This window comes from Durio zibethinus, chromosome 10, assembly GCF_047325235.1.
Source record: "Durio zibethinus cultivar Kanyao isolate XHJ-2024 chromosome 10, ASM4732523v1, whole genome shotgun sequence".
NCBI classification, from domain to species: domain Eukaryota; kingdom Viridiplantae; phylum Streptophyta; class Magnoliopsida; order Malvales; family Malvaceae; genus Durio; species Durio zibethinus.
Genome location: NC_143171.1, coordinates 26,950,598 through 27,019,399, shown reverse-complemented (window position 1 = coordinate 27,019,399; position 68,802 = coordinate 26,950,598). Strand labels below are relative to the sequence as shown.

Below are 68,802 nucleotides of genomic sequence, written 5' to 3'. Positions count from 1 at the left end.
GCGTCCTCCATGGCTGCTTCACTTCCTGAAAAAAAATGTATAATTGAATTAAACCCAAAATAAATAAATAAAGAAGTTGTTTTTGAATAAAATAGCCCTAGAAAAAAAAAATGAGAGAGGAAATTCACCAAAACTGCTAAGGAGAACAGTCAGAACGACAAAGGTAATGAAACCTTTCATGATGAAATTTTTGCTTGGGCTTGCTTGGGCGTGAAGGTATATATTTAACGAATATGGAATGCTTATGGTTAGAATTTTAGGGTTTGAATGATAAGAGTAAAGGTAAATGAATCATATTTGAATAAGATTTGATTTGATTTTTTTTTTTTTAATATTAAATTTGATTTGATATTATATAAAATTATATATTATTTAATTTAATTTAAATTTAATAAAATATTATTTTTTAATATAAATATAAAATTAATTAATTAAAAAAATAATTTTTTATGTACATATATATGATCGGGTTTATTTAAAATGCGATCTAAGTATTTTAATTTAAACAAACTATTTTTTTAAAAAAAAAATCTTAAAGAAAATAATGATTAATTAATAAGCAAATAAAGCTCAAGTAAGGAAGCAAATAGCATTATACTATAACACTATATGTTTCTTCTGTAGTCAGAATTTCTGTTACTGGAAAGCTTAGCAGTTTAGAATTGAATAGTTTCCTTGTTTATAGAATTGCGTTTTTTCTTTTTTTGGGTTCTGTGTATTTAATTCTTTCTTCTTTTCCTATGATCTGTCCGTTTCAGACTGTTCCAGGATATGATGTTGCTGGTGTAGTGCTGAAAATGGAAAGCCAAGTTAAGAATTTGAAGGTAGGAGATGAAGTATAAATGGGAACATTCATGAGAAAGACCTGGATCATCCCTAAACAGTATGGCACTTTAGCTGAGTACACAGCTGTTGAAGAGAAGCTGTTGGCTCTCAAACCAAAAAAAAAAACCAGTGTTTTGCTGAAGCTGCAGGACTGCCACAGGGCATTGAGACTGCATATGAAGGCCTTGGCCGCTCTGGGTTTTCTTCTGGTAAATCCTTTCTAGTTCTTCAACTGAGAACACCTAACACTATTTTCAAGGTAATATTAAAACAGGGCAATGTGAAAGGGCTGTCAAAGAAAGTGGGCGTGTTGTGGCTGTTACTGTACCAACAATAGAGACAACCACAATTGATCAGGTTCTAGAGATCAACTTGATCTCCGCACAAGGGCTTATATAGTCATCAGTTATACCCCATCGTCGCATGAAAACCTATGCTGTTGCTTGGGTTGATTCATTCACCAAGCTTCATACTCGAGTTGATCCTGTTGGTGGCAAAAACCCAACCTGGAACGACAAGTTCCTCTTCAAAGTTTCACCCCAGTTCCTTCTCAGCAAAACTTCTGCTGTTTCTATTGAGATTTACGCCATTGGTCTCTTTCGAGATAGGCTTGTTGGTAGGGTTCGTTTTCTTATCAGCAACTTCCTTCCAACCGCCTCGGCTGCTGCGATGAAGACTCCTGCTTTTGCTGCATACTTAATCCGCAGCCCTTCTGGTTCTGGGGGATTCTTTGGAACCCTAAACATTGGAGGAATGGTTCTTGATCCCTCTGTTGGTTTCCAGGCCTTGAATGAAGTCTCCGCTATCGATTACCATGATCTTACAGGAGAGAATCTTGATGTTAAGCATCATCCGAGAACAAACAAGTCCAAGGCTGCACTTAAGGATATCATGGAGTCCATCCCTAGTGATTCTGATGATCAATTGAAAGCTGGTGATTCCTTAACTTCCTCATCATCACCTCCACATATGGTGTTGATGTAGTTGAGCTTGAAAGGAAAGAACGAAGATCATGGAGTTTTAACTCCAGAAAAAGAAACTTTACTTGAAGAAGGGAAAGAAGAAAAAACTAGTGTTAGCATGGAGCAACCTCTGGCACCCAAACTGGTGCCTCATGAAGTTGCTGAGGAGGTGATTTCTGATAAAGAAGGAAGCATTGTTAAACTGGAAAAAGATGTTAAGATGATCATGGAAGAGAACAAGAAGCTAAGGGAGATGGTTGACATGCTCATGGTAGAAACAAAGGAACAATCAGCTGTTATATCAGACTTAAATGGGAGAGTGAAAAACCTGGAGTGGAAGTTGTCAAGGAGGAACAAACAGAGGAAGCCACAATATGGGAGAACAGCATCTGCACCTAATTCTACAATGCAGAACAAGGAAAACCTTTTGTCTAAGATCATAGTCGGACATATCTATCTTTTCTATGCTTTTGCTTGTAGTTTCTATCTATGTTTCAAGGTTTAATTACTTTTCATTTTGCAATTCCATTCATTGTAGATGCCGCATGGCTTTCAATATAAACGAATAACATGTTTTTTTCCCATTGCTTCATTGAAACTGGAAGAGTTTCTGCTTTACCTGTTGTCATTTTCTGATATTATACTAAAGAGCCTATTAAGAGTTCTGGCACTGGATTATACTGGGTTCAGTGAGGCAGATAAACCAGCAGAAGCTGCAATAAACAAAATTTGAGCTCCTCATCATGTTTACTTTAGCTTCTAGTGGTTATCTGCCTGATCAGCCTCACCAAGGATTTAACAAATTCATTGAAATTTGCTTTGGCTACTATCAGCCATTGATTTTTCTATCAAGTCGTCATCCTCAAAACTATTCCACAAAACTGAGTCAAACTTGCCATTAAAGTCATTTGATCAAACTTGTTTCTTTTTTTCCCACTCTTGATATATATATAAGCCCATTAGGTGTAATATCATTATCTGATTTAGAAACAATACATAACATATTTGTTTGATTTTGATGAATTTGAACAATTTTGGTAGAAACATTTGCTTTTTAAAAAGATCAAAAGAAAAACAATGTAGGAATGTCAAGATAAAATCACTTTGTCTCCAAACAATCCGAGCTCCGGAAACCTGTCAAAAGTTTGCAAAGCAATCAGATTTTTTTGGTCCCCCTAAAAGTAATAATTGAAGTGGCTAAACCCAAACAGACACAATCAGCCTGGCCCACTTTTATGGTCAATTGAACCCAACCCACCTTATAGGCAACGAAGTGGACCTAATGCGGGTACTTGGACCTGGACATGGCATGGCAGCGCCATCTTCTTGAGCCCACCCCTTAATCTAACCTCATATCATTGTCTCTTCATTAGACTTGTATATCTCAAATTTGTTTTGAATTCATTTGACATCTTTGTTTTATAAATATTCCAAGTAAAACAAGCGTAAATTTCTAAATAGAATTCAATGCTTCATTGTTCTAAACCCTGCCTCCTGCCACCTGGTTCCAGTACATATAGTTTCCTTTCAACAATTTAATCTTTACATAACTCATATGCAGATCCCAGAAGTATTGTCGGCTACATAGATTTGAAAGTACAAAGGGTATAACCAGATATAAGTGAGCTTGAGGCCAAGGCAATAAATGCTACCAGGGACAATGCCATAGATGCCCTTGCCATCTCCGGGAACTTGTCTTTTCCCCAGTTGGATTGCCAGTCATCAACTCGGACAGCAGCTGATGATGATGCCGATATGAGAAAATATGCCAGCATCTGCCAAATAAAAGAAATAGTACAGCATCACTTTTAAGTGCTTCAGCACACAGATAGATTAATCATGTCAATATATCATGTCAATATGAAGAATAAACTGAAACCATGTATTATCTACTTCACCTCTCTATCTTGAAAGTTCCAGGCCAATTCCCAAAGCCACAAGAGCACAAATGACTTGGTGGCTAAAGAATTTTGGTATCTTAGCCACTACAGATAAAGGGTGTTAAATTTGAGAATGATACCCGAAAAAGAAACAGAAAGGAGAGAAAAACATAGAAAGAAACTTGTCTGTTTTGTGCCTTATACTTTATCATGATAGAACAAAATGCATAAACTCAGCTTATCAAATTAACTTAGCTTAGTAGCACCCGATTCACCTGTTACTAAAAGGTAAAGCGACTCACAATCTTAATTTCTAAGTATGTCTAATGCTACCTCAACAGTTTCTTTATCTACTCATCTCAAAATGTATAACAAGCTTTGTGGGAGCTGATGTTAATTGTCACTTTTACACGGCTGCTCTAGATTTGACAAGCATTGCTTGCACATTAAGCGTTTTGATATTGCAAAAGTTACCCCAAATTCTCCGCTTTGAAAAAGTACCAACTTTTCACCAGGCCAGTAGCCACAATACAATACAGGAAACAAGTTGAGAAAGTGAATGCAACATTATCACAGAGAAAAGGCATTAAAAAGGTCATCAAAAAGTTTTCCAACAATTGAACTGGTACCAAAAATATGTTCTAACCTAAGCAATTCTTGGTGAAACAACGCCTATGCAGAGCCCATATACAGATGAATACACACCAATAGTGTGCCTAGTTCTTGCAAAAAACTAGTGATTACCACACACCGGCCATTGGAGTCATGCAACACCACCTTTATAGGCTGTGGTCCCGTAAATTACCTCATGACAGTCATCCCAGAATTAGGTGTGGAATTAAACTTTGGCCTAGGTTAAGTATAATAATTAGCATTTAAAAACAAAAAAGGTTACCTGATCCAAGATGAAATCTAAGTAGCACCGGAGGTGACTCCGGGGTTTCTGTTTTCCGGATGTCAATTGGTAGGCTAGATCATATGCCTGAAACCCAGAGTATACGAATCCTATCACATTCACCGCCATACAGAACCTGCAAATCCAGTAAACACCATTGTAGATCAAACAATTCAGAAAAGCCAATAAAATGAAACATTGAACAAAAGATTTGATATGAACAGTTAGAACTTAAAACAATAAACATCATTCAAGCCAATGGCTGAACATCTTATCAGGCATTTACTAATTAGTTTGATATGCAAAAGAAAACGAGATCTTTACATATACCATGTAGACCCACAAATGGATAGCAACAACCAATAACTTTGGATGCACACTCATTTTAAATAAGAACAATATGAAACAGCAAATAAAAACCACCATAGAAGTCTTGCAAATGAATAAAACAAAACACCTAGAAGGCGGAAAAAGCCACCAACCTGAACTCCTTGTAGCGGTAGAAAGAATCAAGAGCCCAACCTTGATCTTTATCAGCAGCTAAAACAGAGAAAGAAACCAAACAAAAAACAAACCCAGAAATTCGAAACCCCAACAATGCCCTTTTCGCCCTCTTATCTCTCTTGATTCTTCTTAATATGGGCAAATGAGTACCATAACCAGGTTTTTGACTCTGCTCCTCAACTTCAATAGTAGTAGCAGTTGACTGATCTCGAGATGTGAACTCCGCCCTGGAAACTGCCACAGCTGGTGGCATGGAGTTGGGGTCAGAAGGTTGAGATATTGGTGGTGGGTCAGAGAAGCCGTAGCTGAGAGAAGAGTGATCAGGTGAAAGTTGAGAATCAACAGGAGAATGATCAAATGGTGGTGATTGAGCTTTTGGAATAGTCCTTGGTGAAGTTGACCTCTTGCTTAATGGAAATGGTGATAATGCATGGTTTTGCTCATTTTCTGCTTCCTCTTGTTGTTTATGTTTTTCTTCTTGCTTTTTCTGTTGCTGTTTCTGTTGCTGTTTCTCTTCATCTTGATGGTGTTGTTGTTGTTGTTTCTGTTCTTCTCCTTCTTCTTGATGTTTTTGATGTTGTTGTATATCTTCTTCTTGATGATGATGTCGTTTATCTTCATTTTGCTGTTGCTTCTCGTTCTCCATTCTTGAATAAGGAGGATTGATTGAGTTTTGTGGTTACAACACTTTGAAAGCGAACTCGGCTTGGGTTGATCAGGGTCTGGGCTATTAATATTAATAAGTGAAGGGGGGGACCGGAACTGAAGAAGACAAGAAGATGACATACGTTATTTCCTAGGCTGGTTAACACCTATACTCGCGTGTTAACAGTTACGCTGTATTTGTTTAGTGGAAAATAATTTTGAAAAATATTTTTATATTTTTACTTATTTATTTAATAAAAAACTGATTGATTAATGAAAATAATTTATTCTTTAATTAAAAAATAAGTAAATTTTTTTAAAATTATCTTATCATCTTCAAAAAAAACAAGATAATTTGAGTAAAAAATTATTTATGAATAGAACTACTTATTAATATATTTGAATTTAATTTTAGTTAAGTTGAATTTTATATATGATTTTTTTAGCTCAATTTTAATTTGACTTTATTTAAAAAATTATTATATTAATAAATAATATTTTATTTTATTTTATTTTAAAAAATAAAATATTAATATTAAAAATATTTTAATATTTTAACTTTAAATATTTTTATATGTATACTAAAAAACAACTTCGAACATAATATTTTAAATTCAAATGTGATTTTATTTGATTTTAAATATTATTATATTAATAAAAATATTTTATTTAATTTTTATTAAAATATTATCATTAAAATTTTTTTATATTTCAATTTTAATTTTTTTTGTATATTATTAAACATAAATATTTTTAATATTTCAATAATAAATAATATTTTATTATTTTACTAATAAATAATAATATTATATAATAATGTTTTATTTTTTAATAATTAATGTTAAATAATATAATAATATTATTTTCTTAATATGAAAAATTTTAATAATTTCTTATTAGTTTTTAGTTTAAAATATGTAATTTTATATTTTATTTTTATGATATTTATATTACTCTTTTAATAATAAATATAAATAAAAAAGAATTTTGTTATGATTTAATAATAGATACTTTTAATATAAAATATAAATATTTTAATAGAATAAATATATTATTAATAAATATTACTATTTTAATATTAATAAAAATAATATTTAAAGAATAATAATACTACTTAAATATTTTAAAATATTAATATAAAAATAATAAATAGTTTTATTTTAAGTATTTTTTATTAATATAACATTTTAATATTAAATATTATTATAAAATATAATTATTCTTGAATATTAATAATTTTAATAATACATAATTTCAATATACTTTAATAAAAAATAGTTTTTAATATTTTAATAGTGATATTAATATTATTCGAAAAAAAAAAACAAATTTTTTAAAAAAATCAACTAAATAACAGAAAATATTTTTCATTAACTTATCCAATCAATAAAAATTTTTATTTTTTCAAAAAATGTAAATATTTTCTAGAAAACATTTTTTCAAAGTCAATTTTTACAAAATAAATGAAACCTTAATAACATCATCACTTTTGTCTCTTTTTTTAAAAGTTTTTATTAGAAGTACTATTTTTTGTTATTTTTTATTTATTTATTTTTAAATATTTTAAAATTATATATTTTTTAACATCTAAAACTCTTAGTTTTTGTATTTCAAAATTATTTTTATGATTTTTTGTTTACTTTTTTACATTAAAAATCATAAAACTTTAATTGTATAAAAAATTTTAATTTTAATATTAAATATATTAAAATCAAAACTTTTTTTAATACCCAAAAAATTTCAAAAAAGTACTTATTTTCAAGTTTCAACTTACAATTAGATTTGGTAATTTATTTTCAAGAATTAAATTATGTAATTTTTATACTTATATTATATTCATTTCATATCAAATACATATAAAATATAAGAATATAATATTACAAATCTAACATAAAACACAATTTTTTATCAAATTCATATAAAATTTTTATTAAAATTTTAAATCATATCATTTTTATATAATTTTCATATCTTATCGTTATTTTTTTAAAAATTATCAAATTTACTTAAAATATGAAAAAAAAAAAAAAAAGTCATTGTAAATGTCAAGCAAAGTTGAAATTTTACAAAGAAATTTTAATACTAGTAAATTCTATAAAATTAATACATAATTCAAGAATCAACAAGCCCTGTATAAAAATCCAAAAAGAAACAGATTTTTATCAACAATCTCAGACATAATACCATGTTTTAGATTAAATAATTTTGCTTGATAAAAAATGTATGAATTCTTAAATTCCGTACGGATTTTTTCCTGTAAACTACTTTTTCAGTTTCACATGGACCAATAGGATGTAAGATGCGAAACGACATGACCATGGTTGACAAGAGAATAAGATTTGTGTTGAGTTCGAATGAAACTTTGAGCTTTGAATGTTACAAAGTGAATTGCATGAGCCATGAACCAAGCTTTATGTTCATACAAACTTTGAAGACTTGATTATTAGCAATATAAATGATCAAAACCAGTTATTGTCAATTAGGATCTATCATGCATTTGAAAGACACAGATTTCAGAAGACAGGGAAGATGTGCTTATGACCTTGTAAAGAACTCATGTGCTTCATGGTAGCGATCTAATACAACATTGTAAAGGGGATGGATGGGTTCCAGGAGATTGGAATATGGACCTAAAACAGCGCTGGGTGATGGAGGCGAATCCTCATCTTCCGACCAGCTATGTTGACACACTGAGAGGCCGCTTAGACAGTAACATGTATGATAATGGTCTCTAGACTTGCCAGGTTTGTCTCTGAGTCCACCATTAGGCTCCTGCAGTAACAAAAACAGGTTACAATTTAAGCAGTTTTGAGCAACAAATGTGAGGCCGAAGTTGTTTCATTTTGGAGAAAGTGGTGATGATTTTTCAACCAATTAGCAACCCTAATCCACTCATTATGTTCGAATGTTGAACCTGTGAGCATAAAAGAATGTACTGCTGCAAGGCCAAGCTGTTGAAAGGAGGTTCCACTTTTGCATGCATCTTGCTAGAATTATGATCAATATTATCAACATTAACTCGACAGGAAGCATCATGTTGATCTGCAAGACAAGATAAAAAATCATATTAAAATACAGCTCTCGTGAATTATAGGGAAAAAAGGAAAGCTGGACTGAATCATGGACTACTTAAGCAGCCTACCTCCATGCTCAGAATGGCTGCCACCCTGAGATAAATCCTCGTTCAAACCTTCTTCTCCTGTTGCATCCGATGATGCAGTACTTTGCGGACTTTCTGCACCACTATCTTCTCCATCATCCAATGGTATTGATTTTTCTCCTTTAGTTGAATGTAATCTTTTTAATAATGCAAGTACACCTCCCTGGTCACTTTCCTTGGTTATATTTCATTTCAACTCATTAGAAAGATGAAGGAAATGAGCAAAAATAGAAAATCACCTGCCAGAAGGAGTAACAACCATCAACCAGTTTATTAGTTCTGCCCTGAAATCCACCCTCCACTCCTTGCCGGAAAACCACCCAATCCTATAGAAGAACTTAGAGTACATGTTTATTAATATAATCACAAGAGACTGCTATCATAGTTTGCATGAAGAAGGATAATAAATTTAATGAAGCACAATGACAGTCTTACAATTAAGCTAGACAAATCCAGACGATCAACCTCATTGATTAGAATCATTGTAGCCAAACCACAGAAGGTGTACCTGATGAACAAATTAACAGAACTTTAAGAGGCTTTCTCATATTGGATACGGGCAAATTCCACAAGCAACATATGATATGGGTATACGGTATATGCGAGGAAGTAAACAATGAATCAAATTTCAAGGATAATGATTAAATTTATTATTTGAGAAAACAGGTAATGCAACAAGCAAAATGAGAGCAGAGCAGAACATACCCCCCGTGGGCTTCAGAACCAGGTTCCCCAGCAATGCCACCTTCATAAGTTTGACAACTTCAAAGAGATGGAACAAACTATTTCAGTCACATGGAAGACACAATAGGCATCAAGACACAGCTCAGGTAACAATTAATAGTATGCATTCAGCCCATGCATTCCGTGATACTATTTTAATATATGCACAAAAGATCAATTCCATTGATGTCATTGAAGCAAAGCAACAATAGTGCACTAACAGGAACACTAAGAGCTTTTCTTGGTTATAACAGTATAATCATACTAAAACAAAGCATATCACTCAGTCCTGAGAAGCGTCCAAACTACAGCAACTTTAAAACAATATAAAGTGAAGACTACAACAAAAAGGCCCCCATGTTCCGGACTCTCTTTGTATTATTCAAATTTTGAGCCCCCAACTCACTGATCCCTTCTAACATGTTTACATAAAGCAGTGCTATTGGAGAGTGAGGAATATGAGTAGAGGTTCTAACCTTTAAGCACCTAGATGAGGCTTTTACAATTTTTATGCATGCCACAGCATACAAATGAGCTTTCTAGCAGCCATAAAACAAAGAAAAAGGACATGGAAACCAATTAAACCAAAAACAAGTTGAAGATGAAAGCAAAGTTAAAACTAGACACTGACCTTAAGATGTAATTTCCAACATTTTGAACAAGATCATCATCCAAAATATTGAGGAGACTTGCAACCTGGTCAAGAAAAGATGGCTGGCTTATTGCAAAGATAGAACAAACTTGAAAACAGTGGTCTATAATTTAAAATTGAAAACTGATAACAAATACATGCAACCCAAAGGAAACAATAGATCTATGATAATGGTGGAGCTTGCCGATCAAAACAGTAATAATATTAAATTTTCAGCATGACTGCATGCTTACTGAGATGGCTGTATAACATGCTCGAACATCAATTTCTCCTCCATCATGCATTCTGCCAAAAAAAAAAAAAAAAAAACCAGCAAGAATGCTTAAAATTACAACCTAAACACTTGTTTTCAAGGAAAAAGATATGAACAAGTTGGAATTTTCCTCATAGCAAACACTGCAATCCCACATACTTGAATGTAGATTGATTCAACTACAACAGAACATTAACCAAATACAAAGTCATTCTTTAGCAAAGCAACTTGAAAGACAAGAAGTAAATTTCATAGAATCTGTTAGAAGGTGGCTTCAAACTTAAAAAAAAAAAAAAAAAAAAAAAGACAAAGATGAAGAAATGTGTCACACCTGAAGCCCCCACTAGGGTCCTTCATTTGCCACAAAAATGTGTACAGTTTTTCTCTGAAGGAAATTGAAAATTTCCATTAGATCATTTTTAAGAAAAACTTCAAAATCTATTGTAGCATAATCTGACCACCTATTAATTGATGACAAAGCTTTGTCACCGCCCAAAGTAACAAGTGAATTGACTGCAGCATATGTTGTTGCAAGATGAGGCATCTGGAAAAAGAAATTATAACATATGCATAAAATGTGGTATAACTTCAAAGACAGTAAGAGAAAGAAACCCAGGTAATAGAAAATAGGATATATCATATAATTAAGAATCAATTAAAAATAGGCCACTTCACTTATTACAGTTAGCATACAAGAAGATAGTAGGTTAGATTTTAACAATGATCATATCCACAATTTACTTGCCTGTCCAGGTCCACCACCATACCCACCATTAGGATCCTGTCAGTGATAAGAATACATATACAAATAAAAAGATATATCAGATAACCATTCCAAAAAAAAAAAGATAGACACCAAAGAAAACAAACTTGTAATCATATAGTTCAATCAACTAGTAAGCACCAAGCTCTAGGCTGGTAAAAGCTGGATTAGAGCACAAGCACAAGTTCCAATCCATGTGCATAAGCACACACATTCTGCAAACAATGCATTCTTATCACCATATAAACCAAGCATACACCTAACCGATAAAAGTACGATGAAGTATAACAATAATGGAACCAAAATGAATCGAAATAACCATAAGCATAATAAATGCAACCATCAACACTCTTGCAATACTAGTTTCAATCTTTGAAGTAATAATACCAACATAGTAAGCATTCTCCAACTAAATGGGATCAATTATGTGAATCATAGCATTGTGCCCTGTTTGAGATCATATCCTCAGTAAACTCAGCAACAACAATCATTCTTCAAACCAATTTTTTAAAAAATTGCTAAATAGATTATTTCACATAAAATGATGTACAGTTACCATGAAAATCCGATACTAATCATATTCAAATAATAAGGATCCACAAAACCACGGATAGAAATATATAATTTAAAAAAATTCATAAATTTTTACTACCTGACAACGACTGAGAAAATCAATAGTATTATCCTCCAATTCAGGATCTATAAATTCGTCCATTAAAGCAATCGAATGAAGAATCCAATAACAAATCCAAGGCCGACTGCATATTAAACAAACGATTTTTTATTTTTCCTCTAATTTTAATTAATTAAAGTACTAACTGACAAATTAGCTAAAAAAAGGAGATATACTTAGCATCTAATACGCAGAAAGCAGGACCAAGCTGTTTTAATCCTTCCGTCAAGTACCCCAAGTGATTTTCCCTTTGAAGCTCCAACCTATCAAAAAATCGAATAGAAGTTCAAAATAAGAGAAAATTTAATGAAAATTTTAAGGGTTTTAGGGATATACTTCAAGGATTTGGATCTGGGAGGCATGTCGTAGAAAGTTTCGTATATGTTGAAGACTTGTTGCTCAACCAATATTTGATCGCGCTGAGTCACGGTTAGGCTCGAGAACGATTCCATCGTTTCGAATTCGCCGTCGGTGACACAGTGGCCTGAGACACTTAGTTGGTAACTCGCTTTCGGTTCACCTGCAGACAAAAGGGTGAAAGGAAAAAAAAAGCGGGAGACACTTTTTACTGTTTGGACACGGATTTACTTATCTGGACTTATCCAGGGGAGGAACACCTTTATCCACCTGTCCTAAATAATTCAACAACAACCTCAATTATTTGTCTTGTATTTTTTATTCTTAAATTTTTGGTAAAAAACATGGTCAATTTTGATGATTGTGCCATGTAGGATGGTTACATCACTTATCAAGGGGAGGATAAACATTGATGGTTTTTTTTTTTTTTGGATTTGTCACAATGGTTTTTACTTTTTACCATTTTCCATCATTTTGACGGTACAATTCATAAATTGAAATTGGGTAAAAAAAAAAGTTTAATGTAACAAAATTTTAAATTTTTTTTTCCATCAACAAATTTCAAGTTCATAAACTTGAAACCAATGCAAAATTTTAACATTCATTTAAAGAGGAAATATCACTTATTTTTCATTTGTTGATTTAGTAATTAAAAAACTTTAAAATATATATAAGCGTAAATTCTAAGTGAACAAAAAACAATTATTTCACTTACAATAAAATTTACTTTGAGTGATTTATAACATTTTTCAAACAAAAATTATGGATCAATTTTACTTTGGGTAAAAATATAAATGTTATATTAATACTTCTATAATTACTTAGATTCGATTTAAATAAATTTTAAATTTAATTCGATTATTATCGAATTAAATTTGAATTTACGTAGCTTAACTTATCAACTTATCGATCGAGTGAAATTCAAGTATTTTTATATTTAATTTAAATTATTTATGAGCTTAATAAAATTTTTATATTTTAATATATTTTAATTATTTTAATTTATAAAATATCTCACACTCAAATTTAAGTTTAAATATAAATAATCATATTTTTACATAATATAAAATTTAAATTTATTTTTATATTTTAATAAATTTAAACGAGTGAATTCAAATAATTTAATTTTTATTTCGAATTGAACTCAAATTAAAAGAAAAAATTCAATCGAATTCAAATCAAATTTCAAGTATCGAATTTAAAGTCGAATTCAAGTTATGTCATTAATTTTTTAAATTATTATAAAATATTTAATATTATATTTAAATTTTAAAAATCATTAATATTTTATTTAAATTATAAATTTATTAATTAATATAATATTTAAAAAATTATTTATTAGCCGTCTTTATTTGAAATAATTATTTTAAAAATAATAATACATGAAAAATTAATAATGTAAATATTAAATATTTTAACATAATTTAAGAGGATAAAGTTGCCTTACATGATTTCTATCTTATCGTGCATCTACTTTCAAATTTTTAAATGCCTACACTCACATCAGTCAACATCAACGTGGCGTTCGCCAATCTTGAAAAGAGCACGTGAAATTCACGACCCAATCACATAGTTTCTTCAATTAAAAAAGGAAAATATCTTCAGCAAGTGAGTAGAAGAGAAGCAAAAGCGAAGCTGAAATGTGCTTGGTTGTTGGCTGTTACTTTGGCTGAAATGTTACTTTGGCTGTTGGCAATTGGCAACGGGCACTTATTTTTTGCCCTTAAAACGGGGGGGTCAGTTTATCAGCTCAATAAGCTACAAGGCAGATCACTTCCATTATTACTTCCACTCCTCAAAGAAAATCCTGCGTCGGTTTGAAGTGTTTTTGAGATATGGCTATGAAGCAAGTTGCTAGCTCTGCTATAAAAGCCTTGGCCAATTCTGGGTCATCTTCTGTTCTTACCAGACAACTCCATGTAAGCTCTTTCATGGTTTTTTTGTTTTTTTTTTTTTATAAGTAGAAAGTTGGTTTTGATTATTTGATGTTAATATTGTTGTGGGCTTAGATTAACTACTTTTTATTGTATAAGTCATCAAGTAATTTAATTTCATGGTTGAGATTAGCTTTTGCCATGGCCGCCCTTTGATCATCAAAACCCATGAAAGGGCCCGGCTAAGCCTTTGCATGCGTTGGTGAAAGTGTAGCAGCTCCGATGGGGATCTGCACCTACTGCTTAAAAAAATATAACTTTTTTTGGGAAGGAAAAATCAGAGTTTATCACAACTTTGTTTTTTAGCAATTATTCCTGAAAAGTCAGATTTCATCTTCTTTCATAGTATGGATTTTCTGGTTGCCCTGCATCTCTGTTTTGAGTTCGACTGTAGTGGTTTAAGTGCTCATGTCTCATAATATATTTGGCAACAGGCTTCTCCGGGGAGCAAAAAGATTGTTGGGGTCTTTTATAAGGCCAATGAGTATTATGCAAAGAATCCCAACTTTGTTGGTTGTGTGGAGGGAGCCTTGGGCCTGCGTCAGTGGCTGGAATCAAAGGGGCACCAGTATATTGTCACTGATGACAAGGAAGGACCAGACTGTGGTAAGTATTAAGATAGATGCCAACTGCATTGTCACAATTTGCACTTAATGTATAATCATTCATAATCATGAATGATATTTATACGCGAATGTCATGGTGGTCTTGCATGGGAAAGTAAATTTGGCTGGTATTGGTGGTGTCATTGGCCTAATTTTTGCAGTAAGTGTTCAGGTTAATGCAATAAGTTTATGGAAAATCAATAGACAATTGCTAGAATTCTGTATTGGAATTCATTTGTTTCTGTCATAACTTTGACAAATAGAGTGGCTCTTGTTGAATATATGACCGAAAAGAATTTATGTGCTATCAGAGTTCCTGATGGTATGGTAAGAGCATTTAACAATGTCACTGGCGAAGTCTATAGTTTAGAATGCCAGCAATGTTGGTTACATCATCGGCTGTAATCAGTTCATCACTATCTGTTGGTGCTATGATACAAATAGCTAATCCATGGCATCCTTAGATTTATCTTACAAGCTGAAGAGGGTAATCTGAGAGATGCTTTTCTTGGCCTAACTCATTATGTATTTGGGCAATAAAAATAGCTAATTTGTGAAAGATTTTAAAATATGAGTTTGATTTTAAACCTTTGTGCCCTTATTGCAGAACTCGAAAAGCATATCCCTGATCTCCATGTCCTCATAACTACCCCCTTCCACCCAGCCTATGTTACAGCAGAAAGGATCAAGAAAGCCAAAAACTTGCAACTGCTTCTCACGGCAGGCATTGGCTCTGATCATATCGACCTGAAGGCAGCTGCAGAAGCTGGCTTGACTGTTGCTGAGGTTACAGGAAGCAATGTTGTCTCAGTTGCCGAAGATGAGCTAATGAGAATTCTTATTCTTGTCCGGAATTTCTTACCTGGCCACCACCAAGTTATTACTGGTGATTGGAATGTCGCAGGTATTGCTTACAGAGCCTATGATCTTGAAGGGAAAACAGTGGGAACTATTGGTGCAGGGCGTATTGGCAAGCTCTTACTCCAACGACTGAAACCATTCAACTGTAATCTCCGATATCATGATCGAATCAAGATGGATCCAGAATTGGAGAAGCAGACTGGAGCAAAATTTGAGGAGGATCTTGATGCAATGCTTCCAAAATGTGACATAATTGTCATAAACATGCCTCTTACTGAGAAGACAAGGTCAGACTTCATTCTTTGCTTTTGAATGTCCGAGTCCTTCTATTAAATGTTGATTACTGTTTTTTGATATTGCTCAAAAATTTGCATTAAACTTATCATATTTATGATATTGTCATAGAGGGATGTTCAACAAAGATAGGATTGCAAAACTGAAGAAGGGAGTCCTGATTGTTAACAATGCTCGAGGAGCAATTATGGACACACAAGCAGTTGCAGATGCTTGCTCAAGTGGACACATTGCAGGTATGTTGTTCATTTGAAAATTGACGTGTGAAATCTAAATTTTGGCTGTAAAATGTCTTCTAGCAACTAGCATCTTTTGGATTTCTTTTTCCTTTTAAAATTAGAATGCAATCCTAGGATGGGAATGCTAAACAGACATGTCTTCCACAAACAACTTAAGGAGTAGCTTTAGGAAACATGTATTCTTTGGACAGAAACAAGTATCATTTGCTATCAACTGTATCAAATTGCAAATGTGTATCAAACTGGGTTTTTCAGGGCTGGTTTTTCACATTCCTCAACTATCAGGACAGTGCAAGACATAGTATTACATTAACTAGAAAAACATCTATCATTTTTCCTTCTTTACAGATAATATTTCTTTTCCCACTTGATTTTCAGGTTACAGTGGAGACGTTTGGAATCCACAACCAGCTCCAAAGGACCATCCATGGCGTTACATGCCTAATCAAGCAATGACTCCTCATATTTCTGGTACCACCATTGATGGACAGGTATGTTTAACTTTATGTTTCGTTCTCCTTTATGTTCTAATTTGTTCCTAACAACTAAGATGAAATGGAACTTGCACAGTTGCGATATGCTGCTGGAGTTAAGGATATGCTTGAGAGGTACTTCAAGGGTGAAGAATTTCCTGCACAAAATTACATTGTCAAGGAAGGTGAACTAGCTCCTCAGTACCGATGATTTCGTGCTTCATATAATTTGTCAGTTACTGAAGTCCTTTTGAAATAATGCACTGTTTAGTGAGCCTATTTCCTGTTTGAGGCTAAGTCCTGTGGAAATAATGTACCACCTATGGTGCTCTAAGCTATTTGTTTCCGAAGCAGAAACAAAGTTGTAATGAGATAACTTTTGATGATTATAATGTGAAATTTCATCTTTTTATCATTATGTGTGGTTGTGCATCAGTTATTTGGAATTTGGAAAGAGATATGAACAAAATAATAGTATTTCACTCACAAGCTGTTGTCATTTATGGTGCCTTTGTCAAAAGCTTGCACCAGAAAATGAGTTTCAGAACTACAAGAAACAACAAGAACAAAAGCAGAGAACAGGGAAAAGTGAAAGGCAGGGTTTTAAAATGGGAGAAACAAAAAAGAGAAAATCAACTGTGGTTTGTCTTCCATGGATAGCAATTTGAACGTGGAACCTGGGTTTTCAGTGAAGTGTTGATTTCCACATCATCACATAGTTGAGGATGGAAATTGTGGAGCCATTTTCTTAGCTTCAGTTTCTGATACCATGTGCGGTGTGAAGAAACAAAAGGATTCCATTTTTGTTTAACAGTAATTCTTTATGTTTCCCTGTTTTGTTTTAGGAATTCAAGGTCTTTCATTTGCATTTGTACAGCTTCCTTTGATAATGGCTTTGGTTCTCGAACATCGTCTGCATCACTACCCTCTGCTACTTTCGCTGCCTTGTCCTCAATAATTCTTTGTATCTTTGATTGCTCAACAGTTGGGAAAACGGCGGTAAGCATAACATTAAGCAACCTCTCGTCTTCCTCTTCTATTGGTTTTCTCCCAAAGCAACAGACATAAATTGCATCAAGAGCCTTCTCAGCTCGAATCTCCATGGGGACAGTTGGGGTGTCGACATTCAACTTTGCTCGCCTCTGTAGCAAGTATCAGTAAGTATGTATGCAACAGAAGCTGAAATGAGCATTAAAACCTCAAGGAACAACCTAACAATGGGAACACAAACAAAATGCACCCGTATAGAGTGGAGATTGTAAAGCAGTAATTATTCACCATTCTTTGTTCCAGTGATAAGTTATTGAGAGCCAATGCTCTAAACAATCAAGATCATTAGTTTAGCAAAATGGAGACCAGATGAAGCCTATATATCATGTGAATCAAAATCCATAGAACTATAAAAGCACTGTAACAAAAACCACAAAATCTAGCTAATACCAGACGTTTTTACTAGACCCTTTTGCTCTTTTGAACTTCGTTGAAACTCCCTTTCCTGCCATAATGGAACCTAACTTCACTAGAAGTAATAAACTATGTTACATGGACTCGAGATGCAGTGTCCGACACCGGAACGTGGTATTTTTGACAATATTTTAGATTAATTTTGAGAATACCCTTATGAATATTTAAGTGTCAGACACAAGAACCCTAGGGTAAAGTGAAGGTTCATGTAACATAGGTAATAACTAAAGTGCTTGGCTTGGCTTTTGTCTATTCATTTAACATACCATTTCCATTAGGTGTGATACTAAAATGGGATAATGAGTGATGAACTGACCTCTCTTGCCTCGCTCATCATTGCAATAAAATTTTGCTCTTCAAATTCAATATCATTTGAAATCCGAAGCCTAGCTACCCCCTCCAATATCTCCTCAGATTTAAGAAGACCAGCACCAACAGCTGCTAGCCAACAGCATAGCAGAACATACAATGGATCCCCTGCCTGTCCAAAAAAACAAAACCGCCCCAACTCAAAATCTTGGTTGCGAAACAGCATCTCAAAAACTATACTAGCATAACCAAGGATGAACAGCAAATGACAACAATATTAATAACAAAACACAATAAACAAATTAATCAAAAGTTAGGGGCATAAACGAACAGATTCTATTTGTTTACGTTCATTTATTAGGTTTAACAAACGACCACAAACATCATTTTAAGATTAGTTATCTAAATGAACACATCAAGAGCCTAGTAAAGTTCATTCAGAACACATCAAGAACATGGTAAAGTTCATTCATATTTTGGTTCGTTTACAACCCTATCAAAATTGAAGTACTAAACATGCATTTCATACATTTACCCCACCAGAAAGAAGAATAAATTAGAGAAAAGGTTAAAAAAGAAATGAAAATTACCCGGCCTCTCCTATCTTGGAACTCATAGAAGGCTCTAGAATCCGTAATGTTACATTTCTTGCCAACCCTTCTTCTAAACTCAGCAAAATCAATAATATCCCCACCAACACCACCTTCATCACTAAGAATCCTAGCTACAAGCCCAATTATTGGGAGAGAACCAATGACTTTGTTGGCAAAACCAGAGATGGAGTTTGGGTTTTCCATGTAAGCTTTGATATTGGCCAAGCTGTAGCCATTGGAGGAGCTTGAATGTTTTGGCCTAGGCTGCTTTCTTGGGTTGCTGTAAAGTTGATGGAAACGGTGAAGTGAAGGTGAAATTTGGCTGCTTAAAGATAGACGTTGGTGAGTTTGAAGAGATGATGGCAATGGCATAGCTGCCATTGATGTTGTTGGAATTTGGAAGCTAATCTTGTTTGAAGATTGTGATTTTAGCCGCATGCTTATATATGTTATCCACTTGGAAGGTTGGATTCTCTGCTTTCTTGTGCATGGTTGTAATGGTGTGCTTTACATCGTTTGGGCCTTTTGGGCTTAATTCATATCAAACTTGTACAAGACCATTGAAAGCCTTGGTGGGCTCATATCAATTTTCCCATTTTTATTATTATTATTTTTTATAAAAAATTTATAGTCTAAAAATTTTAAAAAAAAAATCGATATTTGAATTTTAAATTTATTGGATGTAAAAAGTGATTATCTGAATCAATCGAATTAAATTTTATTTTTTTAATTAAATATAAATTTATTAAAATTTTTATAAAAAAAAGTTCCAATCCTATTTTTTAAATAAAGGAATTATGTATTAACCAAATTATTGAACTTTACAAAAATGTAATTTTTCTTTATCATCACTTTTCTGAATGTGTATTGCATTTCCAAGTTTAAGATATTGTACCCATGTCATGAAGTAAATAATAAAGCAACAAGAAAATTATAACAATTTCCTAAAAAGCAAAGAGAATGTGAAGATTATTTTTTATCCATTTTTGAGTAAAATTTTTAAGTTTTTAATCTACTCATAAATTCTTTATTTTACTATTTATTTTGTTAAAAATAATATTACATGCATAAACTTTTTTAAACTTATAATCTTCGAACATTAACTTCAATAACATGTTAACTGATTCAATAATCAGCCAATATTTTTAAATAATTTTAATGTGCTTAAATAATAAAAAATTTATACACTTATTCACCTATAAATCAAGTAATTTTAATGAATATAATCACAAATATTATAAAGAATAAAAGATATAACTTTATTAAAATTATTATAAATGAATAACGAACGAAAAATAAACAAACGAGTTGTAAATGAATTTATTTACGAACATAAATGAACTAAACAGATATTTGTTCATATTCGATTCGTTTAATAAATGAATATAAAAATATTATTCAAGATTGCTTATTAAGTTTAATAAACGAATATAAATAAATAAAAACCGAACACATTCATAAACAATTTGTCTAAATTCTATTTTACATCTCTAATAAAGTGAATCCAATTCATATTTTTCATGTATTAAATTGTTAATTATTTTTATTTTATTTTCTATTTATTTTTATTTAAAATTATTAAAATTTAAATTCCAATTACTAGAACTAAAATTTAGCATATAACTTGGCTTTTGACCTTCTCTTTGTTTTTTTTAAGTATGAATGATAGACTTTAAATGTTATATCGTTGAAGATTTTTCTTTTAAAAATCTATAAATAACTACCCAAATTTATCTACAACTCAATTCAAAATTTTCAAAAAACATTTTTTCTAAAAAAAATCAAATTCTCTAAAACAAATGGTAATCAAAATTATTTCCTCATTTTAAAATATAAATCTAGAATATTTGAAATTTTATTTTTAAATTTAGCTTCAAATTCATAAATCTATAACAATATAAAAAAAATCCCCAAAAAGTAGTGTTCATTTTAGACCTTTATATGAATAACATATTTCCAAAATAAATAAAAAAAAAGGAATTCTATGAATTGATGAGAGTATTTGTGGTAAACAAGAAAGTCAAAAAGATAGAGAAAAGCACAAAATTACTAAAAATACTTTATCAAAAGTATTTTATTGGAAAGATTTTAAGTATTACAAGGAAAAACTAAAAAGCTAAAAAGAAGTGGTTCTTAACTTATGATCTAAGTTATGGTGTCTAGAAAAAAAAAAATTTTCAATTTCCAAAGCCATAAGCTGTACGATCGATTGTTAATTTATCATTTAAGACTTGCACTTAATTAAACAAATAAAAAAGGATCGTAATGTTAATTAATAATATAAAGTATATCATTAAAGCTTTCTTTTAAAAAAAAAATTGAAAATGTGATTGAGATAAAATTATTTGAACGAAAAATATATGCATTAGTATACAATTTTGAGAGCAAATTCACTTTTAATTAATATCAAAAGCAAAAATCAAATCAAAATTAAAATATAAAAAAAAAAGTAAAGAAAAAAATGGATTGTCATGCATCCAAAACAAAGAAAAAATACTTAATTTTTTTTCTCAAAATCACCCCACCAATTTATTTCATGTCTTAATTAACTTTTTAATAAATTTTTATATTTCATTTAAGGTGTTTTTAAAATTGATAAATCTCATATATGGGGAGAACTTTAATTTATTGTATATAATATAAATTAAAAATTAAAAAATATCAATGAATTTTTTATAATTGAAATTGTAAAAAATTGAAACTCTAATTGTTGTATTAATTTTAAACAACCATTAAGATATAAAATAAAACTAAATAAGTTAAAAAATATTTCTATCATTTGTAACTTATATATTTAAAAAAAAACTTATAATTATTGTATTTTTCTCTTTGATTGTTTAAATGTTTTCATGAAAAAATTTATAATTTAAAATATATTTTAAAATTTATACATTTAATAAAATAATTTATAGTTTAAAAATAAAAAATAATGACATTGCACTGCAATAAAAATAACTAACACGTTAAAAATGTCAATAAGTAAAATATGGAGAAATTAGAGTTTTTTTGTATTATTGTATTTATATCAAACGAATATTTTAAAATTTATATTCATTCAATCATTGAGAGTATTTAATAAATATAAATAATTTATATACCCATAACTTTAAAAAAATAAAAATAAAAAATATTTTTTAGTTTTTTTTATTTTATCTTATATATTTAAGTAATTTTTTATAAATATATATTTTTCAATAAAAATGTAGTAGTTATAATTAATTTAAAATAATAATTTATATTTATTTAATAAAAATTTTATTTACTAAATATATAAAAATATATATGTAAGATATAAATAAAAAAATAAATATTCTATTATCCATCTTCATTTTTATATTTAATAAAAATTTAAAATTATATATATTCTTATTTTATATACATAATATAATACCCATATTTATTCTTACTAGGATAAAAAATAAAAAATTTTATTTAATACGAGTAAAATTAACCTCCTTAAACATCGACAATGTAACTTTTATATATTTTAATAATAAATAATTTTTAATATTTTAATAATTATATTAATATTATTTAAAAAATAAAAAATTTTAAAAAATAATTAAACAATAAAAAGTATTTTTTATTAAATCATTTAAATAATAATTTTTTTTATTTTTTTAAAATATTTTTAAAAATCAATTTCAACTAAATAATCGAAGCCTAATACATACATTTTAATACTTTAATATGAATTGTTTAATTAATAGATAAAACTAATTAGCTCCACATGTACGTTAGTGGGAAAGTGAAATTCTAGTAATAAAAAATAAATAAGGTGAAAGGAGCCCTAGAAGAAGAATAATAAAAAAATAAAAGGAAGGATATTCTGTTCTAGCGGTGTTGGATGTTCCCGCTTCAGTTGCGCGAAATCCCATACATTAGGACACTCTTGGCGGCTCTCTGCCAGTATTCAACTTCCCTGAAATTCCTCCAAACACGTTTCTTTTTCAAATTTTCATTTTCTCTCTCTCTCTCTTTTTTTTTTCCTCAAGAAAATGGGAGCTTACTGCAAGGAAAATCCCTCTGTCTCTCCGGCTTGTAACTTGTCTCCTTCTCACGATCTCAGGCTTTCGAAACACGTCCATGACAACGTCCACGGCAACATTTATCTCGATCCTGTATTTTATTTTCTGTATTTTTTTTGAAATTTTTAGCCTTTTTTTTAAATTTTTTATGTTTGATTTGGTAAAGTGACCTATATATGAGTAGAAAAAATTTACGATAAATGTTTAGTTTAATACTATTTAATTAGTTGGAGTTGTGATTTTCTTCACTGTTTTGATATGCTTAATCAAAATCTTAATGATTATTATTATTATTTTTTAATTTTTGATGTCTTCGTTGACTGGAGAGTCAAGACGATTATTCGACTTTTTTTTTTTTTTTCTGTTTGGTTGCAGCTCTCTTTGAAGTTTATTGACACAGAGCAATTTCAAAGGCAAGTTTACTTTTATTTCATTATAATTTTAGCTCATTTCATTTCAAATCTTATTTATTGATTTTTTTTCGAATTTTTTTTGTATTACAGGCTTCGCGACCTGAAACAACTTGGTAAACTTCACTTTTTATGTGAGAATGAATGTTTTTGAATTGCAATCGCATAAATTGTGTGGCTGAGATGGTTGATTTATTTAGTAAGCATATAATATATGTCAGTTTCACAACAAGTTAAAATAGGATATATTTGAATGGCTAGAATTTGTCTTTATTGCATGGTAAATTAGGGATTTATGATGTTGGAATGAAATATGCATGTAGTGTACAACTTCCATATGTGTATCTTTTTTTTTTTGGAATGATGAATTCATCACACGATTCAAAACTACATCCTAACATGATTCCCTTTTTTGGCCTTTCATACAGTTGACCCTAGAGTTATGGTGTACGGCTTAGTTTGTTGTTGTTATATGAATTCATCGCATGCTTCATAAAAGGATAAATCGGCAAATGCTGTTTTCTTTTTTCGTGGTAAAGAAATATTGATTTGCTATAAAATTGATTTGAGAGTCACACTTTCCTCATTTGTATGTTGTTGCTTGGATGGAATGGATGAGTAGTTGGAAGTCTGCCCTATAGCAAAAGTATATGTTTGTACACTATTTGTTTTTTCTTAGTATGCAATATAGCATGTTAGTTCTTTATTAAAATGATGATATCAATAGTTTGTAAGGTAAAAGATTATTATTCTTTAGTTGTGTTGTTTTCTTGGCAGTTGCATTGTTTGCCATTAGTAAAATAAACTTCTGTTCACAGGATCTTGGTTTTTTCACTTGTGTTAAAATCAACATTAGCTCCATTTCATTGTTTTGGCTTTCATTTTACCAAATTTATCCAAGGTTTCAAATTTTTAGTTTGCTATAGTTCACTGAGTTCACATGGCAGGCTCTAAGTTGCTAATGGGACTAATTTTTAACTTGTTTCAGGAATGGCACACATGGTTTATCCAGGGGCTGTGCATTCCAGGTTTGAGCATTCTCTTGGGGTGTATTGGCTTGCTGGTGAAGCTATCCAAAAGCTCAAAACCTATCAGGTATAGAACTGTTTTTCACTTCTTCTGATCCTAATGTATTCTATGTAAATATCCTAACATACCGTTTGTGTAGGGTTTGGAGCTTGGTATTGATCAATTTGATGTTCAAACAGTGAAAATTGCAGGTAACTACCTGTGTTCCCAAAAAGTATCTTCATTTCAGTTCAATTGGTTACTTATGCATTTTGTTGCGCCAACTGCAGGACTTCTACATGATGTAGGCCATGGACCTTTTAGCCACTTGTTTGAACGTGAATTTCTCCCCAAAGTTCTTAATGGCTTCAAATGGTATGTGTTAAATAATTTTATATGATGCATTTATTCCTTGCTTCTGTTTTTTTCTGTCCTAGTCTTAAGAAATTAGTCAACCACTGATGTCACATGTATCACTCCTATGTCTTTTGCATAAAATGACATTTTCAAAGTTAATCAGTATATCAGTTTTCTTATTTTCTTTGGTGATGTTAGGGGTTGAAGGTAATGTGTTTCTTTTAGTAATCTGTAAATATATGATTTTCATCCATTTTATGTCTTGTCTTAATTTCTAGGGCACATGAGCAAATGTCAGTGAAGCTGATTGATCATATTATTGATGTACATCATATTGATGTTGAATCTGAGATGATTAAAAGAGTCAAGGTGAGCTGATCTTATCAGGAGTTTTTTCCTTACACAATCATCTTTTTTTCTTTTTTGGTTCTGTATGATTCTTTTTCTTTCCTATGGCATGTCTAGCATCCTCGCAACTATTATTATATGCAGAGCCCATTTGCATTGATGTTGCAAATATTCCCAAATAAACTTAGAATGTATGAGGAAATTAGATACTAATAAATTCTATGGTTTTTGGATTGTGAGCTATACTTTGACCATATGGTTTCTTTCTTTAATTCTCCTTTTACTAGCATATCTCAAATTTGCAGTTGAAAATGTGTAAACTGTGTTATGAGCAGAAGGTTAATATAAAGCTATATTTTCATGTCAGTGAGCGGAATTAGAAACTTTCCTGATTTCTATCTGTTTATTTTCTTCCTCTACATATCCTTAGAATTTCAGATTGCAACTTTAACAACTTAGATTTCATGTTGCCAGAATTGATGTTCATCCATATTCATTTATTTATTTATTTTCCAGGAAATGATTCTAGCTAGCTCAGAGTGTGCACTACCAAAAGTAAGTGCTTATTTGTAAGATCCATTTTATCGGCATATGTTGATCACTAGGGCCTTTTTTGCTCTAGTATTAGGAATATTAATGTGTACTATTTTTGTGCTTATTTTGAAGAGTGCAAAGGAGAAGCAATTCTTATATGATATTGTCGCAAATGGTCGGAATGGAATTGATGTGGATAAGTAAGTGAAGTTCAATTATTTGTCCCTCAAATCTTCCTCCCAATTCAAGCTTAAAATAAAATACAATCATATAAAACTTGGAAATTCTATTTCTGCAGGTTTGATTACATTGTACGCGACAGCCGAGCTTGTGGCCTGGGATGCAGTTTTGATTTCCACAGGTTCTTGCTAAATCCTCAAGGCATTTAGCTAATAGTTTCTGCTATCAATAGATAGATTAAAAAGCAAAAGAAAAAAAGGATTAAGGGATATCTTTTTGCTACACCACCTGCAGGTTGATGGAGACAATGCGAGTTTTGGGTGATGAAATCTGCTATCGTGCTAAAGACTGTTAGTATCATCTGTTTTACTCACTTGCAAAGTGCATATTTGATTTTCTTATTTTTATTTTACATCTATATTGGGTAATGGGTACTTTTGCTAGATCTTAGCATCCACAAGTTATTTGCTACTCGTGCTGATCTATATCGAACAGTCTACACCCACTCTAAAGTGAAGGTATTCACAGAATTAACTCTATAGGTTCTACATCATCTTGTTCAAACAAATCTCTTTTACAATGTTGATTTTTCATTTATATTTTCTGTTCATTAGTTATGTAGGCTTGCTTTGTATCTGAAGTAGCAAAGGTTTCATTTCATTTTTATTGCAGGCAATTGAGCTTATGCTAGTAGATGCACTGTTGAAAGCAAATAGTTATCTAGAAATTTCATCTGCCATTCAAGACCCTTCTGAGTACTGGAAGGTTGGAGAACATGCTTAGTATTCTTTTGAGTTAGTAATAATTTAGAGTTGAAATGTATAACATACTGTGTTTTTGGTTTTTTTATTCTTTGAATTCAGCTAGATGACACAATAATCAAAACTATTGAGACAGCACCAGATGAAGAACTCAAGGAATCTAGAGATTTGATTCTGCGCATTCACAGGAGAAATTTATATCAGGTTGAAAAGCTTCACTTACATTTACTTGTTCTTTGTGTTTTAACAATGATCAAATGCAAATAAGCATGCTATTTTGTTTATTATTTTTCTTTGGCTTTTCATTATATGAAAGATGAAGCTTATGATATAATGATTTATTTTTTGTGGCAGTTCTGTAATGAGTATTCAGTACCAAAAGACAAACTAGAACATTTCAAAAATGTCACTGCACAAGACATTGCTTGTTCTCAGGTCCTTCCGTGATATTCTATTGACATGTGCATGATCTTATGCATCTGTTCTTAGATAAAGGATTGAGTAGAGTCTCCAATATTGATACAAGGCATTTTTATTTTAACAGAAAAATGGTGGAGTAGTACTAAAAGAAGAAGATATTGCTGTTTGCAATGTCAAAATTGATTTGACTCGTGGAAGGCAAAATCCTCTTGAAAGGTACCATGAGGCCTTTATGCTCAATTTGAAGAGGCAAATATTTTGCTTGTTTTTATGGGTTTCATCTTTGACTTTAGTCTCATTTCTTTTCCTGTTCATTTTGTTTCACTTCTACCCTTGCAGCATCAACTTTTTCAAGGTAATGAAACTCATCCTGATTTTTAGTTTTCCTGTTTTTATTCATTGCTGGCTTAAAGTGTAAGGTACTCCTCACCTCATCCTTTTACTCAGTCTACGCACATGCCTAGAGTCAAATTTTTGACTTCACCTTCCTAACTGAAGAAGAAAACACTACACTGGATGGTTATTGACATTTGAAATTTTGATTTGTTTTATATTAATGTTGGATTTTTCTTATTTTGTCCATTAAAAAATGGGATAATCTTTATTTTATCTTAAAAAAATACCTGTATGGTATTGGTATCATATTAACTGTCAGGTGCAAGTTATAGTTTTCATAATATCTTGAGGGTTGGGGTAGCAGTAAACACCCAGGAGATATTATGGGTACGTACAATAAAAAAAAGTTCTGCCTATTCAATGGCTATGCAAACATGAAAAGTGGACGTACATTGGCTGCTTAAATGATAGGAAAGTCTGGATCCTGATACTGTTTAGGCATTTTAAGTCTTTTCCTTTGGATTTGCAAGTTTCTGATAGGATTAATTTCTTTCCAGGATTATGAGAGTGAGGAGAAGTTCCCCATACCAGATGATCGCATAAGTCACTTGCTGCCTACATCTTATCAGGATATGATAGTGAGGGTGTATTCCAAAAAACCTGAATTGGTCTGTGAATCCAAATGAAATTATTGTTTGCTTGTTATTTCTCTTTTCCACTATTCTGTTCACAATAAAGTCTCTCTTTTTATGTACTCATGAACAGGTGGAAGCTGTCTCAGAGGCATTTGAAAATTTTCAACTAAAAACCTATGGAATTAAAGCTCAAGTGCATGCTACGCCAGAGAAGAAGAAACGGCGGTTGTGAGGTTACATTGTGATGATTGTTTCTCCTTGTTAGTCCCATTCTATCCAAAAAATACATAGAGCATATTTTCATTTGCCACACAAAGTAAATGCAGTTCAAAAGTTATACACTAGATGGTTGTTAAGTAAATGATTTGGGCCATCTAGCTTTCCCTCAGCTGAAAGAATCATACTGATGTCAAATGGACCATTTTATATAGTTGATCATTTGTTAATTGAGATTTTGTATTAATTCTGATTTTGAGCGAACATTTGAACTGAACTTGTAATTGCTTTTGCTACCACGAAACATTTATGTTTCCAAGCTATCAACCTTGCTGCTCTCCTAATATGATGGGTTTATTTGATGTCCACAAGGTTTAAGGAGTATTCTCTCTCCACACTTTATTAATGAAGTTCTTACATTGTACCTTTAGCATTTGGCTTTATTTTTCGGTTGAGCATTTGGCTCGACAAATAAAAGCACAAAAACCAGTTTGCTGGTAATGTTCAAGACAGGTTGAAATGCCACTATCTGATAAATTTTAGTGAATGGCATATGAAAATGAAGTGATCTAGTTGACTCAAGCCATACAGGAAGTATCATCAGCTCATTAAGGAGAATCAATGAAAATAGTGAATTTAGCGGAGGGAGAGCTTGCTATGATGGTGCATTCAAGACCAGTTGGTTTCTTTCTTTTGCCGGGTAAGAGTATACTCAGCATACCATGTTGATTAGAAGCATCATTAACTGTTTACAGAATGGTGAATCTCATTTAAATCTACATTAATTTCTGCATGATTAGATGAATGCTTGGAGAATAGCTCTCGTGATTATTTGTAGCAGTGCTAATCAAGTTTTGACATGTTCATGTGTATTGCTTCTGTCGGTGGGAGCACTCTATTTTGCATATACTTATCCACAATTTAATATGAGAGCTGCCATCAAAGGAGCTTAACAAGAGAATATGGTAAGGTTTTTTAGTTGGTGCTACTACACTATTATTATCTTGTTTTCCTTGACTAAATGTTCAAGTTTTCTTGTCTTGGGCAAATTATTAGTATATATCCAGTAAAACAATCGTGGATTGTTTGACTATTGGGAAAATGATGGATCAAACAATTCGTATATTTATATCATATTTTTGACGTTTGTCAAACTTATATATGATATTTGCTAAAATTTTAAATTGTTATTTGTGTATTTTTTCATATTGTTTTTATATTATGTAATTTTGTCCTATTTAAAATTACTAGATCTAGGAAAGGATAAGGCTTTTGAGTAGGGATGATAACAAGTTAGGTTGGGATGGATTTTTGTTTGTTTCGAATCCAATTTGATTTTACATTTGTTAAATTCGAATCTGACTTGATTTAAATTTTTTTATTTTTTTAATATTTGAACTTAAATTTAATTTGATATTGTATAAATCATATTTGATTCGATTCGATTCGAAATTAATAAAATATTATTTTTTAAATATAAATATTTAAATATATAATTATATAAATAAAAAATTAATTTAAAAATTATTTTTATATAATATCGGATCGGGTTGAGTTTGATTAAAATTTGATTAAAATTTGAATATGATCTGAATCAGATATTTTTTAGCGTTTCTCGACCTGATTTAAAATTTGATTAAAAAATAATAATAATCTTATAGGATCGGATCGGATAAAAATTCACTGGGAACGGGTTGCTCAACCTACCTTTGAGCCTCTTTGACAGCCAAAATCACGGAGGTCTCTATTATTTCCCAGTTACCTAGTGGAAATTGGTGAAACAATTGGGGCCCTCTCGTCTGGTCCCGTGACTCCCTTCTCTATTCTGATGCTAGTTTGCTTTGCATTAAGTCAACAAAGGCAGAACTTCACGTGCTTGATGATGTTTGAGCAGCGCAATGAATACTGTTATATTCATGGGAAAGATAATGGTTTAGGGGTCACTTTCCTTTCTTTCTCGGCTTATCTCCATTTGCCGTCCTCGTTGCTCCATAGTCAAGGGTCGAGGCCGACAGTTGGATATTAAGGGGTGTAAGCTATATTTATGATGAATTATTTGGCAAACGTAAGAAGTTGAATTTTGTTAGTCTCTAATGCACGAACTTCTGGAGTTCGAATATGATACATAATATGATTACATATTGTCCTAACCTAACAATCTATTATAACCTTTTTTATAACTAATAATTTCTAGTTTGATAATGTTACCTTTTTAATACGAAGAAAGCATAATAGAGGAAATGATTGCGGACATGAGGGATTTGAATCTTAAAATTATTAGATATTATTTTTAAATGTAATTGTATGAATTAATGGGGAACATTTAGATTTAGTGTATAGGATGATGAATAAGATAGTATAATAATTATTTTATATTATGTTTGATTTGTATTTAATCAAAAGAAATATGATTATAAAAAGAATTATCATTCTTTTGGTATATGATGATTCAATTTTTTTAAAATATAAAAAATTATTTTTAATTTATGAGATTAAATTTATATGTTTTATTATATTTTTAAAAAATATATTAATAATTTAAATTGAATGAATTTCAAAAAAAAATAATTTTGATTAATAAATAAATTATTTTATCTTAATTTTTGCATACAAATATAAAATAGATTGATATTATTTAATTGAATTTTATTAATAATATTATTTTATTTTATCATAATCTAGTGTATTACACATGATTTTAGAGTTTCATTTGATAATGATATTTAAATCTCTATTTAAGTATATCCAATAATTTATCCATCTATTTAGCGTATAACACAAATTATTGTCACATTCACGTTGACATGTTAATCATAGTATTTTTTTGGTTTTTTTGAACTTATATTTTTTTGTTAAAATTTTAAATTATATTATATTTATATTATTTTATCAATTTTATATTAAATTATTGTATTTAATTTAAAATTGCTAAATTTTTAGGTTTGAATTCAAGTTCATTTAATAGTTAAATACTAGTACTTTATTTTTTTGGCTAGTTAAGTACTTTATTTAAAGATTGGAGGACGTGCACAAGTACCCCAATAATACCTCTTTAATTTAGTAAAATAAAGAGGCCAATCAAAGTCTTTTTTCAACCCTAAATAATACCTTCCTCATAATCGCCATCCTTTCTACCCTTCATTTGTAGGTTACGTGTCCTTCTTTGATTTCTCTTTCTTTTGTTGTTTAAATTTAATTGTTTTATATAGATTCAATCATGGAACTGAACTTCCCATTATTGGAAAAAATTGGGTAAAACACTTGAACCACTGAAAGGGGTATTTTCACTGTTTTCTTGTATCCATTTTGTAGCCGACAGCTGTTTGATTGTTAATATAAAAAATTAGTCCCGTGAAGTTTTTAATTATTGACTTGTTTAAAATCCAATGATGGTTGGACAGGTAAGCAGTAGTGCTGATGTGGAAGATTATGATTGGTTCTTTTTTATGCACACAAATTGATGAAGTCATGCATGAAGCGGTAAGTATTATCTTCTATGAAGTTATGAATATCATGGATTGGGCAAGCGTCCTCACATGCAAAGCTAGCCGACTAGTCTGGCATCTAACACTCTTTATTTTTCAGGGAAAACAAATAAATTTGAGGAAAAAAATCAAATTTTCTTTTAAAATGGTTATTTTTCCCATTTACAAATATAAATATCATGTTTTTGATTTTTTGTACTTTAGAGTTGAAATTTTTTTTATAATTAAGGCAGATTTAAGTTTTGGTAATTGAAATTGAAAATTAATGGACCATTTCTTTGAAAAGAAATAGGAATAACAAAAAGATAAAAATAAAAATGACACTAAAGTGAATATTTATTATTTTTAAAATATTTTATATTCGAATTTATTTAATATTTATAATATCCGAATTTATTTAAATATTCATTTAAGTTTAATGTCATTATTCAAATACGAATTCACTTAACTAAGAATTATTTGTTTAAATATATGAATTTATTAAAATATTCGTTTATTTAAATTTTTTGTTAGAATATAAAATAAACAAAAATTTAATAAGTTCACTCTTAAATAATAATAAATATAAGTAATTTTTGAAGGTCCGAAATATTTTATAAATATAAAATTTTACATATTTTACATATGTAAATGGTAATAAATTTTCATATAGATTCAAATATTTATTATTATTCATTAAAATTTAAATATATTTGGATATTAAATATTTAAGAGATATTATTCGTATTTATTTTAAATCTATCACAAATAATAAAATTTTTATTTGAATTCATTAATTATTTATTTATATATAATTATCAAAATTAGATATAAGCGAATTGAATAATGACGAATATCTATTTATTTTACTATCTGTCATTTCTAACAAAAATAAAAATTGTTTTTATAACAATTAGAGATAAGATTTAATTATTTAACTGTCAATATTGTAGCTTATCCTTACATTTATTTATTTACATATCCAAAATATAAGAATAATTTGATGCCAAAACTAGCATAGCGTGTGGTACACTCTTTTTTCCGCCTTTTTAAATGTTTTAAGATAGTAAGTAATTGAACTTTAATAATTGATCATTGAAATTTTTTGCACTTTGATAAGTTATGAATTACTATTATAAAAAAAATTCTCTTATTATTATGTCATCATTAGACTAATAATTCGTAAGATATTTGTTCAAAAAATAACGACAAAATTATCAACTTAAAGTCTAGTAACTGTCGAGCTTATCCCTTCACCAAACAAGTTCTAGCTAAAAATGATTTACTCAGTTTTAAATCATTTATTTCTTCTGTTTGTTTATTATTTTTCAAAACCAAATTCAAACCGCAATTTTTAAATAGTGAAAACAAATATATTCTATCTACTATTAAGTCAAAAACACAAAATATTTTATTCAATAATAAATATTCTTTTTATCTTAAAATATTTGTCATGTATTAATTTTTATGAAATTAAAATTTTTTTAATTTTAATGTATTTAATATTAAATTTTTTTTATAAAATTAAAGTTTCATGATTTTTAATGTTAAAAAATAAAAAAATATATAAAAGAACTAGAGTTTTAGATATTAAAAAAAAATAAGACATAATTTTGTGACATCTCAAAAAGTAAAGATGGATAAAGAAAATGAGATAAAAGAGTGTACAATATTTATGTTTTTTTTATTATCAAACTTTATTTAATAATAAGTTATAAATTTGATAATTTTAAATATGATATGATGATATAATATAAAAAAAATATAAAAATGATATATTTAAAATTTTTAATAAAAATCTATATAAATGTAATAAAAACTAAAAGCTATATTATCATATTTGACTTTTTTACGCATTTTAATAACATAAATTTCATATTTAACGTGGTATGGATATCACATTTAATAACTTGTGATGTAAGACTTGAGAAATTTAATAATTTGTGATGTAAGATTTGAGAAAATTAAAACCGCTTTAAAGGAAGTATATGAACCAAAATCTAAAGTGTTAATGTCATTTTACACAAAGAAAAAAAAAAAAACTACTATAAACATATAAAATAAATAAATAAAAAGCTAAACAATTTGCAACTTCCATTGTAATTGTTTAGGAGTATCCTGAGAAGTGAAGAAGTGGAGAGGCAGAGTACCCTCTTTGAAAAGGACAGGTTAGTTTCACTTACAAAACACAAAAAAAAAAAAAAAAAAAAAAAAAAGAAGGTACGTTTCACCGTGAATCCCATAAAAATATACTTGAAAACAAGAGGAAAAGAAAAGGCAACGAGAGAACGGAGGAGGAGAAGAAAGAAGCAGAGAAACAACAAAATAGCAACAACAGCCAGCAGTAACACAAGAAAACCAAAAGTGGGTCATAACTACACACGTCGTCTTCAGGCAAAAATCCATGTGCCCACATGGCTGTTTGTGAGCTTTGAAAGAAACAAATAGCCAAAACCAAAAGAAAAAGACCCAAACTTTTTTTTTCATATATATATATATGTATTATACTTTAGATCATCATTAAGTTCTAGTTTCTAGTTTAGATTTTGGATAGAAACCCATTATCAGAAATAGCTCACAGAAAAAAAATGTGAAGAAAAACTAAGAAAAAAAGCTTTCTAAGATTGGTCTTTTTCTTTTACTGTTTGTTCGTATTTGAGGAGTGACGTTGTGAATTTTAGTTGGGGTTGAGAAGATGAAGGAGAAAAGTGAGGGTGGTGGAGGAGGGTATGTAAGAGCAGATCAGATAGATCTGAAGAGCTTGGATGAGCAACTCCAAAGGCATCTTAGTAGAGCGTGGACGATGGAGAAGAACAAGAACAGAAAAGAGGAAGGAGAGGAAGTTGGCGGCGGAGGAGGAGGTGGAGAACAGCTAAGGCCAAGCAACAGTGCGAGAAGACAAGAGTGGGAGATTGATCCTTCTAAGCTTATCATTAAAAGTGTCATAGCTCGTGGCACTTTTGGTACTGTTCACCGTGGTATTTATGATGGCCAAGATGTTGCCGGTATTGATCCTTTTCCCCTCATTTTTCTGTTTAAGATATGTTTATGAGTACCCATTTGTTGTTGTAACACTGAACTTTTCTCACAATGACATTTTTCTTAAATTGCTGTTCACTTTCTTGGTGGTTATAATACTATAGATTTCACTCATTTTTTCTGTTTCTCTTTTGGTTTCTGTGAAAACCCACTTTGAGATGAACTTTCTATGCATGATAAAGTGTTACAGGGATATGCATTAGACGCTCAAAGTAAGTTATCACTTTTGGCCTTTTCGTTGAGTGGCTAATCAAAATTAAACAGTTAATTTCACAATAGGCTTGATTTGATTAGTGTTCTTCCATCATCGGCTGACCAAATTTAGAGTTTCTCAATGTGAATTGTACTATGATTTTAATCCTAGGGGCTGCCTGATGTTTACAGTTGTATAGTTACACCTTAAGGGTGCTTTATGGCTAATGTTTTAATATTTCTAAGTTCTTCAGCTACTGTTTTAATAATCTTATTACCCCTGTTCCATTTGTTGGCTGTTGAAAAAACGCAGGTGAAGGAAAATAAACTAGAACTTTGAATCCTCGATTTTAATAAGTTGATTCTAAGAATAACAACAATTCCAATGCATACACCTGATACTGGGATGAGTTTTTTCCTTCTTAATAGTAAGCAACAAGAAACATCAATCTTTACCATAATTTCTGTCTGCTTCCCCAGACTTTTGGGCTACCAAAGGGAAAATGATTTGCTTATGTAGCTAATAATTTCCTGTTATGTTAATCTGTTGTTTTCCACGGAGCAGTTTGTGATAAAAACTTGTGGATCTAACTTCTGGAAATCCGTGATTCACGAGATTTTTTGAGGTGGCGGTTAGTTGCACTGCTGCAGTGACTTAAATAATGTTATTCTTTTTCTAACCGTTCATGTGTCCTAATTTATTGCTGATATGCACTCATATCTCAACTTTTTTGGAGAGAAAAGCTAGAAAACTAAAAGAGCCTCATCGACATTGTGACTCACAAGTTCTGGCTAGCTATAAAGCTGCCAAATGGACCTTATCTCATCTACTAGAAAAATAGCACCCAAGTATTTCAGTAAGCTACATGGACTTAATTGCCTCATTAATCTAAGACTAGATTTGGGATGGATAGATAGCTCTTTGATTGATCATAGAGACAGTTTATTTGGTATTTCTTTCTTGATTTTCTGTTGCTTTTCTGTTAAATTATGTGTGAAAACTAGATAGAGATGTTGGACCTTTACTTTTTCGTTTTGTATCTATTTACTTTTTTTTTTTACTTATTTCTTCCATCATGCTTAGTTAAACTTCTTGAGTGGGGAGAAGAGGGCCACAGATCCCAGGCTGAACTAGCTTCACTTAGAGCAGCCTTTACACAGGAAGTTGCTGTGTGGCATAAGCTCGATCATCCTAATGTAACAAAGGTAATGTTTCTTATCTTGTATCACTACATTTTCCAGCTTTCTTCACTCTTTTCCACATACCTGCAATCAAATTAAAGTAGCCTAGTATAATATGCTGGAAGTTCGAGGACGGGATCATCATCCTTTCATCACTCATCTTGACCCCAAGCCCAAGACCTGAATGTTTAGACTTAGTGCATAAGGTTTTAGTTAGTTTATTTTATCTTGAGGGTTTAAGCAACACTGAGTTCTAACAAGTCCAGGAACCGTATTGCCATCAAATATGCTTCATGTATACTTATCACAATGTAAGATCTTATTATTTCTCTTATTTTACTCATTTAAGTATGTCAACTCTGTAATTAGGATGTTGACAACAGTGTGACTGTGAGGGTATATTGGATATGTGAGATCTGATGCTGACCAGAATAAATGGGCATTATTGGTCATTATGGGGTCTGAAACCAGGAATGCTTAAACAGGGTCCTCTCTGTTGTATCGGTTGGCTACTTATATTTGTTTTTAATCTGTGTGCTAAATTTCTCATGCAGTTTATAGGGGCGACAATGGGCTCATCAGAGCTGAACATACAGACAGAAAATGGTCATATTGGCATGCCAAGTAATGTTTGTTGTGTTGTTGTTGAATATTGTCCTGGGGGTGCTTTGAAATCGTACCTGATAAAGAATCGAAGAAGGAAGCTGGCCTTTAAAGTAGTTGTTCAACTGGCACTAGATCTTGCACGAGGGTCAAATTCCTGTGCCTCATCCATATTCTATTTGTTCCTTTAAATCTATAATATATGAATAATGCTCAAATTGTAAATTGTAATTTAAATTAGAGTTCCCCGATCATTTGTGTTGACATTGTTGCTTTCTATGCATTTTAGGTTGAGCTATCTTCACTCCAAGAAGATTGTCCATAGAGATGTCAAAACAGAAAACATGCTTCTGGACAAGACACGTACTGTGAAAATAGCTGATTTTGGGGTTGCTCGCCTTGAGGCTTCAAATCCTAATGACATGACTGGAGAGACTGGAACACTTGGTTACATGGCACCAGAGGTATACAGCTTATCTGTTTTCTTTTGGTTTTGCAGTTTTTCTCTCCCATCCTCTTTCTTGTGAATGGCCTGTTTGGGATTATGGGATGCGCAAGAATTTAAAAACATTTAGAACTTTGCTTATTTGAATTTATGCATTGAGGGGGTCCCATGATCAAACTTTTGAAGAATATGCATGCCGCTTTATGGGTTAATTCTTAGAGGTGATATGGTTGGACTGCACTCTTTCTGACGATCATATTTTATGTATCTGCTCTGCGTTGGCGGTGTATAGCATCCCTCGAAAAGAGATCAGATCTGTGACTTCTCTCTCTTTCCTGTATGTTCTTGGTGTTTTCCTACAAAATTATATTACAAAATGCCAGTTAGAAAGTCTGATCCTTTGAAGCCTGAGTTTGTAAGCTAGAGCCACAATTTCTTTATATAGTAATGTTTTGATACCACTGTCTTATCTTTGTCCTGAAGGAACGTATATATCATACATGGCAGCATGTCAGTTAGTTGAGGCTCATACTTTTTGTTCCTAGAATTATCAGATGTAGGGTCTTAAGTCTGAATTACGGCAACTACTATCAAGATTCTTGGCTTGTTCCAGTAAGCATTTTAGCAGTTTTACTGGGAAGAAAGAAATGATTTAACTTTCTTTAAGGCGTTTGGGGTAGATTGTTGCTACTTCTATGTGCTCAAAACTTCCTGTTCACGTGGACAGTCTTTAATGATTCAGCTTTGGTTAAATGAGATTATATGTTGACTTCTTCCAGCATCAAATCATTTGTATCTAATGTATTATCTAACATTGATGAATTGAAATGCGACAGGTCCTCAACGGCAATCCCTACAATAGAAAGTGTGACGTGTATAGTTTTGGTATCTGCTTGTGGGAGATATACTGCTGTGACATGCCATATCCTGATCTCAGCTTCTCAGAAGTGACATCTGCCGTCGTGCGCCAGGTAAATGAATCAATCTCATATGACATTATCAGTCACTAAAAAGATAAACTAAGATGATTCTATACCAATTGTACATTAAGTAGAGCCTTGTTAATACTCCATTGTACTTTTTCTCTACTCCTGGCATGCCAAATGATAGATAATAACATAAACTTTAAACTACAGAATCTCAGGCCAGAGATACCTCGTTGCTGTCCAAGTTCTCTTGCAAATGTAATGAAGCGATGTTGGGATGCCAACCCTGACAAACGGCCGGAGATGGATGAAGTGGTGTCCATGTTGGAGGCTATCGACACATCTAGGGGAGGAGGCATGATCCCACATGATCAGCCTCAGGGTTGTTTGTGTTTTCGAAGATATCGCGGACCTTGAGATTGTTACCCTTTGAATTAAAGATGCTTTCTGGGTTAGAGTCCAGTTTATTCATATTTAATTGAATCGGAAAGATGGCAATGTAAGAGCTTATAGTACGAAATTGTGGAGTTTATTGACTAGGAAATGCTCCACAATATCAGCTATTTGGAATATGCATTTTGTAAAGCTTTTCTTTCTCTCCCTTTAGTTTCCTTCATTTACCGTATATCTGATCCACTGGCCAGTTATATAACAGATCGGCCACAACCTTTCATAGAAGCTTCAATATCCCATTAAGATGATGGATCCTTGGTTATCATTACAGTGACAAATTTTAATAAAAATTACATACGAGTTTGACAAAAATTAAAAATTTGTTGTATATTTGACTCCACGGGAATTGTGAGATGAGAATTTTCGGGTTTTACATTGTTAAATACGAAATTGACAAACACAAATGCATAAATTATTAAGTATGGTTATCATCTATCTTGTACAATAAATGTTTTTCCAAATGAATTTAACAAATGCTTAAAGCTGATGACTGATTGATCGATATTGATCTGCAGCCCTAATTTGTAATGCCTTTTTAAGGAGGATCATCACATCTGGTGAGGTTATTATCTGTTTTGGCCATCAACAGTTGAATTAAGGACAGAATGAGATTTTCACAATTTCATATGTAACAACTAAGCGTTTTCTGATATAAAAAAGAATAGATTCTCAGTTGAAATAATACAATAATTCTGACAGATTGAAGGATTACAGAATGAACTGAATCACATGAAACAACTTGTCTTATATGCAATTCTAAAAACACACAAAAAAACAAAAGGGTTCTAACCAGCTATCTTATAACTTGGATTGATTAGATTATCCAGGCCAGAAACCACTTGAATTGACTCTATAACATCACCAACCTTTAGGTCTGCCAAAAAATCCTGATTCTCAGTCACATAACCGAACACGGCGTACCGACCATCCAATATATTGGCATTACTAGGTGTTAGTTCACTTTCTTTCAATAGCCAGAATACCTGGCTTGAGGCAGAATTATTCTCAAACTCCTGTCAGATATAGAAAGGGAAAGTCAAAGAAAAGGAACGTAATACCAACAAGGGAAAGAAAAAAAAAAAGAGTTGATAAGTTCTCACATCTCTTGCCATTGCCATGGTTCCAAAAGCATTGAAGGGAAGCTTTGTTTGAGCCTTGTATAGACCGAGCTCCTGTCCAAACACAAACAGCCAACTCTTCTCAATTTCGATTAAAGCATGGATTTGATATATCATTTATTTTGTTATCTCTAAACTTTAATATGTGAGAAAAGAAAGCTTACCTCCAGTGTTGCTCCATAGACAGGTGCTTTCTCCCCATCAACCATGATTTCTAATGGTATTGTCCGGGTTTTCTCAGTACTAGGATCAATAAAGCCCTCTGCAGGACCTTCAGGATCTCCAGTTTGAACAACAAACCCATCCGCTGCAGCAAATCCAAGGAGATGTAACTAAAAGTCTGTGTATCCTTGAAAATGACGTACAGTCTATATGATGTTGATAGCAACAATAGAATAGAGTTTGCAAAATACAATCACACTATCAGAATCCTGTTTGGATTTATTTACACTATTAGACATGAGACAAATAAGCACAGATAAGATATCTACCTCAAAAAGTAAAAATGTGTTAGAAAACTCATTATATTTTGTTAATGCTATGATAAATAAAAAACATAATAATAGAATGATCTTTGAAAAGCTTCCATTCCCAAGGCAGTCAGTAATCTTTGAATATTTTCCACAATCCATAAAACTAGGAATAGAATACAGCAGTATCATAAGTTACCTCTCTGAATTTCCATGCCATCATAGAAGTGCCTTTGCACCAGGTCAACAAAATTCCCAGCAGTTACTGGGGCATTATACCCATCCAGAACTATATGGAACACACACTGCTCTAGATTAGGATTGTCCTTGACTTTGACCTTCATATCCACAGTTGCTCTCCCCTTCAAAAGAGGCATACTTTGATATTCTTCAGGTACTTCATATGGGAAGCCATCCACCATATCCTCTTCAACACTGCAGAAATCCAATGCCCCAGGAAGATCTCAGCTGCAGTCAATGACAAGGTATCTATGAGAATAATTTATTTTAAGAGGCTTAGTTTTTAAGTCCTTCTCAACTTTTATGATGAAAGTACGACACAGTTTTTAAGGCATGATGAGCAGCCCACCGCACCTCGGAAAAACCTCTATGTAAATTTTGTTAGTTTAATCTTTTTAGCTGACTTGGGCCTTGCTTGGTGCCAACAGTTGTGGCATGGCTGATATATTCTTGTTTGTCATAGTGACTACACATGTTTGCAGTTGCAGACCCAAACCCATTTTGGTGCACTTCTTATACCACAGACACAAGCAGAGTCATTAAATTTGCTTCACCTTGAGCAAATGATACAAACTTGACCACTATATGACAGGTCAAACACAGAGCATTTCGGGCAAACTAAGTATTTTGGTGTAGGTTAAACAATACTACCATTAAATTTAGAGCATATTTTCCAACAAATTAAAAGCATTTTACGCAACCTTAAGGAACTGCACTTAGCAACATTGAGGGACAAATAGGAATCAAGGCTAACTTCACATATCCACAACTTAGAAAATCTACCATATACAAGGATCATTTATGTTGATTTTGAAAAGCCACTGGAAATTAAAGCATTATATATTTTTTAATACCTAGTCCTTTTTCGAGGGTGTATAAACTAAGCAACAAAATGCTAATCTTCAGCATTATGTTTTAAACGTTTTACTGAGATACTCACTCTCCAACGTATTGAAGCAGCTCCTTCTGTTTAGGTGCCACTGCATCTCTATTCCTATCCTCCACAATCTGTTGTAGTTCCTTCATTCCAACTTCCAGCTTGTCAAGCAATTCCACTCCATGGTCCTTCTTTGCTTCAGCTAATCCTGAGATAATTAAAGTTTTCCCTTGCTTGAGGGATCGAGATGCTTGCTTCACATTCTACATTTTATACAAAGACAAGGCCTTGGTTATCATGAATGCAATCACTAAGCCTATCACCAGAAGCATATACAAATATCAGATTTTCAGTTCATTTAAAGCCAGGGAGTCTTACTCTCTCAACAGAATCTAGTGCCTTGACACCAGCAATCTTTAGACTCTCCGATATATCTTCAAGAGGTTTTTGTACTTCTCTTATAGCTTTATTGTTAATTGGCAGTGCATATCTCAACAATGCTCCAGGGTCTTTTATTGGAGGCCCAGAGATTAAAACAGACAAATCAGGCAATGCAGGACCGGCTGCATAAGCATTAGGGGACCAATCCAGTGATGGCATTCCAGTTATCAACCCAGCCGCCAAAACAATGGAGATTGCACATTCCTTCAGGGAAAATGACCTCCCTTTCTGCTCAAAAACCAATCATTATAACACATCAATGGTATCAAAAACCAATCTTTACCCAGAAAAGGAAAAAGAATCTAACTCCAGCACTCCCATATAAAATATATATCTCCTATTATTCAAAGCAATAACATTCACCAACCAAATTATTTACTCAAATTCATGGAGGAAAAAAATGCTTCCTTTTCCCTGATGAATCAAATCCATCAGAACTCAAAAAGCAAGAAAATAACAAACAATTAAAAAAACCCAACCTGCCCATCTTGAAGCTGACAGTGAACATGCTTCTGGGAACTACATTTGGGCAGTAACTGCCTATTCCACCAAGAGCTACTCTTCTGAGTCCTTAGAAAGCTTGAACCTTTGGTGGGTATTCTTGGATTGGTCCATTTAGGGGCAGCTAAAGAAGAGTAACAGTTGCAACAGATAATAGCTGACATATTAAGAGATGAAAAATGACAACTACTAATAATATCAAAGGTTTTTCATGAATAAAAATGGGCAATGAAATTTTTGATCAAAACTTGAGTCTTTTTTGAGATGGAGAAAAGATAAGGTTGTTGGGTTCAGACCAGAAACATAAATAAAATGTTCCTCATGCTCTGGATAAGATTTCCATTTTTAGATTTTTTATCTCTTTCTCTGTCTCTCATTTTTTTTAGTTTTATTTTTTTTCTTTGTGCATTGTGCTTCCGGCTTATTTTGGCATGGGGGATTTGATCCACCATTGTTATTGGGCTTGTAGCCCATCACACTTCATGACTTATATAATGTGAGAATGTGAAATCGCATTCCTTTCTCTACCTTTTGGCTTTGGTTAAGGTATCTGTTCTTATAATTAATGTTTAATTATTAGCTATATTTGGGAAGATTTGCTATATATATAATTAATTTTGACAAATAAAGCAGTGATGATGACTTAAATCAAGTCCAAATTTGGAGCAATATATGTTAGATATGGCTCTTAATTATTTAAATTCCAAAATTATTGAATACGATATCAGATAAGTGATAAAAAAACTATGTTACATGGATTCTGGATAAAATGTCGGATATGAACATTTCATACTCTTAATAAATTTTTACATTGATTTTGAAAATTAAAATATCATACTTGTATGAATAATAAAAGATAATATATTTGTGACACATTGTCTACTTTTATTCAAAAATTTCATAATTTTATATTTTATGTTATTATCTGATGTATTTGTTGTTTAAATCATTGTCTTATATATCTTCAAGATGTCAAGGATTTTGTGTAACCAACACATTATGGAATTGAAAGTTGCTAGACATATTAATAATCATCTGTTGTTCCCATTCATTTTTGCATGGTTTTTTTGAAAGGTTGAACATTTCCAAAAGTGTGGGCTTATTCAACAACTTGTAGTCCTACTCTCCTCTTTCATTCACTTTAGCCTAGCCCACTTTACATTCCATCAACTGGTTTCTTTCCTTCTTTGGACATGACCAAGGCCCAAATTTATTTTTTTTTTTATAAATATTATTAAATAATTAAGAATAAAATACATGCAATATTTATTATTAAATAAAAAAAAAAGCTAATGGTTGATTATACCCACATATATGATATAGTGGATGGTCCTAGATGAGAGAAGAAATAAACAAAATTGACTAGTTTTTTAGACAAAGACATAAGGGAATAGCACTACCTTATGCTCCCACTTTTGTCATCATCAATATCTTTTATTAGCCTTACATATTGAAACACACATTCTCTGAAATATTTAAATAAAAATTGTTGTAGTTCGATTTTTAATCATAATTTTTTTTTAATTTTAATTTATTTTTAAATATAAAAAAATATTTTTCAAAAATTTTGAATGAAAAAATTTAGTTATAAAAATTTCGTCCAAATTTAAAAATCTTTGTTCAAGGATCAAATCAAGTTGGGTCGAATAGGACAAGTCTAATCCCTACTTTATATATAAAGCTAAATAAAAGTAAATAAAATCTTCAAAAATTAAAAAAAAAAAACCCATTTTTTTAGTAAAAAAGATACCATGAATTTAGTCCTTTTGCCTTAGTTGTGAAGGAATTAAATAACAAATTTTGGTATATATGTTTTACAATGAAGAAAAAATTATCCCAAATTAACTAAACCATGATCACAAATGTGCTTGATTCTTATACACTTGAGAACTAGTTCAAGAAATTTCAAGATTGTAATTATCATTAATTTTTCTATATATATTGATTAATGTAAACTTTCTAATATTGAACCATAAAAACTTCAATTATGGGTGTCAAATGTGCTTTATTAATAATTAAAATAGGGTTAATTTATATTAATTAAGATAAAAACTAAGGTTGAGGTAATTGACTAGTGGGGAATATTTTGCAAGAAAATTAAAAAAAAAAAAAAAAGAAAGAAAGAAAATATTCTAAGACAAATGCATAGGAACTATTGGTTGGTGTTTAAGTGCAATGTAAAGAGAGTAAAGTGATCATATGTGTTCTTGATTCCTTAATTGAGTAAGAAATTGTGCTTAGTATTGTGTATGTGAGAATCAAAAAGCTTGAATAAAGGTTGGAGATTGCTACAAATCTTGCCTAAAAAAGATTCTTTGAGCATTGTTATCTTTTGGGGAGAAAATGTGCATTTTATCTTTGAAATCACTTTATTTTTTAAATAATTAAATTTTTTTTTTGTATTTTTATTTTTTAATGTGGTAATTATGGATATTTTTATATTAGTAGCAATTGGGAGACAACTGGCTAACACATGAGAAAATGACTATCTATTTAATTTAATTTATTATTGAATCAAGGTTTAAATTATTTCTAAATGTCACATAGATCTTCAATTTCCTTGGATCATATGCAAAAAGGATTATGAAATAGGAAAAATAATTGCCTCCCCCTACTATTATAAGCTAATGTCCATTAATCTTACACTTTGATGAAGTCAAAGCTTTTTTCTACCTAAATTTTCACATGAAGGGAATCTTAGCAAATTGATCAATAGATAATTTTATTTTTTTTAAATTAGTCCTTGCCATTAAAATTTTTAATTATTTTAATTAAGGACTAGTGACATATGACTTCAATTTCAAGTATATGTAGAATAAGATAAGCAAAATATATATATATATTATTTTCTTTTATTTAGCCAACAAAAACAATTTATGTCCTTTTTCATTTGCTAACTAGTTGACCAAAATTTTAATAATAATATTCTTAAAAATGGGTTTTTTATTAACTTAAAATATTTGTTTTTGTGTTTTTTTATTTATTTTTTTTTCTCAAATGCTTTGATTCTCTGGGTCCCTTTGCCATGGTTCCCATCCCCCCCTGACCAATTATCCCCTACTTTTGGCAGTATTTTTCACATTTTTTTACTAATTTTTAGATCCTTTGATTTTCCATAAATCAATCTATTAATCGAGATATATAATAATAATAATAATAATAAACAAAGTAAAATCTGTAAACATTTATTTATGAATTTTATTTTTGTATTATGCTTTCGGCTGATGGTATGCTTGGAGCACTTAAAAACAAAGTAAAATAAAGGTATGATAATACAATTAATGGAATATATATATATATATATATATATATATACATATAGTTGGACTTTTTTTTTTTTTAATTTAAACTTTAATGCTGGCCATAAAATTAAACAACTCCTATTTATTTCTGTTTGATAAAATGTATATCGATATACTTATAAAAATTAAATTTAAGGGGTGAAAAGTAATTTACCCTTTTCAAAGTCTATTCCAAAAATTATTGTACATTGCAATTAATTAAATAAAAAATTGATTTTTTTTTTTTACAAATGAAATTAGAACAAGATATTTAAAATAAAATTATAAGTATTAAAATTTAAATTTTAAATCTATTAACTATTATTTTTTAAAAATAATTATATAATAAGATCTGAGTTCAATTAATGGATTCTTTATATATTAAATTTGATCAAGTGTTGGTGGATGTGCGCACTAAGCAGCTAATTCCATCTAATCACATTCAAGGAAAGTGTAGACACATGCTTTGGCATTATCTCAATGTTTTTGCTTGTGTTAGTGTTTGCATTTGCAAATTGATAGGTCAATTAATTTTATGTGTTGTACTTGAATAATAATATTGTTTATATTATATAGTTTTTCTATATATCAAATACATCACAATCATATGAAAAAAAAATTATAAATCTAGCCGATAGAGATTAATGTAAGTGATTAAGATTTAGGGTTTGGATAAAAAATACTCGGATTTGAATTTTCACGATCTTTTATTGGTAGATAATTTGTAAATTTGAAAATTTTCAAAAGATATATAAATCCCTTTATAGATCAATGACTTACTTTGATCTTGAAAATGAAATAATCTTTGCTCATAAACTTATTTTTTACAAAAGAAATTGTAAATTTAAAGGTTGTACACATCAACAAGTGATTAATTCAATCAGTTAAGACTCATCTTTCTCGACAAAGAGGTCTTGCATTTAAGTTTTATCGATGATCATTTGTTGAAGTCATCTCGAATGCATGACCTACAGTAATTTATTTTAAGTTATCAGATACGACACATCTTACTCTGACTTAAAAAATTGAACAACCTTAAAAAAAAAAAAAAAACCATACACCTTTAGTTAATTTTTTCTTAAACCATATAAAAAAGTAAATGTCAAAAAAGTTCTAGTCTATAATCTCTCTTTAATTTCTCATCTTTGGGGAAAAATATTTATAGTTTCAACTCTCATTTCTGTCCACATTTTTTATTCTTAAAGTAAAGATCATGTGTCAATCAGCTGAATCGAAAGTTCAAGCATAAAAGGTTTTTTTTTTTTTTTTTTTAGAAATTTTTTAATTGAAGAGAGAAAGAGAATTTTATATGAAATTAAAGATCTTAAAGTAAAAGAAACTTTGAGCTCAATATATATGCCTTTTTAAGTGCTTAGCACCATGGTAGCCAAAATTTGTGTACGAAAATGCATCACAATAACAAGGCAATGAGCATCCATCAGACTCTCTTGATCAACAAGGCCATCATGATTTAGCCATCCATTTTACCAGTTTCAAGTTCCACCGTGTGATTAGGATGCATCTTATTATTTATTTCATTCACAAACGAAATCAAATAATAATTAAAAGGAGTCAAACAATAAATTGAATGAAAAAAAAAAAAAAGAAACGTATATTAATTTTGATAAACTTAATTATTAACTTAAAATGATATAAATTTTTTTTAAAAAAGATAGTGATCTTTGTGTCACAAGTAGAAACTCAAGTTTCAGATTTACAGGGTTCCAAAACATGAAAATGGCTTTTTTTTTTAATTTATTTTAGATCAATTTAATTGTTATGATTTACATTAATTTATGAAGTATTATCTATTTCGATTTATTTAATCTCGTGATTTTATCTCATAAAAAATATCTTATAAAAAATGATGTGATCTATTTTATCTCATAATCAACTTTAATATATAACTTATATGAAATTTATGATTTTTTTTTTAAGACCGTGACATCTGCTCGCTCTTATGGCTCTTATTTTGATTTTATTCCATTAACTTTACCTCTTTTTCTTTTTTTTCTTAGGAAATTAAAGATATTAACATTCTTATAATTTATTTTATTAACTTGTAAGATAACTATAACGCATATAACACAATAATTAATATAATCATTCACATTTGTAAAGCGTTTTTTTTTTTTAATTTTTAAAAAAATTTTCAATCCAACAAATAAAAGCAAAAAACTATAAAATTGTTTAATTTATTGTTAATAGAGTAAGAACAGAGAGCATCACAGCCGTTTATGACAGTTCCACAAGATTGAGTCAACCAGATCCGACAGTCCCCGACAGCAAAGCATGGCCCATATTAAACAGTCTGGCACAAACTACTATGCCCCCAATATCACATCACCACCGTCTAAAAAAATTTCAAATCAAACGGTAAAAATCTATCCAACACCAACTCCAACCCCGGCGCAAATTAGTGAAACCCACTCCTATCCCCCACTACCGAGGCCAACAAATAACACCTCAAATGACTAAACAACCTTGCTTTTGAAATGGAAAACATAATTTTCTAAGCGTATTTTCGTCCTTGAATTTGCGAACGTCACTATAAATATCCTCAGCCTTCTCTGGACTAATCTTTAGCTGCAAAAACACATAGTAGCGACACTAAGGGCGACAAAAAAATTCCTCCTCTTTTTCTTCCTCTTTTCGCCGCTAAAACCTCTTCCCAACCAAAACAACATCAGAAAACTAGCTTGAGAGTCAGAAAAATCGTGGCTACTAGATTTTTTCGTTTACATAAGCTTTTTCTTTTCCAGACGATTGTCATTAAGATAGCAATAACACAAGTGGTGTGATGGGATTTTGTATTTGTCCCTTGCAGACACCAGCAAGGTTGCTGTGGACTACTAGTTTCTTTCGCCATAAGCTTATGATCTTCTAACGTATACAAATTAAACACAGAAATTTTCTGTGTAAAAATCTTACTTGTTTCTTAAGTTACACAAAATTTTGCCTTTTACTGACGAAAATCGTCGCCGGAAACTCTAGTCACAAATTTTACACATACAGGTACAGATATAGTGTGAGAAAGAGAACATATAAAGATGGAAGCTGGCCGTCTTTTCTTCAATCCCTCCGCATGCCACGGCAACATGTTGTTCCTCGGGGATAATGAACCCATTTTTCGAGGTGATAATTTCTTTTAGTGGTTTAATTACGTTTTTATTACAAGATTTTTTTTTTCTTGTTCTTATTAAACTTGCGACATTTAAAGGGGCAAGAACAATGACTAGCATGGAGGAAATCTCAAGAAGGCGAACCTTCTTCAGCTCGCCGGAGGACTTGTACGATGAGGAGTACTACGACGAGCAGTTGCCGGAGAAAAAGCGCCGCCTCACACTGGAGCAGGTCAGTGAATGATAATCCTTGTAGTCATTTTACATGCTTATTGGAAATGATATGAATATGAACATATTCTACCACCTTTTGGAGATGATATGAATATGAACATATTCTACCACCTTTTGAACAATATTCACCATAGAGGAATCAAATTCTCTTTTATATTTGATATTAATTTGAGATTATAGATAATCAAATAAACCCAAAGGAAAAAACCTTGTATGATTTGTGAAAAAACTCCTTGTGTCAAGATATTTATGGAATTTAGATTAGAAAACATAGGATTTTGATGAGAATGATTTTTTTTGTTTAATTTTATGCGAAGGTACATCTGCTAGAGAAGAGCTTTGAGGAGGAGAACAAGCTGGAGCCAGAGCGAAAGAGCCAGTTGGCTAAGAAGTTAGGGCTACAGCCAAGGCAGGTGGCTGTCTGGTTCCAGAACCGCCGTGCTAGGTGGAAGACAAAGCAGCTTGAAATAAAATATGATCTCCTTAAAGCTTCTTATGATTCCCTTCAATCAAATTATGACTCTATTGTCAAGGAGAATGAGAAGCTAAAATCTGAGGTAATTGAATCGATTTTATCTTTCATTTTTCCACAACCCCAATAAGTAATATCCACTATATCAAATTTATGTTACATTTATACATCTTTTATTGTTTGCCGTCTGTAGGTGGCTTCCTTGACTGAAAAATTGCAAGCCGAAGATGTGGCAACAGGACCATTAATGACAGGTCCAATGGCTGAACCCCTCGCAGCTGAGATGGTTTCTTCCATCCAATTTTTTCTGAAGGTTGAGGACCGCCAGAGTACCGGCAGTGCTGGGAGTGCGGTGGTAGATGAGGATGCTCCACACCTTGTGGACAGCGGTGATTCATACTTTCCAAGTGAGGAATACCCCGGATGTGTTGGCCCTGTCAATGGGGTTCAATCGGAAGAGGACGACGGCAGTGATGATGGCCGGAGTTACTTCTCCAATGTGTTCACAGCCACTGAGCAGCAGCAGCAGCATGAAGAGCCATTAGGATGGTGGGTCTGGCCCTAAATTATCCTGTTAATATCTGTACTGGTTTATAGTATATCATGCTTTTAAGACTAAGACATGTCCTAGGCCCTGTAATATGAGGTGCAGTACATGAATAAAATTTTGTCTTGTAATAACAATTTGTTCAGACAATCTCTCCTCCTTTTTGAGCTTATAGCACTCCTCCATCTAACGCAAGATTGAGAAAAGAACGAAAATTATTTGCAAGCTTATATAGTTATGTCCCGACACCTAATATTTTTAAACATCCACGCGATAACACAATTCCTAATAATTTTTAAATGCCACACTCGAAGAAACTTTTCGTATTTGATGTATCAATATTAATTATAATATGATAATTTTTATATTTATATATGAATACATGAATTATTAAATTTCCAAATCTATTTGACAGTACAAAGTAACTTGCCAAGAATCCAAGCTGGTCATTAAGCAATCTTGCGTCTTTCTATACTAGGTGATAAGCCCACTTTTCTCAAATGAAAAGTAAAGAGGACGAGTGTCAATACATGACCAGGGCAGAAGAACTGAAATCAATAATAGGACAGAAAGTTGCATCCAAACATTTGAATCAAAATCAATGGTTGATGCATGATCCCTTGTTCCAACAGCAAAGATCGAATTCCCTTCCCCTAATCAAAATTAATGATAATAACCCATTCTTCAATCTAATTGATCCAGAATCCATTTTTAATGCAACTATTTAAGCACTACTTAGCTCATTGCCAGTACCCAACACTGGCCTACAAAAGCTGTGACACGACATCGAAGGGTGACTATTTAAGCAAGAACTACATATTTGACAGTGAACTGCAACAGAAGAACAGATATCAAAACATGAAGATCAAAAACCAAAGTGGGCTCCAAATGTCCACTCAATGAAGTCAGTTCATGTGAAGCGGCACAACCCCACCTTAGGAGCCACTTGCATACAAGCTTTTATTAGAATCTGTTCTTTCCCACTTCCAACTCTCTATTCCTTCTTGTTGTTTCCCTCTTTCATTCTCACCCCATAGCATATATGCACTTTGACTATATTCCCAATTTTGTAGCTTCAGAGTTCAATTAATAAAACATCATCAACCATAATAACTCAATCCTATAGTGGGGTTTTTTCTCACTATTTATTTTCATTTTCCTAGAGTTGCTAGAATTTTGAGGTGAGCATGTAATGGCCACAGTAGTTGCTGCTACAAAATCAATAGCAAATCTATAGATATGACCGATATAATTAGAATCAGAAATCATAGCAAAGTAGACAATCCTGGCATCCTAGCAAATCAAATACCAAAAAGTCAGAGAAGGGCAAAGGGGGGATCACATTCTATATTGCTTAAGTAATATAGAGACTATAGACCTGGAATGACTATAATATCAACTTATCAATCTCACCATCAGATCAAGGGGATATTTATTCACGCACATTATTAACCCATAAAATTAGGGTTTGATGCCCAAATCAAACCATACAAGAACCAGTAGTTCTGCAGTTTTTGTCATCAATAATAACATAACCAAACACCCCACCTAAATGCTTCCTTCTTATTTTTTCTTTTCAAAAAAATACGTGAAAACAGAAGGAGCTAAGAGGAAAGCAAAAGGAAGATGATAAGTAAGCAAAATAATTAATAGGGGAAATTACATTTCCATCGAAGTTAGAAGATTCTAAACAGCTAAATTATTTGAACCAAAAGAAGCATAGTTGAACAAGAAATTACCTGCCTCTACATGCCAAGGAAAGCTATTGGCATTTTCCTACAAGCACTGAACCCCATGATCCACCAATAGTCCTAGATAGAAGAAGCTGTATGAGAGCAACTTGCATTCCAAACAGAGCAACCCTTGTTTTGCGTTGGTCAGCAGTCAGATAAGGCATTTAGAAGGTAAGAGATGAAGATTTGGTGTTATTCAAATAGCACATCAGACATCAGCCAGCACTTGAGTAATCTTTATAAAGCTAAGAAAAAACTGAACATAGAAAGAGAAGGAAAAAAGCATGGATTTTGATCCTTCATGGGAACTAGCACATAAGTGATCACCAGATGAAAAATAAAAGAATAGAGAGAGAGGGACAGAAACAAAGAGAGATGTATAAAGAATCAAATATTGCCTACACCTGATCAACTTCAACCCTTATCCGTTTTTTTCTTCTCTTACATTAATTCATATTTTATATGTATATAAATCTTGCTCTCTGCGACAAATTGAACTAATGCTTCCCACGCAAGTCATCAAAAAGATGCAGCAGAAATCAGTCCAAAATTGGATGCATTCTCAGTTATCAATTGGTCCTCGTGCTTCCAACACCATAGGTGTTTCTATGAATTCTGGTTCTAGATCAAAGCATCCACGTTAGCATGTTAGCCTTGTCAATATGTACACGAGGCAAAGACAGCAGAACTCTAGGTCCAAACAGTCAGGTCAATACTGAACCAGTAAAGCAAACATTTTGGTTCTGATGCTAGGACCCTCTGATTTTCTTGTGACATTCCTGCCACCAGCTTCCTCACCACAGGGATCAAGTTCAATTGAAATAAGATCTTGTCAGATTTGAAAATCCTAGTTCACAAATATCAACCTTCTGGTTCCTTCCTTTTCTTGCTAGTCTTCCTGCTTACCTTGCACTTCTCTGGTAGATCCAAGCTGGGGAGCGGCTTTGGGTCTGGCATGCTGCTGGGCTTCAAATTGTCAATCGAATTAAACTCAAATGATTTTTCATAAACAATGGCTGCATCAAGGGAGTATATACGTAGGGCAAGAGAAGACATAGTGGAAACTTTCGCAGCAGCAGATAGCGATGACCAATACCACCACTCATTCCTCAAGTACTCAGTCTTAATCATGTCCTCCAGTACAATTGTTGCTTGGACCATCTGAAAAGGCAAGAGGATGTTATCTCCAATCCCACCAAATCCATGAAGTTTAGAAATAAAACAGAATTTCAAAGCAGAAACATTAACTTCTATATGATGTAGGACAAGTATCTCAATACTCAAATTAAGGAAAATCTCAATAATAATTCATCAAAAGTCTACCTCCAAACAAAACAAAACAAAACCTAAATATATGTATAAGCTTCATAACCCTGCCTTCAAGCCCATGGGAAAAATAAAGCCCACCTACTAACAAAAAAAACCAAACAAACAAGTCCAGTAACAAATTAAATCCTAAGTCCTAAATTTACATCTAGAAGAAACATTCTTCCAAAACTTGGATGACTGTTCTCCATTATTATATCTGTTCTCAAAGCAAGTTTTAGTCCGAAAGGAACTAGTAATTCAGTTCATGCATGCATGAAGCTAATGGAACATGAATAAATTAACCAGAAACAGCCCAGTGAAAAGGTCAGTTCAGAGAAAACTAAAATTACATCAGATAAAAGTTAATGACACAACCTGCTATCAACAAACCCAAGGAAAGAAAATCAATACTCCTAAAGACTTAGGGAAATATCCAACCCAATACGAGATGGTTCATAAAGAACATGAAAGCATTAGTTAGCACTACAAGTTTAAGAAATGTAAAATGTGGTCAATGACAAAATGATGGTAACAATTTACAAATGTACTAACTACTATTAGGAAAGCCAAAAGGTATCAAGATCAACCTCATATATGGTTTCTGCAGATTTGACAAATGAACGCCAGGCCAATCTCCTTTCCTTGCAAGCCTTTGATGGTCTCAAAGCTTCTTCAGAGAGTGCAGCATCCATATCGAGTAAATTAATCTTCAGTTGCCGCGAAATCTGTGAAACCCTACCAACTAAGGGCCTTAACGAAGATTGGGGGACTACACAGCAGCGACTAATACCCAGTGCAGGAGAATACTTATCAGAAGAGGATAATCTATCCCTTTGTTCCAAACATCTCAAAGCTGGTCTTTTGGTCTTTTGCACTTCAATCTCATTTGCAACAGATCTTCTGAAATAATTATCAGATAAGCCTTCATTGATTCCATTAGCCACATTCCTGTTTCCTTGTGATGACAAGCTCTGCCTCTCAGTAGCCTTCAACTCATCCACTAAATTCCCTACCTTGTGAGGAGGAGCAATTAATGTAGAGTCACTAACAAAATGAGTAACAGATGAGACAAACGACGGAACCCCATTTGAACCAATAAGACCTATTTCCTGCACTAATTCTTCATTAGAATCTCTTGTCACAAATTTGGAACAGATCTCTTCAAAGTCATAAGGACAAACAATCCCTTCATTTTGAAATTTGATCAACCTGGAGCTCAACTCAGAATGCCCACTTTTAGAAGTTTCAACAACCTCCATGTCAACAGTACAATCTACCAGATTAATATCAAATTTCATATTCCCCTTTCCTTTTAAAGGATCACGAACTGACTCACCCTTCTCATTAGCTGGTGGACCCAGATTGCACCTACCATCATTATGATCCTTGAATTCAATGTCACTAAAAAATGTTCTGTGGCAAGAGATGCAATGATTTCTGGAGGGCCAAGCAGGCTCTAAGCATTTACACCTGTACATTTTATCTTCAATAATCACCTTTGCCTTTTTTCCTCGCTTCTTCAAGGAGTCGGTTATTTCTGACTCAATGCAGGGACCATACTTCTTCTCCAGTAACATTGCTGCCTTAGTAATAAGAAAACTAGAAAAAGAAGCTTTATCAAAACCATTGGACATTGAAAAAGCAGTTTGGCACTCATCCTGAACTAGTTTTTCCATTTTTTGATAATCCTGGAATTTTAGCTTCTGCCAAATAGCCTCTTTCAGCTCTTTTTCTTTTGGGTCATTATCATTCAACCAATCAATGAGTCCTTCAATTTCTGCATCTGATTGATATGCAACCCATGGTGAACCCACTGAAATAGCGTCTTTGGCATCATACAGATATGGACAGGAAGCCTTTGATCCCTCTGCCTTAGTACCATTATCTGTGCTCACAGAAGTATAATTCCAGTTAACCGGAGTGTCATGCAGTCGATCCTCATAGCCCAGAAAATTTCTTCTCCTTTGCAACACCAAACTTCCATCAACAATAACCTGAGGGTACCCACCTGGCATGGCTGAAATCCAGTACAGTCGGCCAGAAGAATCACTTCCCAAAAACTCCTTCCGCACAGATAGCTTCAAAAGCTGTGATTCTAAGCTGATAATTAAGTCCTGCAGTTGTTGAATTTCACTCTTGATGGTGTTCGACTCAAGGTGGTAAGATGGTGATTCGTTCTCAGCAACAGAAGGCACTTGCTTAACCGCATTAAGATTGGTCATATCAGATGGAAGACATTGTCCATTACAATCTGAAGGAGAATGTGGAGAAGCCATATCCATTCTCTTAGACTCTTCCAACTTCAACTGGAACTCTGTTTCTCTGCTTGAGTTATCAATTTCTTGGGGCAAATGATTTGAAACGGGCAACTCACTTGGTCTAAAGGATTTATCACTTTTTTGAGAAGATACTTTGCTGACATCCACAATGGAATGGCCTTGCTTTAAATGAGCATTAGCATCCATTGGATTCAAAAATTGGCCATTACTGGTAAAACTTTTATCTGTATAAGTACTGGATGCATTTTCATTTGAACCATTAAGGTTAGCACCCTCTTTCCCACCATCTGATGGAAATTGATCATCACCATCCTTTATACCAACATCTGCAACAGCATTAATCATATCTATGTCAATCTTTGCAGCTCTTGCTGCCACAAAGTCTTCCTTAGATTTAAGGTTTTTCAATTCTACATAGGCAGAACGTAATTTCTGATGCAACTCAGATGTGGTTTCAGCACACTGTTCAAGATGTTGACGTATAAGAGCTGAGTTCAGCAATTCATCACATAAAAACTTGAGCAAGAAGACTCTCTGCACCAGAGCATAAGGAAGTTCCATTAATTGATGAAATAAGCATGGAGCCCAAGACCACAGTATATTGTATAAAAGAACCCAAAAATTAACGCTAGCATAAGACATACTACTTTCATACATCATTGAAGCCATTTGTTATCAAGATGGTACAATGACCTTCTTTAGTTAAAAAATGGTTACAGAATATATATTCATTAACCAGAGAACCATTTATCTCAAAGCACAGCAATTTCCCCCAGATATTACTAATACACAACATCCATTTTATTTAGAACACGGGGTTTCTTAACCCGCAAAGAAAGTAGTTTCCCTACATATCTAGTAAGGACCAAAGGCAAATCACATACTTACCATTAAATTTGTTTGCCTAGGCATCTTCCCATATTTCACTTAAGACATGTATTTGGATCATGCATTTCTTCTTCCCATTCTATTTCGCCTTGCAAAAGTCATGTGCATGGGAATACTAGACTTCTATCTCATTTTTACATAAATGTACAAAAATAACTTCTTTCACTATGGAACCGAACCACAAGATGCAAAGAGTAGTAAAATGCAGGATATGATGCAAGTCTGAAGTCAATTCTCAGCCTAAACAAAAGTAGGGGCTAAATTCCAGGTCACTAAAAAGACCCAACAAAGGCAGATGAATAGTTCACCTCATAAGTAGACGCTAACCAGAAAGGGGATAGCAAATCTCATTGACAAGTTAAATCATAATTGATTTTCAGATCTAATATAGCCACGTAAATGCATTGCAATTGAAGGACACATGCAATTAGAAAGAACATGGTAACTGCAGATTTATCATAAAACATTCCAAACCAAAAATAATAAGCAAAATTCAGCCAAACTGCAGTCAACATGCAATCAAACAAATGAAAATTGTCAAGCACGATATTGATGAAAGAAAGGTTAACCAAAGAATATAACTAAAAAATTGCACACCAAGCAGAATTCACATACAAACCTCATCTATACTAAACTGCCAATACTCCTTTTCTTCCATTACAGCTGCTAAATGTGCAAGTGCTTCCAAGTAACCACAGGTAACCGCTCCCTGATACTTTTTACCTCTCCGTTGGATGATGACTTGTGAACGTTCCAATGTGTCTTGAACCATATGTTTGCTGACAACACAAGCAGGGCAATACCAGTTCCCCTCAGGGATCCTTGCCAGTGGAGGATTCAAGCAATAAGTATGATACTCAGCATCACAAGTATCACACAAAAGAACACTATCATCATCTTTATCAATACCGCATACTTTGCAGACTCCCTCATCCCAAGGCGCTTTGGGGATCTCACTTGTCAAAGCAAGTATATCATTTATTTCCTTCTTTGCCTCTGCACTCAAGCATTCCAATTTAGCATATTCTGCCAATTTCTGAACTAGGGTAAGTACCTGCAACAAAATAAATAAATAAATAATTAATGGGGACATCAAATTCCTAACTAATAGTTGGAATAACCCTTTTAAGCAAGTCAGAAAAATATGCAAATACAACCAGATTGCACACTATGTCTCCAGCATCAGGGATTTATTGATTTGAATGGAATTATTAGCATAACTGACAGACATTCCAATCATTTGTTTATTGTGCTATGTTGGAACATAATTTTACTGCCAACCTTCAAAATTAAGGAAGAATCATATATATAACATAATTTTATTTTTTATGTGTGAGTTAATTGTAAGATTTTCCTTTAAGTTTAATTTCTGAGATTCTAATAAAAAAAACAATGTTAATCCATAAAAATGAAGAACCTATTAGTAGATCTTCAGCATTCATAAAAGTTTCATTGGTAAGTGGTGCACAAATTCATAGTACAGCAACATCTAGGCACTTACAGGCCAGTTAATAATTAAAAAAAATAAACTTCCAAAGAAAGGAAAGAAAACAGAAAGAAACCTACGAACCTCCTGTTCATACAACGACTCAAAGTTTTGGGATAATGACTCTGCCAACTCAACCAAATCAGACTGATCAGTAAATGCAGTGTGAACATTACTCCATAACTGCCAAGCAAAAGTAACAATTATTAGACATGCTAATACATCAGCATGGTTCCAAAAAAGAAGACCACCAATCTTGAAAGATGCACAGAAGACCAGGATCAAAACAAATAAGCCCAAACAAAGAGTACAAGGATAAACTTAATAAAATGAAGCCCCAAAATGAAGATATTAAAGAGATAATAGCTGCAATAATGGCATGCATCAAAGCATTGCACTAAGGCTCATACAAAGTCAAGGCTGACAATCAAAAGAAACGACAACCAGGCACGAGAGCAAGTAACTATAGCATCTTAAAAAACAAAAGTTGAGCATCATAAGCTCCTAAGTTTTATGCATCTTCCCAACATATAAGAACATGCAAGGAGGAAAATAAAACTCAAAACCCACAATTAAGAGAATTTTCACTCATGCAAAGACATGTAACCTATATATATTGATTCACAAAAGTCTAAAACCATCTCCCAGTCCTTGTTTAATCATAACATCATCAAATACTGCTGAATAAAGAAGTAGCAGAAGAAGAAAAAAGAAAGCAGCATGCATTGCAAACCAATTGGGAAGAAACAAAAGAATTAAAAAGTTCAACCAGAAAAATCATTAAGTGACAGGGAACAAATGAAAAAGACAGACCTCGCGAACATCCTCAAGAAAAGCTTCATGTGATCCACCATATGCCCCAACTGCCAATCTTAAATCAATAGTCCTAAAATCCAGAGGACGAGATACCATGGCAGGAGATCCAAGAAGTCCCTCGTCATCAGTATCACTTGAATTCATTAGCTTTCTCCCGAGCAAGTTGCAGAAAATCTTTGAATCATCAGCAGCAGCAGCACGGCGTAATATGATGCGACATTCTTTCATGATAATATCAGATACAGATAAAACAATCTTCTTTTTACTTCTTCCCTTCTCAGATTTTTGTGCCAAACATTCATTGCGAACATCTGCTAGCACTGAAAGAACAGCTTTCTGTGTTCAATCAACAATAGAGAGTAATTCATTTAGAATCATGTTTTCAACTACATATTGCAGATTCTGAAAGAAAGACCAACTAGAAAAGAGAAACATGACAGTACTATACAGATGGATAACAATCAATTCAAAGAGAGAATATTCAAGCCCAAACCTTATGTAACTATTTTTCTTTTATAAGCATTCTATTTTCAACATTAGTAATATTTTCATACTTAGATTTCATTTACACTACTACTAAACAAGGAAATGCACCATAAAATATAAATACAAATGAAGATATAATGTCTATGGGTTAAAAAAAAAAGGAAACAGTCTCTTAATTCTTAAATAAGATCCTTTCTTTAAGTTTACTAGATTTTAAAGTACAGGGCCAAACGGCAGGTTAAAGCAGTCAAAATAAAAAATTTCTAAGACATAACAGTCATAAAGGATAAATTATTGCAGTACAACAAAATTCATCAATCCTGCACCAGAAAAGCTTATATATTTAGACCACACCAATACACAATCTGATCTGTTCTGTCTCCAACAGCATTCCAGCCTATACCACCGAACAACTCACCCCAATCCCAAGAAAATAAAACAAAATAAAGCATAAAAGAAAATAAAGAGAAATAATGCCCACAAGACAACATAAAAAATCAATCAATGAACATAAGTTCAAAAATAGAGAAAAATCTTCATGCCAAGTACTTGGACAGTACCTTTGTTGGTCCTGATGCATTGCCCTTATAAACTTCCTTACTGATTGAATGTTCCAATATTTTCTTTGCCCATTCTGGTGGATCTTTTGCCAAAGCATCATAGACACACCTTCTGATTCTGGTTCCAACATTTGTTGGCAGCTTTCTAACAGGTTCCAGCAACTTTGCCCACTCTGGAATATCACCATCATTCACAACATTCTTTTCACAAGCAACATTTTCGTCAGGTCTTTCATCTTCTATGGTCAAAACATCACTTTTTATGTTCAAAGAACCAAAAATTCGCTTTGTAGCCTCTGCAAGCAACTGAAGTTCAAACGAGTTAATAGGTAATAGAAGACATTCTCTTCTTCTGAATGTATGAATGTAGTATTCAGCAAGAAACACAGAATTGACTAGGCCAGCATGTGAACTCGTTTCCAGTGTGCCCTTCCATCTATGAATACTCTTCAATACATCTACATTAATTGAACATACATGCTCGAGGAGGGAAAAAAAACACTTGAACGTTAAAAGAAATGCTGCACCCAGCAGCAAAAGAATCCAGGCTAAATGTGTTCTAAAACAATTGCACAAACTAAAAGTAATATAGCAGTCAAGCATCCTACAAAAGGATGAACTCTGAAATAGAGGTCAATCCATAAAATATTAGCAAGCATATCATCAGCAGATCTTGACATTTCTTTGTCACCAGAAGAGCGCTAAGGGAGAAGGAAAGACTGAAGCTAAACGCAACAATAATAATTTCTGAATGAAGCTTTTCTAAACTTTCAAAACATTTTTCATTATTTTAAGTCAACACTATCTATAAGAGAAAGGAGTTTACTAAAAGAAAATAAAAATATCAATAGCCAAACTTACGAGTGCATCAGCTTCCATCCCAGCCACCCCAGTAAGTGAACCACAAAGCACCCCACCATCACCTTGTAAGCAACGAAAAACTTTACCACTCTCACGGGCAGTGATCTCTGCTGAGTCAAGATTACCATCCATGGATAAGACAGACAACACATATCTTCTAGCTAACTCAGGCCAGGTCAATTCATTGATTGGGAGCACACTGAGCTTAACTCGTTTAGCAGGAGTTGTACTATCTAAATCTTTCTTCCTTCCCCTTTTAGATCTTGACTCTCCAGAATCAAAATTCGGATCAACAAGTGCAGCAACCTTTGATTGCAGCTCAGTTATTAGCACCCCTAACAGTGAGCTGTGAGCCTTTGTCAATGTCATACCAAAGCATCTTCGGTAACTAAGATATGCAGGCCTAGCCTTGTCAGCTTCCATCATTTCTCCTGTTTCCATCTGTATAAATGAAAGTGGATTTTCCATAGAAGTTGTCATACAAGAGCCATGACTTGGAGAAACATTTTGTTCACCCATACCATCAATTCTAAATAAACTCAGGACATCAGTTCCCTGGTTTTCATTGTCAAGTTTATGAAACAAATTTGAGTGATTACACCAGGGATTGATAAGCTCCTCTTCGAGTTCATTTGCTAAAAAAGGGTCTTTTAAACCAATGATTTCGCGGAAGCGCCACAATAACTCCCACACCTGAGTATATAAACATAGAAAGTATAAATAAGATCATCATATACAAGCAACTTCATACTCAAAAGGTATCTTAGATTTGTTTCCTCAACTAACAACATATGCATACCTGATGAAAGTCACCAACAAGTTCAGGAGGAAGTCTCAAGCACAATGACTTCCCTGCAGGAGGACCACAGTCATCGGCCAACCGGGGCTTTTTGGACTTTCCAAATAAATCATCGAATCCTTTTTCTCCCTTGCACTCAAGACCACCTTGTGTATTAATCTTCAGGAGACCATTTCTTATGGTAAAGGATCCTGAATGAGAACTTCTTTTCTTCAGAGATTCATATCCTGAACAGGCCCCAACACCAGGAAGCTCTTCAATGATTTCTTGTACAAATTCTGCATCCAGTCCAAATCTATCCTGGTCCAGCCATTGTGTCAGTTCATCAGCCAAATTCTCCAGCTCATCAGTCTTATACTCAAAAGGAATGAAGCGAGAGACTGGGAAGCCACAAAACTTAGCTAATGGAGTATACATTTCTTTGTTCTTCTCATCCATCATATCCAAGCTTGATGACCCCATTTCCTTTCCTGCATGCTTGCAGAAAAACTTCAGAGCACCTTTTCTTTTACATATCTCAGAGCAAGCATCAATAAATTTCTGAGATATAATTCTCCATGCTGCAGATGAGGAACGTTCTTCTACTGAAATTTCACCAATTTTGTCCATCAGCAGATCTACAGATTTGTCACAAATGAAACCTGCTTCAAGTTGGGATCTGTCAAAGTTCTGAACATAAGTTTCCTTCAAACTACTTCCCAGACAAGTCAAGATATCAGTTTCCATAGGCGGGCAAGGATCTGAAAGGATCATCTGAATACTGCCATCATCATCAAACTCTTTGTTACTATAATAAGTAGCATCACCTTCTTCATTATTCTGATGAGAAATTTGCTCAATTTTGGGCCAAAATAGGACAGTTGACCCAATCGGAAGGGACAATGCAGAGCATGAACACCTTCTGACCTTGAAAATAGGTCCAGAATCACCACCATCTAACACTTCACTTACAAAAAGGGAACCAGTGATCTTATCATGCCAGCAAGATCTATAACCTATAGGGAAGATCAAACTAGCACTATGATATGAAGGTCTCATGTCAACTAGCCCCAAAGAAAGAACAAAAAAATCTTCAAACTGCACAGGAAGCCCATCCTGGAGGAGTAAAAAGAAAAAAACAAAGAAGAAGAGGAAGAACCAGAATGAACATCAGGACAGTCAATGAAACTAGAGCACTTAGATTTCACAAACACAATATAAAAAACAGCTGAAAGAAAGGACATGAGCCACATACAAATAAGACAGGATACAATCAATAAGTCTGCTTACATTAGTTTGCTCAGATCCAGAGCTACCCTTCTCATCTTGCACAGCTTCAGTGGCTTTCATAGTACAAGATTTATTGGCATACATTTCCACTTCTTGACCATCACACGAAAAAAATTCCTTGCAATAGCCACTTATCAAGCTTTCCTTATTTTCAGGAAAACCATTGGCTATTGAAAATCTTGTTGACTTCCTCTTTCTTGGTAGATGCAATCTTTCCTGAAGAGAAGCCCCCTCATGTTTTATTTCAGTGTCCATAGACTTATAGTTTGACATCAAGCCAAGATAACAAGCAACATCAAACACTGAGTCAAATGTCTTCCCATCAGGAGCACAATAAACTGCATATAGTTCACAGCTGCTCATGGAATGTCTTAGTTCCACACGCCAACCTTCCTCAAGGACGCCATGTCTTTCTGAAACAAATTCTCTAAGAGCCTGCAGAAATATATCACTCGGATTCCGAGATGGAAATCTAATAGCTGTATTATTATTACCCATCAGCCTTCCTAATGGAAAACCCAAATCTTCCTCAGCAAAACTTTTATCTCTAGTTCGCTTATGATGCAATATATCTTCAAAACCCACTTTGACAGTATGTGTCACAATCCCACAAGCTTTTGGAAAGCCAAATCCATTACCGGCATACAAGGAATTTGAATATGTCAATGGGGCACCAAACCCATTGCCAACAAAAGAATTGTCATTCGGTGTGTGCTTTCTGGAACCAAAACAGAAGTTAACCAGTGATGATATATAACAACTTAAATTTCAAGAAATTTTTCAAAAATTATTCAAACAAGGTGCATGACTATAAAGATTCATAAAGGAAGCACAAACAAGCTAAAGCATGAGAGAACAGCACCCTCACTGGCAAATAAATGAGCTGAGGAAGCTCATAGTATAGTGTACACCACTTTCATAGCACATGGAAGCATATATTAAACAAGAAAATTACAAAGCCGGTTTCCCATAATTCCAAGTTAACATAGGGTGATGTTGTAAACAATTCATCATGGTTCAGACAAAATTAGTCTTCAACGTTACAAGGAAAAACAAAGAGCTTCCCATTTAGAGTGTGAGTTTCCTCAATTAAATACATGTAAATTCCTAAGGAGCAAAGTAGCATAACACCACTTTCACATGCAAGCATAATCTATGAATCAAGAAACTTCAACTAGAAATGAAGAAGAAAGTTAAGGAAGTTACTTTGTAAGGAAAACAATACTCAAACAAGGAATGCAAAAATGATAGAATGCCAGCAAAACCATGATTTCGTGGTCAATTATAATTTGTTCAACTACAATCCAAAGAAATATCAATTCATAGAAGAAAAAATTAACCATCTTAAGTCCTTGCTTAAGTAACATATAGCTATATTGTCTATCCACCACTTGACTGACACACCTTCAGGCATCAGCTGGGAATGTTTTCAAATTTTAGGACAAAGTTGTAAGCAGAAATAGGAGTAAATTCTTTCATACACATAGAACATCAAGTAAAATGCTAAAAGCAACCAAAAGCTTATTAATAATCTCATAAAGTAGTAAAACTAATACAATCTAAAACATCAGAATAACCAGTTCAATTACATTGACTTGATCAGCTTCAGAACAGTTCATTTCCCTAAAAAAAATGTTAAGCTAGAGTACAACTAAAGTCCCTATCATGAGTCACAAGCTACAACCTACCCAAATATCCTGACCATATCTAAAAGTTTGCATGCACACTACATCCCAATTCAATCAAGCTGCCTCTCAACATGCAATGTAATTTTTAACCAGCCCTCATTCCCTATCATGCAATATTCTACTAATAGAAACAATAAACACATAAAACTCCATCACTTAGATATTACTTATTTGCTTAAACAAATGCCTAGCAAACTTACCCCAGCTCCAAATTAAACACATTTTTAACTCTTGAAGCTAAAAAAAAAAAAAAGAAATAAATCAAGCAATGCAGTATCTAACACCCCCAAAAATCACATTCCAAATTTATTCACTCATAACTAAACGGGTTTACATTAATGCCAGCCCAAAAACTTTCTAAACTGCACATTAATAACTTAAACCCTAAATTAAAAATTAAAATAACCTAAATTCAAATTACTAATTCTAAGCTTTAAGTTTTACCTCACTAAATCCTGCACCTCCTCACCATCACCGTCAACATCACTTGGCGGGGAAGCATTGATATCAAGAATACGCTTCTTTGCCTTTAATCCAAGCGGCCACCGTTTACTCCGTACACCGTGTTCGACGCACTCTCCACAAACCCACTCCTCGGCCGCAGTCAACCTTTCGGAAAACCCAGCGCATGCCAGATGAAAACCTCGCTCACAGCCGTCACAAACCACCACTCTTCCTCTTCCTGCTTTTCCCGCCGCCACCGACTTCCCACACGCGCCACACTGCTCCTCTTCCTTCCCTACGGGAACACCCGCGGGCTCACCTAGGGCCGGCTCGGAGTTCTCGTGGATAGCCCGAACTATTGAAAACGAATCGGGTTCGGCAGAGTCGGATTCGGGTAGGGCTTCGGTAAAAGAAGAAGGGATCTCGTTTAGATCGATGCCGAGAGGTGAACGAATCTCGGGCTTTGAATCGTTCGAATCGGTGAGTTCCATTTTGGTTTTTTTTTTTATCGGACTAGGAGTTTTTTGAAGAACAAATACATTTCTTTCTGGCTTTGTTACTAATTTTCTTTTTTTTTTAAACAAAAGTTAACAAAGATTTGACAGACAAAAACATAGAAGGGAAGAGTTTTTTTTTTATTATTTATTATTATTATTGTTTTTTCGGATAGGAGGTAAAGGACTGTACTCGCTCTTTTGATGTGACACGTGGCATGAGAAGTCTTAAAAGGTTTTTGAGTTTCTGTTTGGGAAAAATAAGGAGATCCAGTTCGGTTTGGGAGATATTGTCATGAGTACTGTATTGTACGATTTGGGTTTGTAAAATATCAAATCCTTTTTTTTAATAAATGTAAAATATATAAATTATTATATCATAATTTATATTAATATATTAAATATAAATTTTATTTTTTAAATATATATAATTTTTAAAATATTTTATTTTATTTTTTATATTATATTATCACATCATATTTAAAATTAATAAATCTAAATTTAAGTTACCAAAAACTATCAAAATCAAATAATTTGAGTTTTATGCTTTTCTTTTCTTTAATTTATTAATCTTATACTTCTGTTAAAAAATATTAATCTTGTATTTAAATTTAATATTTCCCATTTTATTTTTTTATTCATATCCATTTAGTTTAATATTCTTTGAATCGGAAATTTTAATCCAAATTTTATATTTTGTTTGATATTGCATTTGCTATCACAATCATAATGAGCAAGATGTAATTAAAAAATTAAAATTACTTTATTTACATATAATTTATAAAATAAAATTGATAAATTTTAAATATTATTGTTTAACTCTGGAGTAAAAAAAAAATTTATGCATTCGACATTCATAATTTTACCAATAAAAATCAAAGTAAAATAGATGGTGAAACTAGATCTAATTTTTTTAGTTATTTATATTAAAATTGATAGTTTTTTTTTTTCATTTTTTCAATAATATGAAAATCATGCAATTGAGGATTTGGCATGCAAAGGATTTTTTTTTTTTTACAAGTTAATAATGTATGTAGATATGGCGATTTATATATTTATATAATGTAAAATATTAAAATTTATATATTTATATTATATTATACATAAAAATTATGTATTATAATTTAATATAAAAAATAAAATATATTTTTTATTTATTAAATTTATATATGATTATTATAAAAAATTTTAAAAATTTGTATTGTATTATTATATTTTTCTCTTGTTATTAGGTCGTTTTTAGATTATCGGATATAAATATATATTAATGGCAAACAAAATTTGTTACAACTTTTTTTGGGGAGAGAGAGGGGCATGCTATCAATCATGAATTTGTTTAGTGGAGTGCAATACCAACAATAATTACTTCCCACTTTTAAATAGCATTCGATTTTTTTTTAAATAATTAGATAAAAAAAGAAAAAAGATTGTAAATAACAAAAATATAATCAATCACTTACAAACAAAGATGAATCAATATTGAAGTTCCAAAAGGATTGGTTTCAAAATAAATATTCATTATTAATTTTGAAAAAAAAAATGATAAAGCACAAGGATGTTAATTTTGGAGAAAAATTAGAGTTAAAGAAAGCTTATATATATTTTTAGATAAAAAATTATTATATAAAAAACTCATATAAATAAAATAATAAAATATTAATATTAATATAAATTATCATTTTATTATTTATTTTTAATTTAATTTTTGGGAAACCAAATTTTGAATTTGATTTAGTTTTGAAATCAAATTGAAATTTTGTAATTTTCAAACCAAATCAATCCAAATCAAATTAATTGGTTTGGTTTGATTTTCCTTTTATGGTAGTCAATAATGTTTTACTCTAATTAGATTTAATAATTTAAAATATGATACAATAATAAAATTAAAACAATAAAATTATAAATTAAAAAAATTATAAATAAATTTGATAAAATTAAAAAATTATATCTTATATTTTTATTTCGACATGAACTGTGTCATGTTATTTTTATAAAAAATATAACATAAATATAATATTTTACATAATATAATAATACGAATTACCAACCTTAATCTTGAAAACTAATAAACCTTAGTTGATCAAAATTAGGTTCATCGTTAAATGCATGCCAAAACTTTTGATAAAAGAAAATAACAAATGAGTGCATGGGGGGCTTAAATTAAGATGATTGACCAATTTTATGCAATAAATTACTCTTTTTTGTATTCAACAACTTATTAATTCTTTTGCATGCATAATACTCCACCTTAATTATTTTAATTTATTTTTAGTAAAGGGACAAAAAATTTATAAACAAAAAATTTAATAAAAAAAAGTTGAATTTGACCTGCCATCTGTCCTTGTTATTTGTAATACCATAAAATATTTTAATGATTATCTGTTTTTTTTTTCGAACATGTATTTTTCAACAATAATATGATGTAATTAATATTTTATTTTAAAAATATTTTTTAGAAAAAATTAAATCTTACATGATTAAAAAATAAAACTCTTTTTGGATTAATTATTATGAATATTTTTTAAATTTAGAGTTATCAATAATTAAAATTTTAATATTATATTAATAAATCACAAAATTTTTTACATTCTAAATATTTTCCATTTATATTAAATAATAAAAATTTGTAAAAAAATTGGAATAATTTATATAAAATTTTTAAGTTATGTTTATCAAGTTCTTTTATTAAAAATGATTTAATAAAAATTTTACATAAAAAATTGATAAAATTTAATGAAAATATTAATAATATGTTAAAAATATTATTGAAAATGACATTTATAATTAATTTTGATAATACTTATTTAATGGTGAAAGTTTATTAAAATTTATTAAAAATATATTTCTAAAAAATATATTAAAATTTACTAAAACTTTTTAAAAATTTTTATACTTAATTTATATAATAAAAAATTTTAATCTATTAATTTTTTTTTTAATATTTATTTAATTAAAAAACTTTTCGAATTTCACAATTCACGTGACTCCTATGAAAAAAACACTCAAAAAGACGGGAGAGGACCATACGGTGCACCGACACTTGTTTCAAGATTTTATTTATAATTTATTTATTTTTTAAATGAATCATGAAAAAATTTTTAAAATAATAACAACAAAATTATACCCAAAATTATTGGGTTTATAAAGTTGCTAAGGGTAGTTGAACCTGCTTACCACAATTATATAAATTGATTATTTAACTTACTTCTTATAATAATAAATAAATCATAATTTTTTCAGATAAATGCATATATATCATTGTTATTAAAATAAAATTTTGTGTATTTTTTTTTTTTATATTTTAAGACAAAATTGTGTTCATAATGTATCTTATAAAATATTAAAATATTATTTTAATTAAAATTGTAAATGAATCGAATATGAACGAATGAATATATATTTATGTTTGGTCATTTGTTTTTAAATATATTTATATTCGGTTTGTATTTATTAAAAAATTTACTCTGTTCGTTCATATTTATTTGTTTAAATAATAAGTTATTCATGATCATTTTATTAAATTAAACGAGCTCGTTTATTAATATTAAATGAATATGTTCACGAACATATATAAATAAATAATTTATAATTAATAAATAAGTTATAATTAAACAAATTTAAACAAACAAACCTTAAACGAATATAAACGAACCAAAATAAACATAAATGAACTTTATAATATGATTAAGATAAAAGATAAAAATGTAATTTTATTTGTATTATTATAAATAAATAATAAACGAATTTTAAACAAATCATAAATAAATTTGTTGGTGAATATAAATGA

General features: G+C 31.8%; 10 protein-coding genes across 14 annotated transcripts; 5 read left to right on the top strand and 5 right to left on the bottom strand.

Annotated features, from left to right (window-relative positions):
• Nucleotides 1–570: 570 nt before the first annotated feature.
• On the top strand, nt 571–2,369 carry LOC111293420 (uncharacterized). The gene has a single exon (XM_089767054.1). The coding sequence runs from the start codon at nt 1,249–1,251 to the stop codon at nt 1,807–1,809; it is 561 nt and encodes a 186-aa protein (XP_089623180.1). The 5' UTR covers nt 571–1,248; the 3' UTR covers nt 1,810–2,369.
• A 798-nt stretch (nt 2,370–3,167) lies between these two features.
• On the bottom strand, nt 3,168–5,886 carry LOC111292101 (CASP-like protein 4A1). Of its 2 annotated transcripts, XM_089767053.1 has the most exons (4): nt 5,298–5,886; nt 5,045–5,258; nt 4,563–4,698; nt 3,168–3,562 (listed from the first exon to the last, which is right to left on the bottom strand). In XM_089767053.1, the coding sequence occupies exons 1-4, from the start codon at nt 5,710–5,712 to the stop codon at nt 3,368–3,370; spliced, it is 960 nt and encodes a 319-aa protein (XP_089623179.1). In that variant the 5' UTR covers nt 5,713–5,886; the 3' UTR covers nt 3,168–3,367. The 2 variants fall into 2 exon arrangements, with proteins under 2 accessions (XP_089623179.1, XP_022740050.2); XM_022884315.2 differs by having other exon boundaries at nt 5,045–5,884.
• Nucleotides 5,887–8,032: 2,146 nt separating this feature from the next.
• Nucleotides 8,033–12,568, bottom strand: LOC111292433 (protein farnesyltransferase subunit beta-like). The gene is made up of 14 exons (XM_022884828.2): nt 12,272–12,568; nt 12,112–12,198; nt 11,915–12,020; nt 11,245–11,280; nt 10,961–11,043; nt 10,831–10,884; nt 10,480–10,531; nt 10,226–10,290; nt 9,577–9,633; nt 9,307–9,379; nt 9,111–9,197; nt 8,854–9,034; nt 8,626–8,753; nt 8,033–8,483 (listed from the first exon to the last, which is right to left on the bottom strand). The coding sequence occupies exons 1-14, from the start codon at nt 12,385–12,387 to the stop codon at nt 8,247–8,249; spliced, it is 1,362 nt and encodes a 453-aa protein (XP_022740563.1). The 5' UTR covers nt 12,388–12,568; the 3' UTR covers nt 8,033–8,246.
• A 1,479-nt stretch (nt 12,569–14,047) lies between these two features.
• Nucleotides 14,048–17,113, top strand: FDH (formate dehydrogenase). The gene is made up of 6 exons (XM_022884114.2): nt 14,048–14,211; nt 14,661–14,832; nt 15,439–15,979; nt 16,098–16,222; nt 16,604–16,716; nt 16,796–17,113. The coding sequence occupies exons 1-6, from the start codon at nt 14,128–14,130 to the stop codon at nt 16,907–16,909; spliced, it is 1,149 nt and encodes a 382-aa protein (XP_022739849.2). The 5' UTR covers nt 14,048–14,127; the 3' UTR covers nt 16,910–17,113.
• Nucleotides 17,114–17,158: 45 nt separating this feature from the next.
• On the bottom strand, nt 17,159–19,490 carry PDE329 (calcium homeostasis regulator). Of its 2 annotated transcripts, XM_022884115.2 has the most exons (3): nt 19,062–19,487; nt 18,479–18,643; nt 17,159–17,840 (listed from the first exon to the last, which is right to left on the bottom strand). In XM_022884115.2, the coding sequence occupies exons 1-3, from the start codon at nt 19,443–19,445 to the stop codon at nt 17,520–17,522; spliced, it is 870 nt and encodes a 289-aa protein (XP_022739850.2). In that variant the 5' UTR covers nt 19,446–19,487; the 3' UTR covers nt 17,159–17,519. The 2 variants fall into 2 exon arrangements, with proteins under 2 accessions (XP_022739850.2, XP_089623178.1); XM_089767052.1 differs by lacking the exon at nt 18,479–18,643 and having other exon boundaries at nt 17,380–17,840; nt 19,062–19,490.
• Nucleotides 19,491–22,803: 3,313 nt separating this feature from the next.
• On the top strand, nt 22,804–28,620 carry LOC111291932 (uncharacterized). Its single transcript, XM_022884064.2, has 19 exons — nt 22,804–23,185; nt 23,468–23,505; nt 23,596–23,618; nt 24,491–24,597; nt 24,671–24,722; nt 24,801–24,885; nt 25,146–25,236; nt 25,732–25,770; nt 25,882–25,949; nt 26,048–26,110; nt 26,224–26,279; nt 26,374–26,447; nt 26,602–26,694; nt 26,793–26,894; nt 27,045–27,125; nt 27,235–27,326; nt 27,450–27,465; nt 28,004–28,114; nt 28,212–28,620. Exons 1-19 carry the CDS (start codon nt 23,063–23,065, stop codon nt 28,311–28,313), a joined length of 1,416 nt encoding a protein of 471 aa, XP_022739799.2. The 5' UTR covers nt 22,804–23,062; the 3' UTR covers nt 28,314–28,620.
• Nucleotides 28,621–34,280: 5,660 nt separating this feature from the next.
• On the top strand, nt 34,281–38,749 carry LOC111291970 (serine/threonine-protein kinase 54-like). The gene is made up of 6 exons (XM_022884123.2): nt 34,281–34,766; nt 36,077–36,198; nt 36,729–36,925; nt 37,067–37,241; nt 38,059–38,193; nt 38,359–38,749. Exons 1-6 carry the CDS (start codon nt 34,457–34,459, stop codon nt 38,563–38,565), a joined length of 1,146 nt encoding a protein of 381 aa, XP_022739858.1. The 5' UTR covers nt 34,281–34,456; the 3' UTR covers nt 38,566–38,749.
• Nucleotides 38,750–39,228: 479 nt separating this feature from the next.
• Nucleotides 39,229–42,576, bottom strand: LOC111291969 (peptidyl-prolyl cis-trans isomerase CYP38, chloroplastic-like). The gene is made up of 7 exons (XM_022884122.2): nt 42,227–42,576; nt 41,685–41,975; nt 41,370–41,569; nt 40,389–40,624; nt 39,884–40,026; nt 39,702–39,773; nt 39,229–39,614 (listed from the first exon to the last, which is right to left on the bottom strand). Exons 1-7 carry the CDS (start codon nt 42,410–42,412, stop codon nt 39,387–39,389), a joined length of 1,356 nt encoding a protein of 451 aa, XP_022739857.2. The 5' UTR covers nt 42,413–42,576; the 3' UTR covers nt 39,229–39,386.
• Nucleotides 42,577–48,304: 5,728 nt separating this feature from the next.
• LOC111291961 (homeobox-leucine zipper protein HAT5-like) lies at nt 48,305–50,054 on the top strand. Of its 2 annotated transcripts, none has more exons than XM_022884112.2 (5): nt 48,305–48,417; nt 48,545–48,664; nt 48,750–48,883; nt 49,203–49,442; nt 49,551–50,054. In XM_022884112.2, the coding sequence occupies exons 2-5, from the start codon at nt 48,580–48,582 to the stop codon at nt 49,920–49,922; spliced, it is 831 nt and encodes a 276-aa protein (XP_022739847.1). In that variant the 5' UTR covers nt 48,305–48,417; nt 48,545–48,579; the 3' UTR covers nt 49,923–50,054. The 2 variants fall into 2 exon arrangements, with proteins under 2 accessions (XP_022739847.1, XP_089623177.1); XM_089767051.1 differs by having other exon boundaries at nt 48,320–48,447.
• Nucleotides 50,055–51,995: 1,941 nt separating this feature from the next.
• On the bottom strand, nt 51,996–65,070 carry MBD9 (methyl-CPG-binding domain 9). 2 transcript variants are annotated; one of them, XM_022884109.2, is made up of 10 exons: nt 64,522–65,070; nt 62,390–63,107; nt 61,121–62,215; nt 60,322–61,014; nt 59,461–59,766; nt 58,412–58,750; nt 57,683–57,781; nt 56,732–57,166; nt 53,533–55,758; nt 51,996–52,798 (listed from the first exon to the last, which is right to left on the bottom strand). In XM_022884109.2, the coding sequence occupies exons 1-10, from the start codon at nt 65,010–65,012 to the stop codon at nt 52,499–52,501; spliced, it is 6,702 nt and encodes a 2,233-aa protein (XP_022739844.2). In that variant the 5' UTR covers nt 65,013–65,070; the 3' UTR covers nt 51,996–52,498. The 2 variants fall into 2 exon arrangements, with proteins under 2 accessions (XP_022739844.2, XP_022739845.2); XM_022884110.2 differs by lacking the exon at nt 57,683–57,781.
• Nucleotides 65,071–68,802: the final 3,732 nt, after the last annotated feature.

What these genes read in the sequence shown, in the direction of transcription:
- PDE329 (XM_022884115.2), bottom strand. Translation starts at nt 19,445, where the DNA reads ATGGCAGCTATGCCATTGCCATCATCTCTTCAAACTCACCAACGTCTA. An exon ending in TCCAAGATAGGAGAGGCCGG is followed by an intron (nt 18,644 to 19,061) that starts GTAATTTTCATT and finishes TTTTTTGGACAG; the next exon opens with GCAGGGGATCCATTGTATGT. An exon ending in TGATGAGCGAGGCAAGAGAG is followed by an intron (nt 17,841 to 18,478) that starts GTCAGTTCATCA and finishes TACTTGCTACAG; the next exon opens with AGGCGAGCAAAGTTGAATGT.
- LOC111291932 (XM_022884064.2), top strand. Translation starts at nt 23,063, where the DNA reads ATGGGAGCTTACTGCAAGGAAAATCCCTCTGTCTCTCCGGCTTGTAAC. An exon ending in GACACAGAGCAATTTCAAAG is followed by an intron (nt 23,506 to 23,595) that starts GCAAGTTTACTT and finishes TTTGTATTACAG; the next exon opens with GCTTCGCGACCTGAAACAAC. An exon ending in TCGCGACCTGAAACAACTTG is followed by an intron (nt 23,619 to 24,490) that starts GTAAACTTCACT and finishes AACTTGTTTCAG; the next exon opens with GAATGGCACACATGGTTTAT.
- LOC111292101 (XM_022884315.2), bottom strand. Translation starts at nt 5,712, where the DNA reads ATGGAGAACGAGAAGCAACAGCAAAATGAAGATAAACGACATCATCAT. An exon ending in TACCGCTACAAGGAGTTCAG is followed by an intron (nt 4,699 to 5,044) that starts GTTGGTGGCTTT and finishes CTGGATTTGCAG; the next exon opens with GTTCTGTATGGCGGTGAATG. An exon ending in TAGATTTCATCTTGGATCAG is followed by an intron (nt 3,563 to 4,562) that starts GTAACCTTTTTT and finishes TTTATTTGGCAG; the next exon opens with ATGCTGGCATATTTTCTCAT.
- LOC111291961 (XM_022884112.2), top strand. Translation starts at nt 48,580, where the DNA reads ATGGAAGCTGGCCGTCTTTTCTTCAATCCCTCCGCATGCCACGGCAAC. An exon ending in TAATGAACCCATTTTTCGAG is followed by an intron (nt 48,665 to 48,749) that starts GTGATAATTTCT and finishes CGACATTTAAAG; the next exon opens with GGGCAAGAACAATGACTAGC. An exon ending in ATGAGAAGCTAAAATCTGAG is followed by an intron (nt 49,443 to 49,550) that starts GTAATTGAATCG and finishes TGCCGTCTGTAG; the next exon opens with GTGGCTTCCTTGACTGAAAA.
- LOC111293420 (XM_089767054.1), top strand. Translation starts at nt 1,249, where the DNA reads ATGAAAACCTATGCTGTTGCTTGGGTTGATTCATTCACCAAGCTTCAT.
- LOC111291969 (XM_022884122.2), bottom strand. Translation starts at nt 42,412, where the DNA reads ATGTCAGCTATTATCTGTTGCAACTGTTACTCTTCTTTAGCTGCCCCT. An exon ending in GTCAGCTTCAAGATGGGCAG is followed by an intron (nt 41,976 to 42,226) that starts GTTGGGTTTTTT and finishes GTTTTTGAGCAG; the next exon opens with AAAGGGAGGTCATTTTCCCT. An exon ending in TCTATGGAGCAACACTGGAG is followed by an intron (nt 39,774 to 39,883) that starts GTAAGCTTTCTT and finishes GTGTTTGGACAG; the next exon opens with GAGCTCGGTCTATACAAGGC.
- FDH (XM_022884114.2), top strand. Translation starts at nt 14,128, where the DNA reads ATGGCTATGAAGCAAGTTGCTAGCTCTGCTATAAAAGCCTTGGCCAAT. An exon ending in CAAGGAAGGACCAGACTGTG is followed by an intron (nt 14,833 to 15,438) that starts GTAAGTATTAAG and finishes CCCTTATTGCAG; the next exon opens with AACTCGAAAAGCATATCCCT. An exon ending in CCTCTTACTGAGAAGACAAG is followed by an intron (nt 15,980 to 16,097) that starts GTCAGACTTCAT and finishes ATATTGTCATAG; the next exon opens with AGGGATGTTCAACAAAGATA.
- LOC111292433 (XM_022884828.2), bottom strand. Translation starts at nt 12,387, where the DNA reads ATGGAATCGTTCTCGAGCCTAACCGTGACTCAGCGCGATCAAATATTG. An exon ending in ATTTTCTCAGTCGTTGTCAG is followed by an intron (nt 11,281 to 11,914) that starts GTAGTAAAAATT and finishes TATCACTGACAG; the next exon opens with GATCCTAATGGTGGGTATGG. An exon ending in ATGGTGGTGGACCTGGACAG is followed by an intron (nt 11,044 to 11,244) that starts GCAAGTAAATTG and finishes TTCTTTTTCCAG; the next exon opens with ATGCCTCATCTTGCAACAAC.
- MBD9 (XM_022884109.2), bottom strand. Translation starts at nt 65,012, where the DNA reads ATGGAACTCACCGATTCGAACGATTCAAAGCCCGAGATTCGTTCACCT. An exon ending in ATGCATCAGGACCAACAAAG is followed by an intron (nt 58,751 to 59,460) that starts GTACTGTCCAAG and finishes GATTGAACACAG; the next exon opens with AAAGCTGTTCTTTCAGTGCT. An exon ending in GGCAGTTTAGTATAGATGAG is followed by an intron (nt 55,759 to 56,731) that starts GTTTGTATGTGA and finishes GCTCTGGTGCAG; the next exon opens with AGAGTCTTCTTGCTCAAGTT.
- LOC111291970 (XM_022884123.2), top strand. Translation starts at nt 34,457, where the DNA reads ATGAAGGAGAAAAGTGAGGGTGGTGGAGGAGGGTATGTAAGAGCAGAT. An exon ending in TGATGGCCAAGATGTTGCCG is followed by an intron (nt 34,767 to 36,076) that starts GTATTGATCCTT and finishes CATCATGCTTAG; the next exon opens with TTAAACTTCTTGAGTGGGGA. An exon ending in TTGGTTACATGGCACCAGAG is followed by an intron (nt 37,242 to 38,058) that starts GTATACAGCTTA and finishes GAAATGCGACAG; the next exon opens with GTCCTCAACGGCAATCCCTA.